Below are 63,154 nucleotides of genomic sequence, written 5' to 3' on the forward strand. Positions count from 1 at the left end.
AAATAGGTCTGGGAGTGTAGACCGTGGGAGTATATTCCAGAGGTAGAAGGGCTTCCAGGAACCCAATACCACCAAAAATAAATAAATAAATAAATAAATAAATAAATAATAAATAAATAAATAAATAAAATACAGCAACCTAGCTCAGAGGTAGAATGCTCCTGGGTTCAATCCCCAGTGCCACCAAAAAAATTTGTTTTATATAAAACAGGGTCTCGCTAGGTTGCTGAGAATCTTGCTAAGTTGCTGAGGCTGACCTCAAACCTATGATCCTCTTGTCTTAGCCTCCCAAGTAGCAGATTAGAGGTGTGTGCCACTCTGCCCCATTTTCTGTCCTTTAGTTTTCCATGGGACCTTTATTATTTATTTTGTGGTACCACGGATGGAACCCAGGGGCATCCTACCTCTGAGAGACACCCCCAGCCCTATTTTTTTTTTTTTTTTTTGTGGTACTGGGGTTCCTGGAAGCCCTTCTACCTCAGGCTATACTTCCAGACCTATTTTTTTTTATGCTTTTTTATTTGGAAACAGGGTCTCCTAAGCCAGCGCGGCTGGCTTCAAACCTGTGCGATCCTCCTGTCTCCGCCTTCCAAGCGCGGGGATTACAAGCGTGCGCCACCACGCCCAGCTCAGCCCTATTTTTTATTCTTTATTTTGAAACGGGGTCCTGCAATCCTCCTGTCTCAGCCTCCCAAATGCTGAGATTACAAGCATGTGCCACAACACCCGTCTCCTATTTTATTTTGAAACAGGGTCGCCCTAGGTTGATAAGAGTCTCTGAGGCTGTCCTGGAACCTGCAGTCCTCCAGTCTCAGTCTCCCAAGTTCTGGGATTATAGTCCTATGCCACCATACCCAGTTTAATTATTTCTCTATGTGACTCTTAAATTTTCTAAGCCCCTTGTGGTGGCCTATGCCTGTAATCCCAGTACTTGAAAACTGAAACAGCAGGATGACAGGTTCGCAGCCAGCCTCAGCAATTTATCAAGGTCCTGTTTCAAAATAAAGAATAAGCCAGGTGTGGTGGCGCACGCTTGTAATCCCAGATTCGGGAAGCTGAGACAGGAGGTTTGTGGTTTGCTGCCAGCCTCAGCTACTTAGTGAGGCCCTCCGCAACCTAGTGAGACCCTGTTTCAAAATAAAGAATAAAAAATAGGGCAGGGGGTGTAGCTCAGAGGTATTGAATGCCCCTGGGTTCTATCCCCAAACCCGCAAAAAAAAATTTAATTTTTTTTTTTTTTTTTTTTTTTGGTGGTGGTACTGGGGTTTCTTGAAGCCCTTCTACCTCCGGGCTATACTCCCAGACCTGTTTTTTATATTTTTATTTGGAAACGGGGTCTCTTAAGCCAGTGCGGCTGACTTCGAACCTGAGCGATGCTCCTGTCTCCGCCTCCCAAACGTGTGGATTACGAGCGTGTGCCACCATGCCCGGCGCAAATTAAATTAAATTAAATTTTAAAAAGGGTTTAAGGAGCCGGGTGTGGTGGCGCACGCTTGTAATCCCGGCGCTTGGGAGGCAGAGACAGGAGAATCGCGCAGGTTCGAAGCCAGCAGCGCGCGCTGGCTTAGGAGACCCTGTTTCCAAATAAAAATGTAAAAATAGGTCTGGGAGTGTAGCCCGGAGGTAGAAGGGCTTCCAGGAACCCCAGTACCACACCCCCCCCAAAAAAAAAAAAAAAAAAAAAGGGTTTAAGGATAGCCGAGCATGGTGGTGCATGCTTGTAATCCCTGTAGGTTCAAAGCCAGCCGCGCTGGTTTAAGAGACCATGTTTCCAAATAAAAATATAAAAAAATAGGTCTGGGAGTGTAGCCTGGAGGTAGAAGGGCTCCCAGGACCCCCAGTACCACACTGACAAAAAAAATTAAATAAAAAAGGGTTTAAGGTATATCTTGGAGGTAGAACACCCCTGAGTTAAATCTCTATTACCAAACAAAACAAAATAAACAAATACAAAAAACAACAACAACAACAACACCCGGGTGTGGTGGTGCACACTTGTAATCCCAGAATTTGGGAGCCTGAGAAAGGATCACAGTTCACGGCAGCCTCAGGTACTTATTGAGGCCCTTTGCAACTCAGTGAGACTGTTTCAAAATAGAGAATAAAAAATAGGGCTGGGGTGTAGCTTGGAGGTCGAATGCCCCTAGTGGTGCACGCTTGTAATCCCCGTGCTTGGGGGGTGGAGACAGGAGGATGGCACAGGTTGGAAGCAGCAGCGCTGGCTTAAGAGAACCTGTTTCCAAATAAAAATAAAAATAAATAGGTGCCTGGGAGTGTATCCCAGAGGTAGAAGGGTTTCCAGGAACCCCAGTACCACCAAAAAAAAAAAAAAAAAAAGAAAAAAAGAAAACCCAGCATTTTTAGTCCCTCCTTTTCCCACCCCTCAAAAAAAAAAAAAATCATTATTTTTGTGTTTGTGTACTGGGAATTGAAGCTAGGGGCATCTCCCTCTGAGGTATGCCCTCAGCCCTTTTCATTTTAAAACATGGTCTCAGTTGGCGTGGTGGCGCACGCTTGTAATCCCAGCATTCGGGAGGCTGAGACTGGAGGATCATGTTTTGCGGACAGCCTCAGCTACTTAGTGAGGCCTCTGCAACTCAGTGAGACCCAGTTTCAAAATAAAAAATAAAAAATAGGGCAGGGGGTGTAGCTCAGTGGTCAAATGTCCCTGAGTTCCATTCCCAGATCCACCAAAAAAAAAAAAAAGAATAAAAGATAGGCATGGTGGTGCATGTTTATAATCCCAACATTCCGGAGGCTGAGACAGGAGGATGTGGTTCGCTGACAGCTTTAGCTACTTAGTGAGGCCCTCTGCAACTTAATGAGATCCTGTTTCAAAATAAAGAATAAAAAATAGGGCAGAGGGTGTAGCTCAGAGGTTGAATGCCCCTGGGTTCCATCCCCAGACCTGCAAAAAACAACAACAACAACAACAAAAAATAAAATAATAGGGCTGGGGTTGTAGCTCAGAGGTAGAATACCCCTGGGTTCCATCCCCAGTACCACCAAAAAAAAAAAAAAAAAAATGGTCTCACTAAGTTGTTGAGAGCTTTGCTAGATTGCTATCTCAGCCTTTCAATTACTAGATTACAGACATGGCCACCATACTTGGCCTGTTGTAATTTTTTTTTTTCATTACTAGGCATGGAACCCCGGGGCCTTCTACCTCTGATCTACACCACCAGTCTTATTTGTTATCCTTTTTTTTTTCAGTACTGGGGATAGAACCCGGGGACATTTTGCCTCCGAGCTACACCCCCAGCCCTTATTTTTCATTCTTTATTTTGAAACAGGGTCTCACTGAGTTGCAAAGGGCCTCACTAAGTAGCTGAAGCTGTCTGCAAACTGCGATCCTCCTGTCTCAGCCTCCCGAATGCTGGGATTACAAGCGTGCGCCACCATACCCAGCTTATTTTTATTTTTATTTAATTAATTTATTTATTTTGGTGGTCCTGGGGGTGGAACATAGGGGCTTTTCTACCTCCAAGACATACTCCCAGACCTATCTTATACTTTATTTGGAAACAGGGTCTCACTAAGTTGCTGAGAGCCTAAGTAGCTGATGCTGGCTTTGAACTTGCACAATCCTCCTGTCTCAGCCTCCCAAGTACTGGGATTACAAGCGTGTGCCACCATGGTCAGCCTTCATTTTTAATTTTGAAACAGGGTTTCACTGAGTTACCAAGGGCCTCACTAAGTAGCTGAGGCTGTCTGTGAACCATGAACCTCCTGTCTCTGCTACCAAATGCTGGGATGACAAGCCTGTACCACCACACCTGGATATTATAATTTTTTTTTTTTTCGGGTCTGGAGATGGAACCCAGGGGCATTTGACCTCCAAGCTACATCCCCTGCCCTATTTTTTATTCTTTATTTTGAAACAGGGTCTCACTGAGTTGCAGAGGACCTCTCTAAGTAGCTGAGGCTGTCAGCGAATCACAATCCTCCAGTCTCAGCCTCCCGAATGCTGGGATTACAAGTGTGCGCCACCACGCCTGGCATATTATAATTTTTAATTGTGATAAATGTATAGATTAAGAACTGATGTTTATGAAGTATCTTCATATCCACAATGAGGTGTTTACTTCCAGGCCTCCAGTGGCACCAGTGATCCCCACACTCCCAAATTTGTATTCCTGTTAGCACCAGGCCTTTCTCTACCCTTGGTATCTCCCCTTGGATATGGAGGTCCTAAAGATACTCCCAGTCTTAACCCATTTTCTGTTGCTATAATTGAATAACACAGACTGGGAAATTTTATTTTATTTTATTTTATTTTAATTTTTTTTTGCGGGTCTGGGGATGGAACCCAGGGGCATTTGACCTCCAAGCTATACCCCCTACCCTAGTTTTTATTCTTTATTTTGAAACTGGGTCTCACTGAGTTGCAGAGGGCCTCACTGAGTAGCTGAGGCTGTCCGCGAACCGCGATCCTCCAGGTCTCAGCCTCCCGAATGCTGGGATTACAAGCGTGCGCCACCACGCCCGGCTGGAAATTTTATTTTATTTATTTATTGATTGATTGATTTTTTGCGGTACTGAGGATGGAACCCAGGTTCAACCCTGGTTCTGAGCTACATCCCTCAGCCCTATTTTTTATTCTGCGCTACCACGCCCAGCATAGTCCTTACTTTTTTTTTTTTTTTTGGTGGTACTGGGGTTCCTGGAAACCCTTCTACCTCTGGGATACACTCTCAGACCTATTTATATTTTTTATTTATTTGGAAACAGGGTCTCTTAAGCCAGTGAGGCTGGCTTCGAAACTGCTGGATCCTCCTGTCTCTGCCTCCCAAGCACCGGCTTTATTCCTTACTTTGAAACAGGGTCTCATTGAGTTGCAAAGAGCCTAAGTAACAGAGGCTGTTGACTAACCGTGATCCTTCTGTCTCCGCCTCCCAAATGCTGGGATTCAGGAGTGTGCCACCAGGCCTGGCTCCAGACTGGGAAATTTTGTACGAATAGTTTATTTTGCTTACAGTTCTAGGGACTGGAAAGTCCAGAATCTAGCACCCTCCCCCTCTGAGGACCTTCTGCATGACTGTGTAGCTCAGGCCTCCTCCCCTCATAAAACTGCTTTATTGACATATAATTGACATACAGTAAACCACACATAATTAAAAGAATAGCTCCTTTATTTTTTGTGGTATTAAGGATTGAATTTATGCCTCACACACGCTAGGCAAGTGCTCTACCACTGAGCTACACCCCCAGCCTTTTTATATAAAGATTTTTTTAGCTGGGTGTGGTGGCGCACACATACAATCCCAAAACTTGGGAGGCTGAGACAGGAAGGATCACAGGTTCAAAGTCAGCCTCAGCAATTTAGTGAGACCCTGTTTCCAACTAAAAACTAATTTAAAAAAAAATAGGGCTGGGAGTATAGCCTAGGGGTAAAAGTCCTCTGGATTCTACCCCCAGTGGAGGTTGAATTCAGGGCTTTCTCCCTCCAAATCACCCCACCCAGTCCTAATATATAAAATACACATAACATTATATAATATCACATAAAAGTCCCAAAATATATACATATTTGTGTATACATGTGTATGTGTATATACGTACGTACGTACGTACGTGTGTGTGTGTGTGTGTGTGTGTGTGTGTGTGTAGTATTAGGAATTGAATCCAGGGGCATTCTACCTCCAGGCAACATCCCCAGTCCTAATATATAATATATAAAATATGTGTAACATATATATCCTAAAATAATGTATATGTGTGTGTGTGTGTGTGTGTGTTACTGGGGGTTGAACCTAGCAGGATTCTACCTCCAAGCTATACCCCTAGCCCTATTTTTTCTTTTTTAAACAGGGTCTCGCTAAGTTGCTGAAAGCCTCAATAAATTGCTGAGGTTGTCTTCGAACCTGGGATCCTCCTATCTCAGCCTTTCAGGAACTGGGATTATAAGCATATACCTCCATGCATATTTTATGTTGGCGGTACTGGAGATTGAACCCAGGTACAATCTACCTCCAAGCTACATCCGCAGCCTGATTTTTTATTTTTTTTATTTTTATTATTTTTTTTTTGGTGGTACTGGGGTTCCTGGAAAACCTTCTAGCTCGGGCTACACTCTCAGACCTATTTTATACTTTTTATTTGGAAACAGGGTCTCCTAAGCCAGTGAGGCTGGCTTCGAACCTGCGCGATCCTCCTGTCTCCGCCTCCCAGGCACGGGGATTACAAGCGTGCACCACCACGCCCGGCTTAATTTCTTATTTGGAAACAGGGTCTCATTAGGTTGCTGAGAGCCTAAGTTGCTGAGGCTCACTTTGAACCTGAGATCCTCCTGTCTCAGCCTCCCAACTACTGGGATTTCAAGCCTGTGCCATTAAAACAAATGTGTGTGTGTGTGTGTGTGTGTGTGTGTGTGTGTGTGTGTGTGTGTATTTAAAAGGGTTAGGGTGTAGCTGGGAGATAGAATAACCCCATCCTAGGAGAAAGGACTGCTGCAGGCAGGCCATGAAGAACTGGACTGGAGGCTGGGTTTCCGCACTTCACCTGCTGGCATCAGATAGGCCTTTTTGTTCACACTTCAGTCATGCTGGTGTAGTGTTGTAAACATCCAAAGGACAGGGTGGGAGAGCTTCAGAATGGAGGAGCACGCAGGACTTCCTGGCATCTCTTCCTCTGTGGCCTTTGAATTTCCTTGACAATAAACTAGTAGAGGAGTTGCCCCAAGTGCTGTCAAATGCTTGAGCAAATTAACTGAGCCAAGGAGAGGAGTGGAGGGACCTCGACTTCCAGCCAGTGGGTCAGAAGCACAGGTCACGGCCCAGGACTGGGTACTGGCATCCGGGAGCAGTCTTGGGGACTGAGCCCTCAGCCTGAGGCCTCCAGGCAGTGTCTGAATTGAATTCAGCTGTTGCAGGGCAGACCCGATGGCATGCTTGGGTTTTTTTCTACTCTTGGGTAGATGTTTAAGTATTTTTCTTTTTTAAAAAGATTATAGCCGGGTGTGGTGGCACACGCTTGTAATCCCCGCACTTGGGAGGCAGAGACAGGAGGATCGCGCAGGTTCGAAGCCAGCCGTGTGCTGGCTTAGGAGACCCTGTTTCCAAAATGAAAATGTAAAAATAGGTCTGGGAGTGTAGCCCCGAGGTAGAAGGGCTTCCAGGAACCCCAGTACCACAAAAAAAAAAAAAAAAAAAAAGATTATACCGGGTGTGGTGGCGCACGGTTGTAATCCCCGCGCTTGGGAGGTAGAGACAGGAGGATCGCGCAGGTTCGAAGCCAGCCGTGCGTGCTGGCTTAGGAGACCCTGTTTCCAAATAAAAAAATGTAAAAATAGGTCTGGGAGTGTGGCTCAGAGGTAGAAGGGCTTCCAGGAACCCCTGTACCACCACCAAAAAAAAAAAAAAAAAGATTATAAACTGGGTGTGGTGGCACACACTTGTAATCCCAGTATTTGAGAGGCGGAGGCAGGAAGATCGCAGGTTCATGGCCAGCCTCAGTTATTTAGTAAGGCCCTCTGCAACTTAGTGAAATCCTACTTCAAAATAAAGAATAAAATTAGGGTTGGGGTGTAGCTCAGAGGTAGAATGCCCCTGGGTTCAATTCCTACAACCACAAAATATAAATAATAAGATTATATTTTGTGCAGTTTTAGATTTGTAGGAAAATTGCCGAGAAAGGGCAGTTTCCTTATTATCCTCTCTGGGCCCAATTCTGTCTTTGCAGTTCCTCCTATTGGTAACATCTTGCATTAGTGTAATACATTTGTTCCAAATGATGAAACAACATTGATGCAATATTATTAACTGAAGGCCTGTCCTTCACCTTGGAGTTTGTGGTGTTCTAAGCGTAAGGGCTTCACAAACACTAGTTCACTGTCCTAAAAATGTCCTGTGCTAGCCGGGCGTGGTGCCCCACGCTTGTAATCCCTGGGCTTGGGAGGCTGAGACAGGAGGATCGCACAGGTTCGAGCCAGCCTCAGCTATTTAGTGAGGCTCTCAGCAACTTAGACCCTGTTTCCAAATAAAGTATAAAATAGGTCTGGAAGTATAGCTTGGGGGTAGAAAGCCTCTGGGTTCTATCTCCAGTACCACTAAATAAATAAATAAGTAAAATAGGTCTGGGGGTAAAGATTGGAGGCAGAATGCCCCTGGGTTCATTGCCCAGTACCAAAAATAAAGCCAAGCCAACCAACCAGTGACATCGCTTTTTTTTTTTTTTTTTTTTTTCAGTACTGGGGTTGGAAACCAGGGACATTCTACATTCGAGCTATACCCCCAGCCCTATTTTTTATTCTTTATTTTGAAACAGGATCTCACTGAGTTGCAAAGGGCCTCACTAAGTAGCTGAGGCTGTTTGGGAACCGCAATTCTCCTGTCTCCGCCTCCAAGCGCGGGGATTACAAGCGTGCGCCACCATGCCCGGCTACATCCACTTTTTCACCTTCCCTTCCGGGGCTGGCACTGCCCTCAAGGACCCCCTTGTCAAGCCCAGTTACTGGTATGACATGGATTTGTCCAGAGCAACAGGCTGGTTATGGTCCGCATGGCTCCAAGGGATAAGAACCCTGGGCCACCAGCCCTGCAAGGGCTGAGAGGAAGCTGGGCACCACCTGCATCCCAGCACTCGAGAGACGGAGGCAGGAGGATGGCTGAGCCCAGGAGGTGAAGACCAGCTTAGGAAACTTGGTGAGATCATAAACAAACAAAAAGAACCTGCCAAGATGCAGCCAAGACTTCTCCAGCCAGGAGAGGTTACATGCACCTGGAAATCCAGCTGTTCAGGAAGCTGAGGTAGGATTGCTTGAGCCCAGGAGTTGAGGCCAGCCTGCCTAACACTTTGAGACCCTGTATCTCAAAAGCAAGACAAAAATGCAAGAGGGAGAGGAAGGCCCTCAGCTACGGGGAGTCCCTACTCCGTCCCAGTTAGTCCCCCAACACCTTGAGAACCCCCTTACAGTACCCATCCTGGACTCCTGGAGAAGAGGGGCTGATGGAGCCCCACCTTGTCATGGGCCATCAATACAGTCTGTTGAAGCTGGTGTAACTGCATATGCCTGCAATCCCAGTACTCGGGGGGCTGGGACAGGAGGATTGCAGGTTTGAGGCCAAGCTCGGCAATTTAGTGAGACCCTGTTTCAAAATAATGAAATAGGTCTGGGAGTGTAGCTTGAATGTAGAATATTTCTGGGTTCAATCCCCAATACTGCCACCTCTTGAGTTTGAGCTGCTGTTTTCTGTCCCAGGACAGCGGCCGCCCTGGAGTCTGGCTGCCCTGCGCCCTCTCTTGCTGCTTCCAACCCACTCCTATGTGGCCTTCTTTGTTTGTACAAATCTGATCAGCCTTCTGCCTCAAGTAGAATGAAATCTAAACTCAAGCACAATGGCGCATGCCTGTAGTCCCAGTACTTGGGAGGCTGAGGCTGGAGGCCAGCCTCAGCAACTTAGTGAGGCCCTCTTTCTTTCTCTTTCTTTCTTTCTTTCTTTCTTTCTTTCTTTCTTTCTTTCTTTTCTTTCTTTCTTTCATGGGTGGAACCCCAGGGGCATTCTACCTCAGAGCTATACCTCCAGCCAGCCCTATTTTATTATTGTGTGAGTGTGTGTGTGTGTTACAGGGGGTGGAACCCAGGGGTTTTTCTACCTCCTGGCCATACTCCCAGACCTGTTTTCTATATTATTTGGAAACAAGGTCTCACTAAGTTGCTGAGAGCCTCACTAAATAGCTGAGGCTGGCTTTGAATTTACATAATCCTCCTGTCTCAGCCTCCCAAGCACAGGGATTACAAGTGTGTGTGTGGTACCATGCCCGGCTCTCCAGACCTATTTTACACTTGATTTTGAAACAGGGTTTCACTAAGTTGCTGAGAGCCTCACTAAGTAGCTGAGGCTGGCTTCGAATTTGCATAATCCTCCTGTCTCAGCCTCCCAAGTGCTGGGATTACAATGTGCGCCACCACACACTGCTTTTATTCTTCATTTTGAAACAGGGTCTACTAAGTTGCGGAGAGCCTCAGAAATTGCTGAGGCTGGCTGCAATACCTGCCATCCTCTGGTCTCAGCCTTCCAAGTACTGGAGTCTGGATTACAAGCATGCGCCAACACACCCAGCGGCCTTGTTTCAAAATAAAAAAATAAAATAAAATAAAGGGGTTGGAGGCTTAGCTTGCAGGTAGGTTTGATTCTCAGTACCAAAACCAAAACAAAACCTAGGTTTGATTCTCAGTACCAAAACCAAAACCAAACCAAACCAAGAGACCACCCCTCCACTCAAAGCCTTTTGGCTCAGCCTAGGTGTCCCACAGTCCCCAAATGACACAAAGACTTTAACAAACTTTCTTGTCACTTCTGCAGACTGCATTTGACCTTCCCCACATGGGCGCCGGCCACTTCCTATGCCTGCAGAGTCCTGTGTCCCCCAGGCACAAGGTGAAGACCCATGGCCTGGGTCTCCTCTGGAGAAGGCAGATACTGAACTAATTTTTACAGGGCCAAGTAGTGGGTAGAAGAGCTGAGGAAAAGAAGCACCTAACGGAAGCCGGATCTTGCCCAGGCATGAGGGCAGCCATTTACAGACACGGGAGTTATGGCAGGGTGGGAGAGACACCGGCCGGGGACGTGGCGGCAAGAAGTCTTGGCACAGGGAGGAAGTGAACCATGCCTGGTGTTGCCCACACAAAAGGCAGGAAAGGGAGAGGCCAGGATAAGTGGCCCAGGAGTTCAGATTTTTTTTTTTTGGTACTGGGGATTGAACCCAGGACATTCTCCCTCTGAGCCACACACCCCTCCATCCTCTTATTTAATATTTTGAAACAGGGTCTTACTAAATTGCTGAGGCTGGCCTTGAACCTCAGATGCTCCTGTCTCAGCCTGGAATTACAGGTGTGCCCCATTGCCTGGCTGAGCTTAGATTTCACTCTCCTTGAGGTACAAAGGAAGAAGGCTGCATAGGACTGGGCTGGAGGGGGAAGAGAGGGCGCAGGCAGCCAGAGACTGCTCCCGCCTCAGACCCGCCCTTGCTGTTCTTTCTAGGGAAACCCTGCCCAGCACCTCACTGTCTGGCTAACTCCTATTGGGCTGTACAGGAATCGAGATACAGGTTCCTGAAACTGGACCAGCAGAGTGCGCTCCCCGGGCTCTTTAGTCATGGGTCTGTGCTGTGCAAAGCTGCCAGAAGGGTTCAGTCAAGATTGGATGGTAAAAAACAAGGCAGGGGGTGTAGCTCGGAGGTTGAATGCCCCTGGGTTCCATCCCCTGACCCGCAAAAAAAAAAAAAAAAAAGAGCCGAGTGTGGTGGAGCACGCTTGTAATCAATCCCAGGGCTTGGGAGGCTGAGACAGGATGGCACAGGTTCGAAGCCAGCCTCAGCTACTTAGTGAGACCCTGTTTCCAAATAAAGTATAAAATAGGTCTGGGAGTATAGCCCGGAGGTAGAAAGCTCCTGGGTTCCACCCCAAGTACAAAAAAAAAAAAAAAAAAAAAAAAAATCGGATGGTGGACGTGAACGTAGAAGGGTAAAGGGCAGAGCCCAGGGCTGTTTCCCGCCCTGACTCACAGGTGAAGCTCTCAGGGAAGTCACACCCGCGCAGGCCTCAGTTTTCCTTATCTCTAAACTGGGGTGAGACGGGAGACAAGTCTGTGGCTCTTAATTGGGGTGGGGGGCACGGATCCTAGAATCCCAGGAAATCAATTTCCCCAGCAGAAAGCTTGTCTGCAGAGCTGCAGTCGGGGCTCCCCACCTCCCACCCCCACACCAGGGCCGAGCGGGAGCCGGGGGTCGCGCAGCCGCCCCTTCGCCCCCCTCCCCCACTCTTGGCCCTCCCTCCTCTGGCCTCGGCCGCCCTCCCCGGGGTAAGGGGGCGCCAGAGCCTGGGCGGGGGGCTCGGGGGCGCCGCCGGCTGTGGGGCCCGCGAGCCCAGGGTGCCGGTGGAGCCGGGCTGCGGCCGCCGGCCGCGCTCCTCGGCCTCAGGGCCGCTGCCCGAGCTGGGGGTCAGGGCGAGGGGCCGCAGCCGCCCAAGGTCACGCAGGGAGGCCGGCTGGCGCGGCGCCGTGGCGGGGAGGCTGGGCGGGGAGGGTCCGCGGCCGCCCCCCCCACGGCCCGCAGCTGTCGCCGCCCGGGGTAACCTCAGCCCGCGCGGGCCGGGGGGGGGGCGAGGACAGCTGCGGGCCTGGGGGGGCCAGGGCGCGGCCCGATCGCCCCCAGGGCTGGCCGGGAGTCGGCGCGGGGTGGGGCCGCCGGCCGTGCAACTCGAGCTGCCGCAGCCCGGGTTAAAAATACCCCCCGCGCCCCTCCCCCGCCGGCCCCTCCCCAGGGACGGCTCTGCCTTTTGCAAATGTGTCCTCTCGGGGAGCTGGCCGGGCGGCGGAGGGAGGGGCGGGGAGACACCGTGAGTAAGAGATAGTCAGAGGCCGGGCCCCGGAGATAAGGAGCGCCGCGAGGAGCGGGGTGGGATCCCGAGGAGGAGCCGCCGGCGGGGAGGAGGCCGGGGAGGAGGGCCGGGGAGGAGGCCGGGGAGGAGCGCGGAGGCGCGCTCTTCCTGGTTGGGCCCTGCCCTGAGCTGCCTCCGGGAAGCCGGCCGCTGCCACCGCGGCGACCCCCAACCCCCTCCTCCAGGTAAGGAGCTGGGGGGCTGGGCCGCGACTCCAGCCCCCCGCGCCCGGGCGAGGGGCTGCCCCAGATGGCGTCCACCCGGGACCCTCGCTGCCTGGGTCCGCACCGCGCGCTGGCTGCGCTCCCCGGTGTGCCCCGGCCTGGCGCCGCAGCTTGGCTCCCAGCCTGGTTCAGGGGCCTGAGGAGGGGGACCCCGGCTGCCTGGAGTTTTAAGTGCCCGAGCCAGGCAGGGAAAGGGGCCAGCGAGCCCGAGTTGGGGTCGTTTGGGAAGGGCTGACAGGCAGGCAACCTGCCCTGGGGTCCCCCGTACACACCTTCCCAAGTCCTGCCTTACCGCAGGGCTCCGCCCTACCCCACCTGGCTGGCTGGCTGACCACAGAGCTGCAGGCCAGGACAATGGGAGCAGGAAGCAGGAGAGGTTGTACCTAGGGACTGGGGAGCCCCTCCTGGCTTCTGGAGCGCAGTGAGGTTGTGCAGACCCTGAGCTCTGCGAGGTGGGGAACTCGCGCTAGGGGAGGAAGGGTGGCCAGAGGCGGAAGAGGGGCACCAGCGGGCAGGAGCCGGGTTCTAGTCCTGGGAGGCCTGGATTCAGAGCTGGCTGGTCTGACCCATAGGATGGCGGAGGAGATCATCACTCCCGTGTACTGCACTGGGGTTTCAGCCCAAGTGCAGAAGCAGCGGGCCAAGGAGCTGGGCCTGGGCCGGCATGAGAACGCCATCAAATACCTGGGCCAGGACTACGACCAGCTGCGGGTGCGATGTCTGCAGAGTGGGGCCCTCTTCCGGGACGATGCTTTCCCCCCGGTGCCCCAGAGCCTGGGCTACAAGGAACTGGGTCCCAACTCCTCCAAGACCTATGGTATCAAGTGGAAGCGCCCCACGGTAAGAGGGGCCACCCCAGGGTGCGAATCAGCGGACCCCAGTCCTGGGCCAGGAGGGGGGCTGGGACTCCAGGGCCCTGGTGGGAAGGGGAGTCCGTCTGGGTGGCTGGGTTCCAGTTTCTAGGAGGGACTGGCCCAGGAACGGGACGCTGGGTCTCGTAGGAGCTGCTGTCAAATCCGCAGTTCATCGTGGATGGAGCCACCCGTACAGACATCTGCCAGGGAGCACTGGGTAGGCCCCCAGGGGTGGAGTTCGGGGTGTTTTTTCCACAGCAGTTCCCCATTCCCTTTCCAGCTCCTCCCTCCTGCAAGCTCAGGCAGGCTTTGGCTACTAACACTGGGGCTGGTTTGCCCAGATTCCCGGATCTTTTCTGTAAGCTGAGGGGAGCTTAGGGGCACCCCACCCAGGGAATCCCGGGTTCTCCCCAACACAGATACCCATGTACACACACACACACACACACACACACACACACACACACACACACGGGGGGGGGGAGCCACAGAACATGCCTGACATGGTTCTTCCCACCACAGGAGACTGCTGGCTCCTGGCCGCCATCGCCTCCCTCACCCTCAATGATACCCTCCTGCACCGAGTAGTCCCGCATGGCCAGAGCTTCCAGGACGGCTATGCTGGCATCTTCCACTTCCAGGTGAAGTACCTGCAGCCCCGCGGGGAAGGGTGGCTAGCACTGGGGAGATGTGGGCCGTGATCCACCGCACTGAGGTTAGTGACCAGCAGCCACACCCTGTGGGGGCCGCCCTCCCTCTGGGAGGTATTTGACCTCTCCGTGCCATCTCAGATCTGTCATGTGTGAAACGGTCCGGCAGGTATTTCAGCTGGCAGAGCTCCTGGGTGGTTGTGCGGATCGGGGAGAAAGTGCTCAGAAGAGTAGAAAGACTCCTGTGTTGTCTCCTGTGGGAAAAGTCCTTATCCTCACTCCGGCCTCTTTCTGCATTTGAAACAGGGTTCTGCCCCAGGGTGTGGGGGGGTCTCTGCTTGTCCGACCCGCAGCCCCCAGCTCCTGCGCTCTGACAACCTCTGACAGAACCTAGCAGAAGAGAGACTGGGGGTTAAGTCTGTTTAAAGCTTTTCCTTGACGTTTGGGACAGCGCTCCCTTCTCAAGGCGCAGTGTTGAATTCTCAAGGAGCTGAGACGCAGCCCAGCAACCGCAGTTGACACCCTCCTGCCCTGGCGATCCCAGCCGTTCCCGGAGGACTCCTGGGTGGCCCTTCCTTCCACTTAGTCAGGAAGCCCCTTGCCCCACTCTATCCTCGCCCGACTGCTCAGGGGGAATGGCCCTCAGTACCCACCGAGCAGAGCCCCCTTGGCTGAGCGCCGCACCTGCCCCCTCTACCCGCAGGGGCGTGGCCTGGCCTCCCTGCCACGCCCCTCCGCCATTCCTCCAATCCACTCCTCCTTGGCCTCTCATTGGCGCGTTCAACACTCTCCGCCCTCAAATCAGAGCTGGGGGGAGGGGTCTCATCCTCCATTGTTCTGGACCCAGCCCTCCAGCCCCGTGGGGATCCCGGGAAGCTTCTGGCCCCTGGCCGGGTGTGCCCAAGCCCCACGCCTACGTGCTCCTTGGCATCTCTGAGGCAGCCCCGTGATTGCGGGAGCCAGCCCCGCCCTTCTGATGGTGGAAGGGTCTGGGCGCCACAACAGTCTATCTCAGTAGCGCCCCCCCCCCACCTAGAATGAGGAGAGAGGCGGGGGCGTGGTCCAAAAGGGTTGGTTTGGAGAAGGAACCCAGGCGGAACGGCTTTTCCTGCTTTCTGTGCCTGGGAGGGTCTGTTTCAGCGCTGAGCTAAAATCTTTACTGCATGGTCTTAACTGTGAAGAAGACATAGCTTGCTGTTCCCCATAAAGAGTACGGAAACTGAGGGTGAGAAAGGATAACCTGTCCAGGATTTTGTATCCAGGACAGTTGTCACCCCATATCTGCAGAAGATTGGGTACGCTATCCCCGCAGATACCAAAATCTATGGATGTTTATGTCCTTTATGTAAAAATGTAACGTTTGCATATAGTACACATATCTTTCACGATCTCGTGTATACCTTAAGACCTTTTTTAGATGATTCATATCCAAGGCAGCCGGACATGGTGGCGCACGCTTGTAATTCCAGTACTTGGGAGGCTGAGACAGGAGGATCACAGGTTCGCGGCCAGCCTCGGCAACTTGTGAGGCCCTCTGCAACCTAGTGAGATCCTGTTTCAAAATAAAGAGTAGCCGGGCGTGGTGGCGCACGCCTATAATCCCCGCGTTTGGGAGGCTGAGACAGGAGGATCGCACGTGTTCGAAGCCAGCCTCAGCTACTTAGTCAGGCTCTCAGCAACTTAGTGAGACCCTGTTTCCAAATAAAATATAAAAAAAGGTCTGGGAGTATAGCCCGGAGGTAGAAAGCCTCTGGGTTCCACCCCCAGTATCACCAAAAAATAAAAAAAATAAAGAGTAAAGCCAAGTGGTGCACACTTGTAATTTGGGAGGCTGAGACAGGAGGATTGTGGTTCGCAGACAGCCTCAGCTACTTAGCGAGGCTCTTTGCAACTCAGTGAAACCTGTTTCAAAATAAAGAATAAAAATAGGGCTGGGGGTGTAGCTTGAGGTAGAATGCCCCTGGGTTCCATCCCCAGAACCTAAAAAATAATAGCCGGGCGTGGTGGTGCACACTTGTAATCCCCGCGCTTGGGAGGCAAAGACAGGAGGATCGTGCTGGTTCGGAGCCAGCCTCGCTGGCTTAAGAGACCCTGTTTCCACATTAAAAAAAAGTTTAAAAAAATAGGTCTGGGAGTGTAGCCCGTGGGAGTGTATCCCGGAGGTAGAAGGGCTTCCAGGAACCCCAGTACCACCAAAAAGTAAATAAATAAATAAAATAAAATAATACTTAATGCAGTGTAAGCACCATGTAAATAACTCTGCTATATTATTTAAGAAATAATGACAAGAAGAAAGTCTGTATGTGTTCAATAGAAGTGCAGTGTGTGTGGGGGAGTTGGGGTTGAACTCAAAGGAATTCTACCTCTGGGATACACCCCTAGCATATTTTATTTTTTATTTTAAAACAGGGTCTTGCTAAATTGCTGAGGCTAGCCTCAAACTTGCAATCCTCATCTTAGCCTCCCACGTACAGGTGTGCGCCACTATGCCTGGCTAAAAATGCATTTTTCTTTTTGGTGGCACTGGGCATTGAACCCAGGAGCATTCTACCTCTGAGCTACACCCCAGCCTTATTTTATTCTTTATTTTGAAATAGGGGTTCACTGAGTTGCAGAGGGCCTAAGTAGCAGAGACTGTCCTTGATTGAACCAGGATCCTCCGGTCTCAGCCTTCCCAATGCTGGGATTACAAGCGTGCGCCACCAAGCCTGGCTTACAAATGCATTTTTTTAAAAAAGTATTTTGGGGGCTGGAGATACCTGTGTAGCATGTGCAGGGCTTTTCTACCCTCAGCATTGCAAAAAAATTTTTTCTGCCGTAGTTGGTTGAATCCATGGATGTATATAACCTGTGGATGTGGAGGGCTTGCTGACTGCATACGTGTATCTAGTACATATGTATCCTATATGTATTTATTTATTTATTTATTTATTTTGGTGGTACTGGGGTTCCTGGAAGCCCTTCTACCTCCGGGCTACACTCCCAGACCTATTTTTACATTTTTATTTGGAAACAGGATCTCCTAAGCCAGCACGATCCTCCTGTCTCTGCCTCCCAAGCGCGGGAATTACAAGCCTGCGCCACCACGCCCGGCTTCCTATATGTATTTAGTGTGTGTGATCTAAGATCAGGCATCCAGTAAGTGGCAGAGCTGAGGATGGAGCTCGGCCCCGCGGCTCCCAAAGCAGGTGCTCACTGTGGCCCCTCCCGCACAGCTGTGGCAGTTTGGGGAGTGGGTGGACGTGGTCGTGGACGACCTGCTGCCCACCAAGGACGGGAAGCTGGTGTTCGTACACTCTGCTCAAGGCAACGAGTTCTGGAGCGCCCTGCTGGAGAAGGCCTATGCCAAGTGAGTGGGGGCGGGGGAGGGGGTAGGCGGACAGCTCTAGCCCACCCCCCAGGTGGGCTCCTGCCTCCCCTACCTGGCCCTGGGTGAGCCGCCGTGCTGACCTGGAGCTGCCCACAGGGTGAACGGCAGCTACGAGGCCCTGTCGGGGGGCAGCACCTCGGAGGGCTTCGAGGACTTCACGGGCGGGGTCACCGAGTGGTACGAGCTCCGCAAGGCGCCCAGCGACCTCTACCAAATCATCCTCAAGGCGCTGGAGCGGGGCTCCCTCCTGGGCTGCTCCATCGACGTGAGTGCGCCGGCCTGCGACCCAGTGCTGTCTTCCTGCGGTTCCCTCTCCCCAGCCCAACGCTGGCCTTCTCCTACCCCAGGTGGACCCCAGGCCCCGCCCTCGCCTCAGCCACTCCCGGCCAGTGTCTTTCCCCGCCCCCTCATGCCACGCCCACCTCTGCCAGCCATCCTGCTGCCATTTGCGGGCCTCCCTGTCCTCCATCTCAGACTGCCATCGTGGCCCTAACCCAGCCCCCGTCCTCCTTGGCCAGCTCCATCTTGTCCTGCCCTCTTCCCCGTAACTGTGTCCCTACGAGCGGCGCAGTGTGTCCAGGTTCGTGATCGCCCAACTTGACCAGTCCCAGCCAGGGGCAGTGTTGCGGGCACCTGGGCTGCTCCTGATCTAGGAGGAGCCTCTGTCTGTGAGGATGGCGTGGATGGAATTAGGTCCCAGCCTGCCCTCCCTCGCAGCCTGCACACGTGCAGAGGAGCTGCCCACGACCCATGAATGCCTCAGGCAGGGCTGGAAGGGCTCAGCCCTGACCACAGTGACGTGTCTTTCTGCAGATCTCCAGCGTCCTGGACATGGAGGCCATCACCTTTAAGAAGTTGGTGAAGGGCCATGCGTACTCTGTGACCGGCGCCAAGCAGGTACAGCCCTGGGCGGGGCCTGCCCTAGAAGGTAGTTCCCACCTTCTTTCCTGTCCTTGCCTCTCTGGCAGCTGGCCAGGGCTGTGGGAGGGGCTCCTCCCTCCTCGGACCTCCCCCAGCACCTTATCTCTTCCTTGGGACACCATCCTCAGACCTTATCACGTTTACCCTGATTGACCGACTGTGGTTCTGTGCACAGCAGCCCCCCTGGGCTGTAGATTCCTGAGGGCTTTCAGGCCCTACTGGCCCAGCGTGCTGCTGGCTGCTGAGCTGGGCGAGGTGCGGGAGGCAGGCCAGGAAGGGTGTCAAAGTGGCGGTGAGGAGCTGACGCTGATGGGAGCTCTGGGGAACAGGTGAACTACCGGGGCCAGATGGTGAGCCTGATCCGGATGCGGAACCCCTGGGGCGAGGTGGAGTGGACCGGAGCCTGGAGCGACGGGTGAGGGACAGGGTGGTGGGCACTGGCCGGGAGGCATGGGGAACCTCAGATGTTCCTGACGTTTCTTTTTTTTCTTTTTCCTTTTTTTTTTTTTTTTTTTGTACTGGGGATTGAACCCAGGAGTGTTCTACATTTAGGCTACACTCCCTAGCCACCCTCCCTTTTTTTTTTTTTTCTTTTCTTTTTCTTTTATTGTGGCACTGGGGATGGAACCCTGGGGGCATTCTACATCTGAGCTACACCTCCAACCCTATTTTATTTTAAATTTTTATTACTTTGAAACAGTCTAAGTTGCTGAGGACCTCGCTAAATTGCTGAGGCTGGTCTTGGACCTGCAATCCTCCTGTCTTGGCCTCTCAAGTATTGAGATTACAGGTGTGCGCCACCAGGCTTGACTGCCCCTGACGTTTCTGCTTGGGCTCTGCCAGCCCAGGGTGGTGTCAGGAGGGAGCAGAGGGGCTCGTTTTATGTTACTGGTCTTGGGGCAGGCCGTGGGGCCTGGGCCAGCCTGTGGGTGCCTGACCTGGTCTTCATAAGATAGCCATCGGGCCGGGAGGCCTCCTGACCCTGGCGACTGGAAGACAGGCTGGGGTGGCTGGCTCCGGGGACAGAGGCCAGGCAGGTCAGTGCCCCCCAGCCCTGGCAGTGCCCTGCACCCCACAGCTCCTCGGAGTGGAACAATGTGGACCCGTATGAGCGAGAGCAGCTGCGGATCAGGATGGAGGACGGCGAGTTCTGGTGAGCAGCCCCGCCTCGGCCGGCCCTCTGTGGGCCTTGCCTGCGGGCCCCTTACCTGGAGGCCGCGGCTCACCTCCACACCTCGGCCCCAGGATGTCCTTCCGAGACTTCCTGCGCGAGTTCACCCGCCTGGAGATCTGCAACCTGACGCCTGACGCGCTTAAGAGCCGGACCATCCGCAACTGGAACACCACGCTGTACGAGGGCACGTGGCGGCGGGGCAGCACGGCGGGCGGCTGCAGGAACTACCCAGGTGAGCGGCGGCGGCCGGTCGGGCCGCTTGCAGACAGGTGGGCAGGCTCCCGCATCTCACGTGTTTGTTACGGGGAGTAAAATTTTACTACCTCCGGGCTATACTCCAAGACCTATTTTATATTTTATTTGGAGACAGGGTCTCTTAAACCATCTGAGGCTGGCTTCGAACCTGCACGATCCTCCTGTCTCAGCCTCCCAAGTGCAGGGATTATAAGCGTGCGCCACCACACCGGCTGACTTATTTTATATTTTGGAAACAGGGTCTCTTAAGCCAGCCCAGCTGGCTTCGAACCTGCACGATCCTCCTGTCTCAGCCTCCCAAGTGCAGGGATTATAAACGTGCGCCACCATGCCCGGGTGACCTATTTTATATTTTGGAAACAGGGTCTCTTAAGCCAGGGTGGCTGGCTTCGAACCTGCACGGTCCTCCTGTCTCCGCCTCCCAAGCGCGGGGATTACAAGCGTGCGCCACCATGTCCAGCTCAAGGAGTAAAATTTTAAATGTACTTGTTGGCCGGGCTTGGTGGCACACACTTATAACCCCAGTGCTTGGGAGGCTGAGACAGGAGGATCACGGGTTTGCAGTTGGCCTCAGCAACTTAGACCCTATTTTATTTATTCAAAAGAAAAATAAAAATAGACCTGGGGGATATAGCTTGAGAGGTAGAACACCCCTGGATTCAATTACCAGTATTGCAAAATAAATAAATAAGTAAATTGAGTCAAGTGTGGTGGTACACGCCTGTAATCCCAGTACTTGGGAGGCTGAGACAGGAGGATCACAGGTTTGATGCCAGCCTCAGCAACTCAGTGATGCTGTCAGCAACCTAGCAAGACCCTGTTCCCAGATATAAAATAAAATAGGCCTGAGGGTTAGCTCAGCGCTAGAATGCCCCTAGATTCACTCCCTGGCACCACAAAATTAATTAATTAACTAATTAATTAATTGAGCCAGCTTTGGTGGTGGACGCTTGTAATCCCAGCATTTGGGAGGCTGAGACCGGAGCACTGCGGTTTGCAGACAGCCTCAGCTACTTAGTGAGGCCCTCCACAATTTAGTGAGACCCTGTTTCAAAATAAAGAATATAAAATTGGGCTGAGGGTGTAGCTTAGAGGTAGAATGCCCCTGGGTTCCAGCCCCAGCACTGCCAAAAAATAAATAAATTGATATCTAAAGCCAGTGTGGAGGCACACGCCTGTAATCCCAGCGCTTGGGAGGCCGAGACAGGAGGATCGTACAGGTTCGAAGCCAGCCTCAGCTACTTAGTGAGGCTCTCAGCAACTTAGTGAGACCCTTTTTCCAAATAAAGCATAAAATTGGTCTGGGAATGTAGCCCAAAGGTAGAAAGCCCCTGCGTTCCACCCCCAGTACCACAAGAACAAAACAAAACAAAAAATAAATAATGAATAAAAAATAAAGTAGGACTGGGGATGAAGCTTGGAGATAGAATGTCTCTGGGTTCAGTCTTCATTACCACCCACGCACAAATTATAAATTATAAATCAATAATAAATCTTCTTGTTAATGCTAAGGAATTGCACAAGACTCCCTGTCGCCATTGGACTCCCTGGCGTCCCGTTTCCTCCCCTCAGTCGACTGACTTCCTTCCGGGGCTCCCTCACCTTGCCCTGGGCTTTTAGATCCAGGTGGACGGCTCCGCCCACACCCCGGCCTCTCAGCTCTGGCCATCTTCACCTGCAGCATCTTTTCCTCTGCCTAGTTCCGCTCACCCCAGGCCCATGGCCGCTGACCTCCAGTCCCCTGCCCTGCAGGCACCCTTCCTCCGCCTGCCCCTCCTCCCTGTCCTCAGACTCCGAGAGCCACCTAACCCATTAGACCCACCCCACGTGGGCCACCCTCATCCCCGCTCGCCTTCTGCCCTTTCCCAGGTTAGAGCCATCACCTTAACGTTCGGTTTCCTGGTCTCCCTCCCTCTCCCCCTGTGGCCTGGCACAACCACCACAATCCTGTTGAACCCAGCTCTCCACGGGCACAGGACCATGCATGTGGCTGGGGAGAAGTCCCATGACCGAGGTGGCGGTTTCCCTGGACATTCACAGCCACAAACCTCAAATGAGCAGTCTGCACAGCCCGGCCGTTTTGCGCTGAATTAGTCCTGTGCTACTCTCTCTGCAACTCCCTGCTCTCCATCAGAGAGACACCTTGAAGGTGGGCGTGGTGGCGCACGCTTGTAATCCCAGCATTTGGGAGGCGGGAGGTTCGCGGACAGCCTCAACTGCTTAGTTAGACCCTTTGCAACTCAGTGAGACACTATTTCAAAATAAAGAATAAAAAATAGGGCTGGGGGTGCAGCTCAGAGAGAGAGTGCCCCTGGGTTCTAGCCCCAGTACGACACACCTAGCATCCTAGTACTTGGGAGGCTGAGACAGGAGGATTGTGGGTTTGAGGCCAGAATGCAGTAATTTAGTGAGACCCTGTTTCAAAATAAAACGTAAAATAGGGCTGAGGGTGTAACTCAGAGGTAAAATGCTCCTGGGTTCAACCCCCAACACCAAAAAAAATTTTTTTTTTTTTTTTTGGTGTGTGTGTGATACTGGGGGTGGAACCCAGAGGCTTTCTACCTCCGGGCTATACTCCCAGGCCTATTTTATATTTTATTTGGAAACAGGGTCTCACTGAGTTGCTGAAAGCCTCACTAAGTAGCTGAGGCTGGCTTCGAACCCGAGTGATTCCTCCTGTCTCAGCCTCCCAAGCACGGGGATTACGAGCGTGCGCCACCACGCCCGGCTCAAAAAAAATTTTAAGAAAGAAAAAAAGAGAAGAGACCTTGTCTACGCAGCACACCTCCTGACATGGCTGATTCCAAGTGTCCCGTCTGTCTCCCATCCACCGTGGGCGCCTGATCCCATCTGCGCTGCCTCAGCCCCTGCTCGTGGGGACCCCTCTGCTTGCAATGCCATTCCCCTTCCCCTGTGGAAGCATTTTCTCCTTCCTATGTCCCTGCGGCTCACTCCTGTGTCACTGTGGAAAATCCCGTCTTAAAGTGGCCCCCTCTTGACCCACTTCCCCGCTTGGGTGTCTCCCGTTCAAAACAGAATTGCTGCCGGGCGTGGTGGCGCACGCTTGCAATCCCCGCGCTTGGGAGGGTGAGACAGGAGGATCGCACAGGTTCGAAGCCAGCCTCAGCTACTTAGTGAGGCTCTCAGCAACTCAGTGAGACCCTGTTTCCAAATAAAATATAAAATGGGTCTGGGAGTATAGCCCGGAGGTAGAAAGCCTCTGGGTTCCACCCCCAGTACCAAAAAAAAAAAAAAAACAAAACAGAATTGCTGAGGGATTGCCACACTGTCCCGACACCTCCGGCTTCACCGAATCCACTGCTGCTCCCTCCTCCTGTCCTGCCTCCTCCAAAAGTTTTCGGCCTGGCTCACCTCCCTCTCTTTGGAAACATTTTTCTCCCTTGTAGGCTTTCTCCAATTCGACCAGCTCTGTTCTCTCTACCAGTACTGAGAAAGCACCCTTTCCTCTCCCAGCACCGGCTCTGCTCGAATTCCAAGTATGTGTGGATTCCGGGCTCACCGCTCCGTCCCCTGGTCTATCCCACCCCTAACGCATTGGCCTGATTGTTACAGATTTATGCAAAGTCCTGTTATTGGACAGGGTGAATTTCTGCTTCAAGAATTTCTTAGATATTCGAATTCTTTGTTTTTGCATTTTAACTTTTATTTCTTGGGGGTTGAACCCAGGGACATTATATATTTGAGCTAGACCTCCAGCCCTATTTTTTTTTTTTTTTTTTTTTTTTTTGGTACTGGGGGTGGAACCCAAGAACATTCAGCCCTATTTTTTAGTTATTATTTTGCAATAGGGTCTCACTAAGCTGTGGAGAGTCTCACTATGTTGAGGCTGGTTGCTAACCCGCGATTCTCCTGTTGTGGCTTCCCACGTGCTGGGATTACAAGCATAAACAACAAGAACCCATAATTAGCAGCCAGGCGTGGTAGCGCACACCTGTAATCCCAGTACTTGGGAGAAGGAGACAGGAGAATTGCAGGCTCAAGATCGGCCTCGGCAATTTAATGAGAAGCTCAGCAACCCAGCAAGACCTTATTTCAAAACAAAACAGTAAAAAGGGCTGGGGGTGTCATTTGGAGGTAGAGTGCCGCTGTGTTCAAACCCCAAAATCCAGTACCATACACGCAAAAAACTTTTTTTTTTTTTTTTTTTGTGGTACTGGAGATGGAATCCAAGGGCTTCTACCTCCTGGCTACACTCCCAGACCTGTTTTGTATTTTATATGGAAACTTGGTCTCACTAAGATGCAGAGAGCATCATTAAGTAGCTGAGGCCGGCTTCGAACCCGTACGATCCTCCTGTCTCAGCCTCCCAAGCGCAGGGATTACAAGCGTGTGCCACCACACCTGACTCCAAAAATCCTTTTATATACCACTTTTATATCCAAGTTCATGAGTAAGATCTGAGATCTCCGTGTTGACTTCTTCTCTCATACTGACCTTACTGGTATTGGCGCTGGATTTATCTCATAAAGTGATTTGGGACAGGTCCGCACTCTCCATTTTCTAGAAGTTTCTAGAAGTTTGCATAGGGTGGGAATGATTTCTTGCTAGAACGTTTGGTGGAACTTGTCTGTAAAGCGGTCAAGCATGCTCTTTTTGTAAAACATTAACTTTCAGTATTGATTATCTTTCATGATTGTAGTTCAGGCTTTCCTTTCCTTCTTGAGTCTATTTTTGGTGAGTTGTGTTTTTTAATAGTCTTGCTAGCCAGGTGTGGTGGCGCACACTTGTAATCCAGCATTCGGGAGGCTGAGACAGGAGGATCCCGGTTTGCGGACAGCCTCAGCTACTTAGTGAGGCCCTCTGCAACTCAGTGAGACCCGGTTTCAAAATAAAGAATAAAAAATAGGTCTTGGGGGTGTAGCTCTGGGTTCCATCCTCAATACCACACACACACACACACACACACACACACACACACACACACACACACACAGAGTCTTGTTAAACTGGGCATGGTGGTACAGGTTTATAATCCCAGTACTTGGGAGGCTGAGACAGGAGGATCACAGGTTCGAAGCCAGCCTCAGCTGTTTAGTGAGGCTCTCAGCAACTTAGTGAGACCCTGTGTCCAAATAAAATATAAAAGTAGGGCTGGGGGTTTAGTCTGGAGCGAGAAGGCCCCTGGGTTCAATCCTCAGTACCACAATAAATAAATAAATAGTCTTGCTAGGTCAGGGGGAGTCTTGCTAAGTTGCTGAGGTGGGCCTTGAAACTGTGATCCACCTATCTCAGCCTCCCAAGTACTGGGATTACAGACATGTACCGCCATGCCTGGCCTCTTTTTTTTTTTTTCCTGTTCTTTCTATTAAGTTTTCTTTTGTGAATATGAAAGAATTAACTTGCTTAATGCAGTCTTTTTGGTTTTGATTTGTTTGTTTGGTTTTGTGTGACTGGGGATGGAGCCCAGGGCCTCTGACCGGTAGGTCAGGGTTTTTCTGCTGAGCCTCACCCACCCCAGTACTTTCTACTGTTAGTTGATTAAACCTTAGCATATTAAACTTACCTGCCTTTCCCTTGGTTTCACGTGCTCTCATAAGCTAATATTTTAATTCCATACAAATAGTTTGACTGTCGCCGGGCGTGGTGGCGCACGCTTGTAATCCCTGCGCTTGGGAGGCTGAGACAGGAGGATAGCATGGGTTCGAAGCCAGCCTCAGCTACTTAGTGAGGCTCTCAGCAACTAAGTGAGACCCTGTTTCCAAATAAAATATAAAAATGGTCTGGGAGTATAGCCCGGAGGTTGAAAGCCTCTGGGTTCCACCCCCAGTGCCACCAAAAAAAAACAAAAACAAAAACAAATAGTTTGACTGTCATAAATGAACACCATCATCGCCATCATCCTTGTGTGAGACAGTACAGATGTGCTGATCACCTGCAAAAGTGCGGTCTCCTCGCTCACCGCCGTTTCCAGACCTTTCATTTGAGCTCAGTTTCCATCTGACTCAGCAAGCGTCCTTCCCTGTTTCTTTTGGCAAGGGTCTGGTGATAAGTAGCTTTCTCAGTATTCGTCCAGAGCATCTTTGCAGCGGTCTTTTCTTGACAGTTTTCTGGATGCAGGATTTGGAACCGACATTATTTTCAGCCCATTGCGCAAGTACTTACTCTTTGATATGCCTCTGTGGTTGCTATGTGGGTCTGGAGTCTATCTGCCTGCACAGCCTTCTGAAAAAAAAAAAAAACAGTTTTTCTTTTATTCTATTCTATATTTTCACCACGACGTGTTGAGGTGTGAATTTCTTTCCATTCTGTTCTGGATTTGTTGAACTTTTTTTTTTTTTTTTTGCGGGTCTGAGGACGGAACCCAGGGGTATTCAACCTACAAGCTATACCCCCTGCCCTAATTTTTATTCTTTAATTTGGATCTGGGTCTTGCTAAGTTGTGGAGGGCCTCACTAAGTAACTGAGGCTGTCTGTGAACCACGATCCTACGGTCTTAGCATCCTGAATGCTGGGATTATAAGCGTGCGCCACCACATCTGGCTTGAACTTTCTGGACTTTCTGAACTAGTATTGGTGCCTTTCTGAGTCTGAATTTTTTTTTTTTTTGGAACTGAGAATTGAACTCAGAGGGATTTTACCCCTAAACCACACTCTCAGCCTGATTTTGGTTTATTTTATTGTGATACTGGGGATTGAACCCAGGAGCATTCTACCGCCGAGCTACACCCCCAGTCCTATTTTTTATTCATTTTTTTTTAAAGTATTTATTTATTTATTTATTTATTTGCCGTGCTGAGGATGAAACCCAGGGGCATTCTACCACCGTGCTAAACCTCCAACCCTATTTTTTATTCTATTTATTTATTGATTGATTGATTTATGGTGTTTTTGAGGGTTCAACCCAGAGGCTTTCTACCTCCGGGCTATACTCCCAGACCTATTTTTATATTTTATTTGGAAACAGAGTCTCACTAAGTTGCTGAGAGCTTCACTAAGTAGCAGAGGCTGGCTTTGAACCTGTGCCATCCTCCTGTCTCAGCCTCCCAAGTGTGGGGATTACAAGCGTGCGACACCACGCCCAGCTTTTTTCTTTATTTTGAAACAGGGTCTCACTGAGTTGCAAAGGGCCTCCTTAAGTAGCTTAGGCTGGCAATCCTCCCAAATGCTGGGATTACAAGCGTGCGCCACCATGCCAGGCTTTATTCTTTCTTTATTTTTTATTAATTTTTTCATTGGTGCATTCATTGTATTCATACATCATAATGGGGTAAAAAACTTGTGTGGACATACATGTACACATCACCCAGTTAGCCCCTACCCAGTTCCCACCCCATTCCCTCCCCATCCCTCCTTCCCTTGCTTGGCTTAGTGGTTGACTTCGATATGTTTAAGTACATTGTGTGTTTTAGGGATTTTGCTCTTTCTCCTCCTTTAGGTTGTCTTGTTTGCTCCTCTAAAGGATTTCCTTTTTCATCTAGAGTTCCTCCTATGACCCATTTCTCCTTAACTCTCACATATTAGGGAAAGCATCCGATTTCTTATTTTTTGTGACTGACTAATCTCACTTAGCATAATGTCCTCCAGTTCCATCCATTTCCCTGAAAATGATGTAATTGAGTTTTTTTTTTTTTTTAATGGCTGAGTAAAATTCCATTGTGTACATATCCCACAGTTTTGTAATCCATTCATCTGTTGATGGACATCTTGGCTGATTCCATAGTTTGGCTATGGTGAATGGTGCAGCTATGAACATAGATACACATGCATTAGTTTGGTAGTTTGGTTTCCTTTCTTTTGGGTAGATACCCAGAAGTGGTATTGCTGGATCAAATGGTAGATTTGTTCCCATTCTTCTGAGGATTCTCCATACTGTTTTCCAAAGTGGTTGCACTAATTTGCAATCCCACCAACAATGTCTTAGAGTTCCCACTTCTCCACATCCTCGCCAGCATCTATTGTTGTTTGTGTTTTGAATGATTGCCATTCTAGTTGGAGTTAGGTGAAATCTCAAGGTAGTTTTGATTTGCATCTCTCTGATTGCCAATGATGTTGAGCATTTTTTCATGCATTTATTGGCCATTTGAATTTCTTTTTTCATGAAGTGTCTATTTAGTTCACTTGCCCATTTTTTTTTAATTGGATTATTTGTTTTTTAGTGTTGAGTTTCTTGAGTTCTCTGTATATTCTAGATATTAGTCCTCTATCGGAGGTGTAGGTGGCAAAAATCTTCTCCCATTCTGTTGGCTCTCGATTGGGGTTCTTGACAGTTTCCTTTGCTGAACAGAAGCTCTTCAGTTTCATGCAATCCCATGTATTGATTCGCCTTTTAATTTGTTGTGCCTTTGGGGTCTTGTTGAGAAAGTGTTTATCTGTGCCTATGTGTTGCAGTGTTGGACCTCTGCCCTCTTCAAGGAGCTTCAAGGTCTCTGGTTTGATTTCCAAGTCTTTCCTCCATCTTGAATTGATTCTTGTGCAGGGTGAGAAAGTGGGATTAATTTCCAATTTTTGCATATGGTTAACCAGTTTTGCCAACACCATTTGTTGAACAGGCTATCTTTTTTCTAGTGTATGTTTCTGGCCCCTTTGTCAAAAATCAATTGGCTGTAAGTGTAAATTGGATTTGTTTCTGTTTATTTTTTATTTTGAAACAAAGTCTCACTAAATTGCAGAGGGCCTCACTAAGTATCTGAAGCTGGCTGTGAACCTGTCATCCTCCTTTCTCAGCCTGCTAAATACTGGGATTACAGGTCTGTGCCACCACACCCAGATTATTAGTGCCTTTAAAAAGAGGTTTTGTGCAGGCCATAGTAGTGAACACTTGTAATCCCAGTCTTCGGGAGGCTGAGACAGGAGGATCACAGTGTGTGGACAGCCTCAGCTACTTAGCGAGGTCCTTCGAAATTTAGTGAGATCCTGTTTCAAAAATAAAAAGACTGAGCCAGGCATGGTGGCGTATGCTTGTAATCCCAGCATTTGGGAGGTTGAGACCCGGAGGATCGCGGTTCATGGACAGCCTCAGCTACTTAGTGAGGCCCTCTGCAACTCAGTGAGACCCAGTTTCAAAATAAGGAATAAAAAATAGGGCAGGGGATGTAGCTCAGAGGTCGAATACCCCTGGATTCCATCTCCATCCCCACAAAAAAAAATAAAATAAATATAAAATAAAATAAAAAGACTAAAACCTAGGCTGAGGGTGTAGCTTGGAAGTTCAATGCCCCTGGGTTCCATTCATAGTGCCAAAAAAAAAAAAAAAAGGAAGTTTTACTTGTTATCACAGTACTTGGGAGGCTGAGACAAGAAGACAACAGGTTTAAGCCATCCTCAGCTACTTAGGCCCTCTACACGTTAGTGAGACCTTGTTTCAAAATAAAAAAAAAATAGGGCAGGGGGTGTAACTCAGAGGTAGAACGTACCAGGGTTCAATTCCCAGTTTGCAAAAAAAAAAAAAAAAAAAAGGAAAGAAAGGAAGGAAGAAAGAAAGAAATTTTACCCTCCCAGCGTGGTGGCGCACACTTGTAATCCCAGCATTCGGGAGGCTGAGACCGGAGGTTCATGGTTCACCGACAGCCTCAGCTACTTAGTGAGGCCCTCTGCAACTCAATGAGACCTGGTTTCAAAATAAAGAATAAAAAGTAGGGCAGGGGGTATAGCTCGGAGGTCGAATGCCCCTGGATTTCATCCCCAGACCTGCAAAAAGAAAAAGAAAGAAAGAAAGAAAGAAAGAAAGAAAGAAAGAAAGAAAGAAAGAAGAGAGAAATTTTGCAGCCAGATGTGGTAGCGCATGCCTGTAATCCTACTGCTTGGAAGGCTGAGATAGGAGGATCATAGGTTCGAGGCCAGTCTCGGCAACTTAGCAAGACTCTTTCAAAAAAAGTAAACTAGCCAGGGTGTAATGGCATGAGTTTGTAATCCCAGTACTTGGGAGGCTGAGACCAGAGGACTGCAGGTTCACGGCCAGCCTTAGCTACTTAGTGAGGCCCTGTTTCCAAATAAAAATATAAATTAGGGCTAGGAATGTAGCCTGGAGGTAGAAGACTCCTGGATTCCATCTCCAGGACACACACACACACACACACACACACACACACACACACACACACACAGCAAAATAGGGCTGCAGGCTGCAGTGTGGCTCAGAGCTCCTGGGTTCAATCCCCAGTTCTACAAATAAAACAAAAAAGTTACGCGTGTTCCATGTAGCCTTGGCTGTTAGTAAAGCTTGCTCAGGCAACTAAATCACTAAACACCAGAAATGCAGGAGCCTGCCGTCCTTGGCTGGCTGGCTCTCTGTGGCCTCCTGCAGGAGCCTTTTCTCTCTCAGAATCTGTTCCTCCTGCTCTGAGATTCAACCTACTCCTTAACCCCCCTCCACACACACTGCCGGCACTCCCCGAGTCCTCAGGAGCCTGGGGGTCCTGCAAATGTGCAGCTCCCTCCCTCCCTGCTCTTCCTCTCCCTGGCTTGTGCCTCCAGCCTCTTCCCTGACCAACTCCTGCTTGCTTTTCTTAAAACCTTTTGCTGGGGCAGTGGTGCACACTTGTAATCCCCAAGCTTGGGAGGCGGAGACAGAAGGATCTCACAGGTTCGAAGCCAGCCTCAACTACTTAGTGAGGCTCTCAGCAACTAGTGAGACCCTGTTTCCAAAGTATAAAATAGGTTAGACGGGCGTGGTGGTGCATGGTTGTAATACCTGCGCTTGGGAGGCTGAGACCGGAGGATCGCACAGGTTCGAAGCCAGCCTCAGCTACTGAGTGAGGCTCTCAGCAACTTAGTGAGACCCTGTTTCCAAATAAAATATAAAATAGGTCTGGGAATATAGCCCGGAGGTAGAAAGCCCCTGGGTTCCACCCCCAGTACCACAAAAAAAAAATAATAATAAATAAATAAATAAATAAATAAAGTATAAAATAGGTTTGGGAGTATAGCCTGAAGGTAGAAACACCCCTGGGTTCCACCCCCCAGTACTGCAAAGGAAAAAAAAAAGCCTAAGCGGGGCCTTGGTGGCGCACGCTTGTAATCCCCGCGCTTGGGAGGTGGGGAGGTAGAGACAGGAGGATCGCGCAGGTTCGAAGCCAGCCTTGCTGGCTTAAGAGACCCTGTTTCCAAATAAAAATATTTAAAAAAATAGGTGTTTGGGAATGTAGCCCTGAAGTAGAAGGGTTTCCAGGAACCCGAGTACCACCAAAAAAGAAAACCCAAAACTCCTTTCTTAATTCACCTGCTCATACTTTACCCCCTCATCTTCTGGAATGGGAGCCCTGAGGTCCCGGGCAGTGCCGGCCCCAGCTCAGTTGCCTGTCATGGCACCATAGGCACTCGGTACTACGTGAAAACGAAGGGTGTGGGTGGCCCGGGGGGAGCCGCTCTGCCGGCCCCGCCTCTGATCCCTACCCTTCTCTTCCTGCAGCCACTTTCTGGGTGAACCCCCAGTTCAAGATCCGGCTGGAGGAGGTGGACGACGAAGATGAGTACGGAAGCCGCGAGTCGGGCTGCAGCTTCGTGCTGGCGCTCATGCAGAAGCACCGCCGCCGGGAGCGCCGCTTCGGCCGCGACATGGAGACCATCGGCTTCGCGGTCTACGAGGTGCGGGAGCCCTAGAACCCCAGAATCGGGCCCTGAGCCCTCGAGCCAGCCTCCGCGCACCACCGGCGACCTTCCGCTAGGGGGCGCCCGAGCTGCTTCCCCGGCTGCCCTTCCCGGAGGCACCTGCTGGATCCTTGTGCGGCCGGCAGGGTCCAAAAATCCTCTTTTGAGGCACAGGGGAGTTGAGGAAGGCGGTTGTCTCTAGGAAGGGAAGATTCTAAATTCACCTACAGCCAATCCCAGATGCTGGGATTATAAGCGTGCGTGGTGGTGCACATTTATAATCTCAGCATTTGGGAGGCTGAGACAGGAGGATCGCAGTTCGCGGACAGCCTCAGGTACTTAGGCCCTTTGCAACTCAGTGAAACCTTGTTTCAAAATAAAGAATAAAAAAATAGAGCTGGGGGTGTCACTCGGAGGTAGAATGCCCCTGGATTCCATCCCTAGTACCACACACATACACACAAAAGAATAGAATTCACCTACATTTTCAGAGGGTGGGATGCTACTCTTAAGAAGGGGCTGGCTTGGCTGACATGGGGCAGCAGCTTCTGGGGCCAGACTTTGGCTCAGCTGCAGAAATAACTGAGCAGGGGGCCTCCCGGGCCGGGCCAGGGAACCTGCCTCCCTGAAGCGTATGAGCAGAGGTGGTGGAGGGGACAGGACAGGGACAGTGATCACTGGTGCTGATACTTTCTGACTCTTGCCCTGCTTCCCATAGTGTGTTTAAGACAGGGACAGAAACTTCTAGATCCACCTGGCCAGGGTAAAGGAAGGCCACAGCCTTGGCCCATGTCCAGATCTCCTGGCAGCAGGCAGGTGTGGGCCTCTGATATCCCTGGGCCATAGGACGCTGTGGTTGGCCACCCTGGCAGCTGTCCTGGAGGCTCCATTTAGGGCTGAGGCCCAGGATGTGCTGGGAATAGAGACCCCTGCTCGGGCCCTCGGCCCTGGGGCGCTGTCTGTGTGGGGCGAGGTCTGGGACCTCGCTGGTCCCAGGCCCTCCTGTAGAAGAACTCTGGACTTCTGCCCAGCACACACCCTGCCCCGCACCTGGGACACATGCACCTCTCCCTCCTCCCATCTCTTGCAGGTCCCTCCAGAGGTAGGTGTGGCTCCCGACTCACCTGGATCTACCGCCCCTGCACACACCCAGGAAAGCACGTGGCCGCCCCGCCCTGCAGAGTGGAGCATCGCCCGGGTTTACTGCCTGGGAAGTGATTTCCTCATGCCTGTTCAGCAGGCACCGCGGTCACTGCTCTCCCCAGAGCAAGTGTGAGGGCGGGGTGGATTTGAACCCCGGTCCCCAGAGCCTTTCCTGGTGATGAGCGCACAGGAGGCTCTGCCCGTCTTAGTCTCAGGAGTGCACGCTGGCTGTGCTGAGTGGCCTGCGGCGCCAGCAAGCTGCTCAGCCTCTGTTTGTGTCTGTCACGTGAGTGTAACAGCCCCACCTCCGGGGTCCTCTGGAGCGGGCAAGGAGGTCCGCCTGCCAGGGGCCCTGCAGGTCTGCCCTGGGAGCACTCCAAGTCATACTGGGAAGAGCCGGGTGCGGTAGCGCACACCCGTAATGCTAGGACTTGGGAGGCTGAGACGGGAAGATCTCACTTTTGAGGGTAGTCTCCACTACTTAGGGGGACTCTCTGCAACCTATTGAGACCCTTTTTCAAAGCAAAAACTAAGAAGGGCTGGAGGTGTAGAGGTGGAATGCCCCCAGGTTCGGTTTCCACTACTACAGATAGTAATAATTATAACAACAATAATAACAACCATGGGGGTGTCATTTATGGGCGCCATGATGGTTTCACTTGCCTTATGTGCATTCAGCGGCTCCTTAGGAATGACTCCTTAGGCTCACGCAGGCTGAGTTCAGGGCCATGACTCAGCCCTTGGGCCTGGAGCCCGGCCCGGGTGCGGGGAGCCCCGAGGTGGGCTGAGCAGGCACCGCAGCCCCGCCCCTCTGCCTCTGCCAGCTGGTGGGCCAGCCGGCCGTGCACCTGAAGCGCGACTTCTTCCTGGCCAACTCCTCCCGGGCACGCTCCGAGCAGTTCATCAACCTGCGGGAGGTCAGCACCCGCTTCCGCCTGCCGCCCGGGGAGTACGTGGTGGTCCCCTCCACCTTCGAGCCCAACAAGGAGGGCGACTTTGTGCTGCGCTTCTTCTCCGAGAAGAGCGCCGGGACCGAGTGAGTGCCGGCCTGAGCCCCACGGCCCTCTCCCGCCTGCCCTCAGGCCCCCGCGCCCCCGCTGACCCCTCTCTCTCCCCACCCTGCAGAGAGCTGGACGACCAGATCCAGGCCAACCTCCCTGACGAGGTGCGTGGTCCACCCCACCGGGCGCCGTCTCCCTCCTCCCTCACCCTCGGGTCTGTGGTTGGACCTGGGTGTCGGTGTCCTGTCCCCTGAGATCTGGCTGGCAGGATAGATCCCCTGATAGAAGTCATAAGAGCAGTGTTAATTACCCGCACCTGGCATGTGCCCAAAACGACACAGTTTGCAAAGGAACTCTGTGGTTTGTATGGGGCACGTGCTAACAGTGGCACCCGGCCTGACTCCGCCTGTGTCAGGCCGCGCTCAGCACTGCGCCTGAGTTTCGTTTTTTTATGCTATCTCCTCTGCATGGGAAACTTTAGATCCGAGAGGTAGAGGAACTTGCCTGAGGTGGTACAGCTGGGTCCAAACTCTTACCTGTCATCACCGAGCCAAACTGTATCTCTCACTTGGGCCCCAAGAATCCTGGGCAAGGGCCAGACCCCCATCTTACATGGTAGGAGAGGGCGTGAGATTGGCCCGTGAGTGGTCGCCCAGAGCTCCCTCCAGCCGCCACCCCCTCCCCCGCCCCGGGGCAGGGCCGCGGCCCTCACCTGTCCCCTCCTTCTCCTCCAGCAAGTGCTCTCAGAAGAGGAGATTGACGATACCTTCAAGGCCCTCTTCAGGCAGCTGGCAGGAGCGGTATGCCGGGCCCGGTGGGACGGGGTCAGGGACAAGGTGGGGACGGCCTTTCCCGGGCCGGTGCCATCCTCCCCTTCTCCCAGGATCTGGAGATCAGCGTCAAGGAGCTGCAGACCATCCTCAACAGGATCATCAGCAAACGTGAGCCGCAGCCCTCTCCACCCCGTCCTGGGTCTTGCGCCCTCCAAGCATCACAGTCAGACTTTTGCCCGCACGCGAGCTGATCCCGTGCCTTGATCCGTGTGGCTGGGGACTCCACTTGCTTCCCGAGCCCAGCTCACCGCCTCCTCCATCCCAGACTCCTCTGCTGCCTGCTGCCATCCATTGCCCTGCCTGAGCCCCGTGTCCTCCTGGGATGAGAATGGCAGCCATGCAGGCTGCGGCCGAGCCAGCTGCCTGCGCCTAGTGCCAATGAAAGGTGCCCCGACTTCCCAAGATGCACCCAGGCCAGGCTGAGCAGCTGGGGAGGCAGAACAGGACTTGGTCCACCACCACCCGCCGAGCACACAGCCCTAGGCAGCAGCCGGCTGTTTGTCCCCATCTTCCAGCCTGGAATCTCCTGAGTGGCTGGTCCCCAACCGAGCCGCTCGGAAGCTCCACTTACCTCCGTGGCCCTCAGCGCACCCCACCTGTCCGTGTTTGCCCGCCTGCCTGCCTGCCTTTCTTTCTTTCTTTCTTTCCTTCCTTCCTTTCTTCTTTCTTTCTTCCTTCCTTCCTTCCCTCCCTCCCTCCCTCCTTCCTTTCTTTCTTTCTACAGCACACCCTACCTGTCCGCATGTTTGCCCTTCTTTCTTTCCTTCCTTCCTTTTTTCTTCTTTCTTTCTCTCTTTCTTTCTTTCTGCAGCATACCCTACCTGTCCATGTTTGCCTTTCTTTTCTTTTCTTTTCTCTCTTTCTTTCTTTCTTTCTTTCTTTCTTTCTTTCTTTCTGCAGTGCATCCTACCTGTCCATGTTTGCCCTTCTTTCTTTCCTTCCTTCCTTTTTTCTTCTTTCTTTCTCTCTTTCTTTCTTTCTGCAGCATACCCTACCTGTCCATGTTTGCCTTTCTTTTCTTTTCTTTTCTCTCTTTCTTTCTTTCTTTCTTTCTTTCTTTCTTTCTGCAGTGCATCCTACCTGTCCATGTTTGCCCTTCTTTCTTTCCTTCCTTCCTTTTTTCTTCTTTCTCTCTCTCTTTCTTCCTTTCCTTCCTTCCTTCCTTTCCTTTTTTTTTTTTTTTTTCCTTTGGTATGTGTGTGTATATGTAGTACTGGGGATTGAACCCAGGGGCATTCTACCTCTGAGCTACACCCCCAGCCCTATTTTATTTTTTCTTTTGAAACAGGGTCTCACTAAGTTGCTAAGGGCCTCCCTAAGCTGGGCGCGGTGGCGTGTGCCTAATTCTAGTATTCGGGAGGCTGAGACAGGAGGATTTGTAGGTTTGAGGGCAGTTGGTAGTAACTGAGCAAGACCGTGTTTCAAAAGAAAAAATAAAGCTGGGCTCGGTGGTGCAAGCCTGTGATTCTAATACTCGGGACGCTGAGACAGGAGGATCATAGTTTTGCAGCCAGCCTAGCTACTTAGTGATGCTCTCTGCAACTTAGTGAGACCCTGTTTCAAAAAATAAAGACTAAAAAATGGAGCTGGGCAGGGTGGCACATGCTTGTAATCCCAGCATTCACTTGTAATCTCACCATTCAGGAGGCTGAGACCGGAGGATCGCAGTTCGCGACAGCCTCGGCTACTTAGCGAGGCCCTCCGTAACTTAGTGAGACTCTGTTTTAAAATGAAGAATAAAAAATAGAGCAGGGGTGTAGCTTGGATATAGGGTGCCCCTGGGTTTCATCCCCAGACCCACAATAAAATAAAATGGGCTGGAGGTGTAGCTGGTAGGCCGAATGCCCCTGAGTTTAACACCCAGTACCAAAATGCCAAAGGTGCCTTGCCAACTGCTCCACTGGACTCTGCCCCCACAGTGGGACCGGTGCCTGCCCACCTCCAGCCGCCCCGCGCTCCCAGCTGACATAGGCCCAGGAAGCTAATTGGGTCGAGGGGCTGGAACTGGTTTTTCTTACAGACAAAGACCTGCGGACCAAGGGCTTCAGCATGGAGTCATGCCGCAGCATGGTGAACCTCATGGATGTATCCTTGCAGCTCTTGTCCTTCCTGACGGTGTTCAGGGTCGGGGTGCCCCGGAGCAGCACGGAGAGAGGGGCAAAGCTGGAGGGACGGGGCCACACCAGGCGCTTCCTGGGGCACCTTCGAGTTGTTCAGAAGGGGAAATGGAGGCCAGGCCTGCTGTCGGGCAGGTGGAGCAGGTCTGGGTCCCCAGCTGATCGCAGGGCTGGTTCTGTTCCTGCGTCTGGTTTAGAGACAGACCCCCACGAGCCTGGCCATGGGCGGGCTGTGTGTGGCTCCTCCTAGTCGTCACCCCCACCCTGGCCATCTTGCTTTCTCTGGCCACTCTCCCCAGCTGTCCTTTTACACACGCCAGCTCCAAACTGTGGCGTTTGCTCCTTAACCATCACCCAGCGCGACGGGAACGGGAAGCTGGGCCTGGTGGAGTTCAACATCCTGTGGAACCGCATCCGGAATTACCTGGTAGGTGGCCCCGGCCAGCCCGCCCTCCCTGCAGCCACCGCCCAGCGCTCTGCAGGCGGCCCCTGCCCAGCCAGGCCCACAGTCCCAGCAGCGGGCCTCCCACCACCCTGGGGACAGGCGGGGAGAGCTGCGTGGCTGGGGTCTGGCCTCACGCCCTGCCTCCCGCCCCAGGCCATCTTCCGCAAGTTTGACCTGGACAAGTCGGGCAGCATGAGTGCCTACGAGATGCGGATGGCCATCGAGTCTGCAGGTGAGGCCCGAGGGCGAGTGGTACCCGTGGGCCTGGGGTGCCTGCCCTCGTCCCTGGGGCGAGAGGGGTCCCATCCTGGGCCTTTTCCCCACTGAGATAAGTGCTCTGTCAGCATCTTTCCTGACCTCCTCACTGCAGCTCAGCAAACACCGGTCCCCACCAGGCCTCAGGCCCCGAGAGGGACAAGGACTGTCTGACCTCAGGCTGCACACCAGGGAGGGGCGGAGCCAGGCATGGTGCTGGTGCACACCTGTAATCCCAGTACATGGGAGGCGCAAACAGGACGATCCAGGCTTACTGCCAGCTTTGGCAACTTAGTGAGGTCCTCCAAAGAGTGAGACCCTTGTTACAAAATAAAAAGTAAGACAGGCGTGGTGGTGCATGCCCATAATCCCAGTACTTGGGAGGCTGAGATGGGAGACTTGCAAGTTCAAGGCCAGCCTCAGCAACTTTGTGAGACCCTGTTTCAAAATAAAAAATAAAATAGAATGCCCAGGGGTTCTATCCCTAGCACAAGGAAGGAAGGAAGGAAGGAAGGAAGGAGAAGGAAGGAAGGAGTGATAGAGTGATCAGGGCATTCAGAACAGTGCCCAGGGGCTCAATCCCTAGCACAAGAAAGAAAGGAAAGAAAGAACCAGGGCATTTGGAAAGGAAGGAAGGAAGGAAGGAAGGGTGAGGGAGCCAAGACATTTAAAAGAAAGAAAGGGCCGGGCGTGGTGGCGCACGCTTGTAATCCCTGCGCTTTGGGAGGCGGAGACAGGAGGATCGCGCAGGTTCGAAGCCAGCCTCCCTGGCTTAAGAGTCCCTGTTTCCAAATTAAAATATAAAATAGGTTTGGGAGTGTAGCCTGGAGGTAGAAGGGCTTCCAGGAAACTCAGTACCACCCAAAAAAAAGGAAGGAAGGAAGGAAGGAAGGAAGGAAAGACAGACAGGAAGGAAGGAAGAAGGAAGGAAGGAAGGAAATGAATTTGGAACAATCCCACCCGGCCCCTGGAAGCCAAGGCCGAGCCCCGCCCCCGCCCCGCCCAGGCCCCGCCCCGCCCCGGCTCTCACCCCTCTCTTCCCAGGCTTCAAGCTCAACAAGAAGCTGTACGAGCTCATCATCACGCGCTACTCTGAGCCTGACCTGGCCGTGGACTTTGACAACTTTGTGTGCTGCCTGGTGCGGTTGGAGACCATGTTCCGTGAGTGTCCCCAACAGCCTCTTCCCTCCGGCCATGTTCCACACGCTTCCCTGCTAAGCTGGTGGGGGGCAGAGGCGGTGCCTGGCAGGCGCAGGCGGCGCAGTGGGTGTGTGCGGGAGGCTGAGGTCTAGGGGCCTGTGCCTAGTCACCTGGGGGCCCAGTGCATGGAGAATGGGGGAGGGCCCGGGGAGTCCTTTCAGGCAGGAAGAGCTGCTTCCTTAGCTGCTAAGTGACAACTAGCTGGACACGGTGACACATGCTTGTAATGCCAGTACTGGAGGCTGAGACAGGAGGATTGGTTTGAGGCTAGCCTCTGCAACTTAGCGAGAACCTATCTCAAAAGACCCTATTTTATTTTATTTTATTTTATTTTTTGGTACTGGGATTCCTGGAAGCCCTTCTACCTCTGGGCTACACTCCCAGACCTAGTTTATATTTTTATTTGGAAACAGGGTCTTCTAAGCCAGCGCACACGGCTGGCTTCGAACCTGCGCGATCCTCCTGTCTCTGCCTCCCAAGCGTGGGGATTACAAGCGTGCACCACCACGCCCGGCTAAAAGACCCTATTTTAAAGGGGAGCTGGGAGCCAGGCGTGGTGTGCACGCTTGTAATCCCAGTACTTGGGAGGCTAAAACAGGAGGATCTGGGTTTGTGGCCAGCCTCAGCTACTTAGTGAGGCCCTGTTTCAAAATAAAGGATAAAAAATTGGGCTGGGGGTAAAGCTTGGAGGTAGAATGGCTCTGGGTTCAATCCCCAGTACCGAAAAATAAATAAATAAATAAATAAATAAATAAATAAATAAATAAATAAATAAAAAGGGGGCTGGGGATATATCTCAGAGGTAGAATGCCCCTGGTTCCAATCCACCATTACCAAAAAGAAAGAAAAAAGTGACAGTTTGTGAGACTCTGGCGAGGTCCGAGGTGGGGAGTCAAGGAGCCCTGGCTGGGCATACAGCCCTGTCTCATTTCTCCATGAACACACAGGATTTTTCAAAACTCTGGACACAGATCTGGATGGGGTCGTGACCTTTGACCTGTTTAAGGTGAGACTCCCCCCCTGGCCTGGGGGGTGGGAGTTTGAGGTGGTGGTTTTGTCTGACTCACACCTTCCTGTTCCTTCCTGGGTCAGAACCAGCCCTGAAGACGGGTCTGCCTGGTTCTGGAGTTCCAGAAGGATGGGGGGAGGTGGGCTGTCGGGAGGGTGCAGAAGGGAAAGGCCTCTGGGGAGCCCCCAGCCCCTTTCCAAGGCTAGAGGAGGTAAGCAGGCAGCCCCCCAGCGAGGGCCCCTCAAAGGGGGGAAAGAGGTGGTGGCTTCCTAGGCAGGGCTGGGGTCCAGGCTAGGTGACGGGCAAGTGACCATGTCTGCCATCCCCCCCCCCCGCAGTGGTTACAGCTCACCATGTTTGCATGAGGTGGGGGCTCAGCCCCCGGCTGCTCCCTCCTCTCCTCGTCTGCCAAGCCACGTCTTCTCGCCATGCCACACCAGGCCACGCCAGCTGCAAGTGCCTTCCTTGGAGCCGGAAGGCATCCTCGAGCTCCTGCCCCTCCCCCCGGCCACCATCCACCAGCTCTGGGCAGAGCCGTGTGGCCCTCCCTGTCTCCCCAGCCATGGGCCCGAGGCCAAGCCAGGAAGGCAGCCTTCTACTTGGTCCTGGCTGCCAGGGGAGCTGAGGGTCCCACACACCCACCACAGCGTCCCCGTGTGTCCCCTCCTCTCGCTACAGAGGCCACACCCCTCGCCCCAACTGGCCTCATCTGCCAACTATAACCACTAGCTCAGCACGGTCTGCAACCCAGGTGTGCGAGCCCCCTCTCCTGGGGGAGCCCCTGGGCTGGGGTCGCCTGTGCCTTCCTGTGCAGAAGCCAGCGCCCCCTTCTGCCCCCCAGCCCTGCCTGCCAGCCAGGAGCCGCCCAGCTGGACAGTGGACAGGCCTTCCCTCCCTACTGCCCTTTTTTATATTGACAGTTTTAAAGAGGCCTCTACAGGGGACTGGTATACTGGGTACAGGGTACACAAGCACTGAGGGTGGGGTGGGGAGGTCCCATGTTTTCATGTAGAGGAACCCCAGTTAATAAAGGAAAAGGCCCCCCATCTGTCTCTGGAGTCTGTTTCTCAGACCTGCTGCAGGGGAGGGCACCGGCAAGCTTTGACCTGGGGCACAGCCAGGGGCCTCGAACTCTCCCCTGCTGGAGCTCTGGGCATCTGAGCCCCAGGAGGTCAGGGGGGATGAGGCCAGGGCCTGGCTCAGGGAGAGGGCTGCACAGCGGAGGGCCAGTGTCGCCTGGCTGGTCCCACGCACCCGCCATGAAGTCTCGAGGTCGCACCCTGCCTTCCCTTCAAGAATCAGCCATGCACCAGGCGTGGTGGTGCACACTTGTAATCTCAGTGCTTGGGAGGCTGAGATGGGAGGATCGCGCAGCCTCAGCTACCTAGTAAGGCTCTCAGCAACTTTGTGAGACCCTTTTTCCAAATAAAATATAAAAAAATAGGTCTGGGAGTGTAGCCAAGAGGTAGAAGGTCCCTCGGTTCCAACCCCCATACCACAAAAAAACAAACAAAAGAAAACGAATCAGCCATGCATCCAGGCACATTGCGTACACCTATAAGCCCAGTACATGGGAGGCTGAGACAAGAGGATTGCAGGTTCAAAGCCAGCCTCCTCAACTTACTGAGGCTCTCAGCAACTTAGCAAGACTGTTTTCCAGCCAGGCATAGTGGCACATGCTTGTAATCCCAGCATTCCGGAGGCTGAGACTGGAGGATCACGGTTTGTGGACAGCCTCGGCTACTTAGTGAGGCCCTCTGCAACTTAGTGAGACCCTGTTTCAAAATTAAAAAAAAAAAAAATAGGACAGGGGGTGTAGCTTGGAGGTCAAGTACCCCTGAATTCCATCCCCAGACCCGCAAAAAATAGGGCTGGGGATGTCTCTTAGAGGTAGAATGCCCCTGGGTTCAAAAAAAAAAAAAAAAAAAAAAAAAGAAAGAAACAGAACCAGCGGTGCCAAGGCAAGGATCCTCTGAAACCCAAACCCCTACTTTGTACAAACCAGACCCCCCAGGGAGCTCCCTGAGCACACAGCCTCCTTCAGGTCCTCTGGGGTGGGGTGGGGTGGGGATGCCCCCGTGACCTCGACACCTGCAGCTTGCATAAGCGGCTCCAGTCCCCGGGGGTGCTGGCTGCCTACCAGAGATAGGAGTGGGCTGAGGTGTGGGGAGTGGGGTGGGGGCAGCCACCCCTGGGACAGTGTCTGCGGGCCAAGTGGAGGCTGGGGCGGGGGTTCCTGGAGGTGGAGGTGGAGGCCCCGCACGCCCGCTTGGCAGGCTGCCCACGCCCTCTGCCATCTTGAGCTACCTTTTGCAGGTGCCACCTTCGGTGCCCTCGTGCGGGGGGGGGCTGGCTTGTGGGGGGGCTGGGGGACGTTCTGGGTCCCCCTTCTGCTCCAGCCTCAGGGGTTTCCTGGGCTGGTTTTCGGTTGATGTGCAAGTTGGAACACCGCGTGTTTGGGGGCCTGGGGGTGTAACTCTCAGAGACCCGGAGCCTGAGGCTAAGAACAGGCTTCCTTGGCTGCCCGCTTGGGCGTTTTTAAGGCAGCTGGAGTTCCCAGGTGTCACCAGTGCAGCCAAGTCCTGACTTCGGGTCACAGCAGCCTGGTGATGGGCCTGTATCCCAGGTGCCCTGTCCAGAATCAGGGCCCCGACACATTGTGGTGGCCTCTGAAGGAAGGAGATGGTGCCCGTGTCGTGTCGCTGCTGGGTCCTGCCAGGGAGGCAGTGGGCAGGGCAGCTGGGCCTGCATGTCTGGGTGCCCCCGAGCTGTGAGCCAGCCCTCCGAGGCCACTAGATGTCTCCTTCTTTCCTTCCTTCTTTCTTTCTTTCTTTCTTTCTTTCTTTCCTTCCTTCCTTCCTTCCTTCCTTCCTTCCTTCCTTCCTTCCTTCCTTCTTTTCTTTTTCTTTGTGGTATTGGGGATGGAACCCAGGGACATTCTACCTCCAAGCTACACCCCCAGCCCTATTTTTATTCTTTATTTTGAAATAGGGTCTCACTGAGTTGCAAAGGGCCTCACTAATTAGCTGAGGCTGGTCACAAACCTGCAATCCTCCTGTCTCAGCCTCCATGCCCGACCGCCCTCTAGATTTTCTAGCTGGGAAGTTGTGAGATAGAGGAGACCTGGAGAAAGGGCTTGGGGGAGGGAGCCCTGCAGATGTGGGGACACTTGAGGCCTCCTGGGAGGTGTAACCAGACTCCTGGCCTTGACCCCTGGCCTGACCCGGTCACCTCCCAGTCCCTCCCCAGCCCTTACATAGGCAGGCTGGGCCTCCCAATAGGCCGGTGGGGAGGCCATGGCCTTCACAGACCTGCTGGACGCCCTGGGCGGCGTAGGCCGCTTCCAGCTCGTCTACACAGCGCTGCTGCTGCTGCCCTGCGGCCTGCTGGCCTGCCACAACTTCCTGCAGAACTTCACGGCTGCAGTGCCCCCCCACCACTGCCAGCACCCTGCTAACCACAGCCAGGCCGCCACCAACAACTCGAGGGCCTGGCTGAGGGCCACCATACCCCTGGACCAGCACGGGGTCCCTGAGCCGTGCCAGCGCTACAAGGAGCCTCAGTGGGCCCTTCTGAGCCCCAACACCTCTGTCCAGGGCGCAGTCACGGAGAGCTGCAGGGACGGCTGGGTCTACGACCGCAGCGTTTTCCCATCCACCATCGTGATGGAGGTCAGAGGGGACCGGGGGATTGGGGGGCTGCTGCCCGAGGCCGAGGCCAAGCGTGGTCCTCTCTCCCCTCACAGTGGGACCTGGTGTGTGAGGCCCGCACCCTCCGTGACCTGGCTCAGTCCATCTATATGGCTGGGGTGCTGGTGGGCGCTGCGGTGTTTGGCAGCCTGGCAGACAGGTGAGCCTTTGGGGTCCCAGCAGCCCAGCGAGGGCCGGAAAGCCCCAGGCCTCCGCGCTAGTTTCTCTTTACAAAAGGTCACTCGTGTATACGTTCATATATATGTTCACATCGTTCAAAATTCCAAAAGGTACAAAAGAGCTTTGGGGGCAGAGGACAGACCTTTCCCACCCCTGTCCTATCTCTAGAAAGTCCAGTGGCAGCCCAGTTTCTCCTCCTCCTCCTCCTCCTCCTCCTCCTCCTCCTCCTCCTCCTCCACCTGCTACTTCTTTTTGGTACTAAGGATTGAACCCAGGCACATTCTTCCTCCCAGCTACCCCCAGCCCTTCATATGTTTTGTTTTGTTTTATTATTATTATTATTATTATTATTATTATTATTATATTATTATTATTTTGGTGGTACTGGGGGTGGAACTCAGAGGCTTTCTACCCCCGGATTATACTCCAGACCCATTTTATATTTTATTTGGAAACTGGTTCTCACTACATTGCTGAGAGCCTCACTAAGCAGCTGAGGCTGGCTTTGAACCTGCGCAATCCTCCTGTCTCAGCCTCCCATGCGCGGGGATTACAAGGTGCACCACCACGCCCAGCCATATTTTTTTTGTTTTGAAACAGGGTCTTGCTGAGTTGCTGAGGGTCTCACTAAACTGCTGAGGCTGGCCTTGAACCTGAGATCTTCATCTTGGCTCCTAAATGCTGGGATTTCAGGTGTGTACCAACATGCTCAGTTTTTACTTTTTCTTTCTTTCTTTTTTTTCTTTTTGCTTTTTTTACTTTTTTCTTTTTTTTAGCAGTACTGGGGATTGAACCCAGGGGCACTCTATCACAAAATTACACCCAGCCTTTTTACTTTCTTGGAGACAGGGTCTCAAAAATGTGATCCTTCTGCTTCAGCCACCCAAGTACCTGGGTTTATTTATTTATTTATTTCTTATGCTGCTGGGAATAGAACCCAGGGGCTTTCAACCTCTAAGCTACAGTCCCAGACCTCTTTTGTGTTTTATTTGGAAACACCGTCTCACTAAGACTGAGGCTGGCTTTGAACCTGGCGATCCTCCTGTCTCAGCCTCCCAAGTACTGGGATTAAAAGCGTGCACCACCACATCCAGCGGTGCCTGGGTCTATGGGCATGCACTATTGTGCCTGGCTGGGCAGCCCAGTTTTTATGTCTCCAAGCAGAGATATTTTTAGTTTTTAACTTTTTTTTTTTACTTTTGATTGACACAGAATAGTTGTACATATTTGTGGGGTACAGGTGGTGTTTCAGTGAATCTGTGTATTGTGTAATGATCGGATGAGCGTAATGGCTGTAACATTTGTCTATGGTGAGAACACTCAAGTTCTTTTTTTTCTGGCTCCCCCCCCTCCAGTACTAGGAATTGAGCCTAGGGACACTCTACCACTGAGACACACCCCCAGTCCAGTCCTCCCATACCCGGTCTCTCCCCAACTCACCCCCCATTTTATACAAAGTTGGCACATCGCAGAAGTGGTGATGGAAGCCTGTACTTTGGAGGCCGAGACCGGATGATTGCTTCAGGAACTTAGTAAGATTCTGCTTCAAATTAAAAAATAAAAGCCAGGTGTGGTGGTGCATACTTGTAATTCCAGTACTTAGGAGGGTGAGACCGGAGGATCACAGCTTCATGGCTAGCCTCAGCTACTTAGTGAGGCCCTCAGCAATTTAGTGAGACCCTCTTTCAAAATAAAAAATAAAAAACAGGGCTGGAGATGTAGCTCAAAGGTAGAATGCCCCTGAATTCAATCCCCAGTTCCACCTGAAAAGAAAGAAAGAAAGAAAGAAAGAAAGAAAGAAAGAAAGAAAGAAAGAAAGAAGGAATGAATAAAAAGGGCTAGGGGAGCTGGGTGTGGTGGCGCATGCTTGTAATCCTAGTACTTGGGAGGCTGAGACCGGAGGATCCACGTCTGTGGACAGCCTCAGCTACTTAGTGAGGCCCTTTGCAACTCAGTGAGCCCCTGTTTCAAAATAAGGAATAAAAAATAGGGCTGGGGGTGTAGCTTGGAGGTAGAATGTTCCGGGGTTCCATCCCCAGTACTGAAAAAAATTTAAAGAGAGAGAGAGAGAGAGAGGGAGAGAGGAGTGAGCCAGTGATGGGTTGTGGGGTGTATGTGAAGAAATGCTTCCCACCCCTTCTTGGCGTTCTGCCCTCCTGACCCAGCAAGGGCTGTGCACCCTGGTCCCGGGTCCTCATTTGCAATGGGGCAGCACCCTGGCCAGTGTGCCTTTAACCCTGCCACCCTGGCCCTGGCCCCCTCCCACCCCGCCCCAGCCTCCCCACCACAGTTGGCCTCCCTGAGTCCTGCTCCTGCAGCCCGGGCTCAGGGAGATCCGGTCTGAGTCCTTCCAGCCACAACAACGGCAGAGTGACCCTCTCCCTACCCTCCACACCTGTCTCAGTCTTCACGGAATCTCTTCCACCTTCCCTGACCTGGAAGAAATCTCTTCCTCTCCAATCCTCTTCCACACCTGTCTCTCCCTCCCTGACCCACCTCGGCCTTTGATGCCTGGGTCCTGGCCTTGCACGTTCTGTATTGAGGAATGGCACCCCAGGGTCTCCTTGATCGCCCCCCAACACACACACACAGAGCCGAAGGGGGCGGGCGGGCAGTGGGGGGGGGCGCTGCTGCCGCCTCCTGGAAGCCTGACACCATGCTCCCTTCTGAGGGCTCAGGCTGGGCCGCAAGGCTCCCCTGGTCTGGTCCTACCTGCAGCTGGCGATTTCGGGGGCCGCCACGGCCTATTTCGACTCCTTCAGCGCCTACTGCGCCTTCCGGTTCCTGATGGGAATGACTTTCTCCGGCATCATACTCAACTCACTCTCGCTGGGTGAGTCCTGCCAAGGAGCGGCCTGGGTGGGCTGGGGCTGGAGCCCAGGGGCGGACAGGCTTCAACGCGAGCCTCCCACAGGTGCTCTGAGCTTGGGAGACCTGGGCTGCGGGAGGGCGGCCCTGCTGGCAGCAAGCGGTGGACTCTGGCGGCCTTTCCTCTGGTCTGGGTTTCAGTTTACTCATCTGTGAATTGAGAAGATTAGGTTTGATTTCCTCTGTGAGTTAGTTAACAATAACCACTTACTAAAAGCCTATTGTGAGCCAGGCTTAGCGCCGGGACGCAGAGGTGGCTGGAACACAACACGGAGGCAAGAGACACAGGATGCTTCCCAGGGCTGAACTCGACTTAGGAGGATTTAATAAGGGTGGGCTCATGCCAGGCGTGGTGGTGCACGCCTGTACGCCAGTACTTGGGAGGCTGAGACAGGAGGATTGCAGATTTGAGGACAGCCTCAGCAAGTAGTGAGACTCTTAGCAACCTAATGAGACCGGTTTCAAAACAAAACATACAAAGGGTTGGGGGTGTAGTTCAGAGGTGGAGCGCTTCTGAGTTTAATCCCCAATACCAACATAAAAAAATAAAAAGAAAGATAGAGTTCTCCAGGTTTCAAAGGCTGATGATTGAGTCCAGGATCATTCAACCTCTGAGATACACCCCCAGCCCTATTTTTTATTCCGTGTGTGTGTGTGTGTGTGTGTGTGTGTGTGTGTGTGTGTGTACTGGAAATGGAACCCAGGGGCATTCTACTTCCGAGCTATACCCCCAGACCAATTTTATTCTTTATTTTGAAACAGGGTCTCACTGAGTTGCAGAGGGCCTCACTAAGTAGCTGAGGCTGTCTGTGAACCGCGATCCTCCAGTCTCAGCCTCCCGAGTGCTGGGATGACAAGCGTGTACCACCACGCTCGGCTCCCAGCCCTATTTTTTATTCTTTCTTTCTTTATTCATTTTATTTTTTGGTGGTACTGGGGGTGGAACACAGGGGCTTTTCTACCTCCAGAACATACTCCCAGACCTATTTTATACTTTATTTGGAAACAGGGTCTCACTAAGTTGATGAGAGCCTCACTCAGTAGCCGAGGCTGGCTTTGAACTTGTGCGATCCTCCTGTCTCAGCCTGTCAAGTGCAGGGATTACAAGCGTGCGCCACCACGCCCAGCATTCTTTATTTTGAAACAAGGTCTCACTGAGTTGCAGAGAGCCTCACTAAGTAGCTGAGGATATCCTAGAACCCCGATCCTCCTGTCTCAACCTCCTGAATGCTAAGATTACAAGGGTGCACAGCTCAAAAAAAAATTTAATCCCCAGGATCCTCGAAACCAGCCTTAGCTACTTAGTGAGGCTCTCAGCAACTTAGTGAGACCCTGTTTCCAAATAAAATATAAAAAAGGTCTGGGAGTATAGCCTGGAGGTAGAAAGCCCCTGGGTTCCACCCCTAGTACCACAAAAACAAACAAACAAACAAACAATAAAAAATAGGGCTGGGAGTGTAGCTCAGAGGTAGAATAGCCCTGGGATATATCCCCAGTACTGCACCCCAAAATAAAATACTATAAAATAAGTAGCTGAGGCTGGCCATGAAATGTGATCCTCCTGCACAGGTTCAAAGCCAGCCTCAGCTACTTAGTGAGACCTTCTGCAACTTAGTGAGACCCTGTTTCAAAATAAAGTATAAAAAATAGAGCCGGAGATGTAGCTTGGAGGTAGAATGCCCTTGGGTTCCATCCCCAGTATGCAAAAAGAAGAAGAAGAAGAAGGAGGAGGAGGAGGAGGAGGAGGAGAAGAAAAGAAATGTGATCCTCCTGTCTCAGCCTCCCAAATGCTAGAATTACAAGTGGGCACTACCATGGCTGGCTAATAAAATTGGGTTTGGGGTGTATTTCAGAGGTAGAATGCCCTTGGATTCCATCTCCAGTACCAAAAAAAAAAAAAAAAAAAAAAAAAAAAAAAAAAAAGGCAAAGGCCAGGGTGCAGCAAAGGGGGCGACAATTTTTTTTTTTTTTTCCACTACTGGGATGGAACCCGGGGACATTCTACCTCTGAACTACCTCCCGGCCCTATTTTTCAGTCTTGATTTTGAAACCGGGTCTCACTGTGTTGCAAAGGGCCTAAGTAGCTGAGGCTGGCCAAGAACCGCGATCCTCCTGTCTCAGCCTCCCAAATGCTGGGATTACAAGCGTGTGCCATCACGCCTCCTGGCTCAGGGGGTTGCAATTTTAATAAGAATGTTCCGAGGAAAGGCCTCACTGACAAAGTGTCATCTGAGCAAATCTTGAAGGAATTGAGGGAGAGAATTCCATGGAGATCAGGAGTAGAACATTCCAGACACTGGGAATAACCAGGGCTGAGGCCTGAGGGGAGAGTGCAGGCCGCGGGTGGAGAGCAAGGGGCCCTGTGCTGGAGCAGAGTTGGGGGGCGGTGGCAGGGAGGTCGGGAGGTAGGACAGCTCCGGAGGGACCTCGTGGCCTCTTGAACGAGTTTGGCTTCAAATTAGAGGAAATGGGCAGGTCTGGAGGATTCTGAGCTGAGCAGAGACCTGACCTGATTAACAATCTGAGCCGTGACAAGATGCCCCAGGCTGCAGCCATTTGGTATCAGAACAGAAGCAGGGACGCCAGGTAAGAAGCCACCCAGCCATCCCTGCCACAGCAGAGGCTGACCTGGCCGGCTGGCAGCACAGGAGGCGAGGAGGACACAGATGCGGCCGAATCCCACAGGGAGAAGCAGCAGGACCTGATGGTGGATTGGCCCATGGGCTCATCTCTCCCTGGAAAGAACTGTCCTCCTGGTTTTATTAAGGCTGCTTTGTATGGATGAATCAATTTTTTTTTTTTTTTTTTTTTTTTTTTTGGTGATACTGGGGATGAAACCCAGGGCCATTCTACCTCCGAGCTATACTCCCAGCCTTATTTCATTTTGTAGTCTTTCTGTTTTTCTTTGGGGTTTTGGGGGGGGCTTTTGGTGGTACTGGGGGTGAAACCCAGAGGTTTTCTACCTCTGGGCTATACTCCCAGACTTATTTTATATTTTATTTGGAAACAGGATCTCACTAAGTTGCTGAGAGCCTCACTATGTAGTTGAGGCTGGCTGAGAACCTGCGATCCTCCTGTCTCAGTCTCCCAAGTATTGGAATTACAAGTGTGCACCACCACACCTAATTTATTGTGTTTTTTTATATTGTATATTTCCAATGTAGGCATTTCTTTTTTATGAATTTGAACCTGCTGGATTTTCATTTTATTGTTTCTGGGTTTTATCACATTTTTTTGGAAAGGCCTTTTCCCTATTCTAAGATTATTTTAAAAAAATCTAGCCGGGCGTGGTGCACACGCTTGTAATCCCTGCGCTTGGGAGGCGGAGACAGGAGGATCGCACAGGTTCGAAGCCAGCCGCGCTGGCATAAGAGACCCTGTTTCAAAAATATAAAATAGGTCTGGGAGTGTAGCCCGGAGGTAGAAGGGCTTCCAGGAACCCCAGTACCACCAAAAAAAAAAAAAAAAAAAAAATCTACCCAAAAGTTCTTCTAGGCTGGGTGTGATGGTGCACGCTGGTAATCCCAGTACTTGGGAGGCTGAGACAGGAGGATTGCAGATTTTTGTCCAGCCTCAGCTACTTAGTGAGGCCCTTTGCAACTCAGTGAGCCCCTGTTTCATAATAAAGAATAAAAAATAGGGCTGGGGGTGGAGTTCAGAGGTAGAATGCCCCTGGTTCTATCCCTAGTACTGCAAAAAAAAAAAAAGGTTCCTCTAGCATTCTTGTGGTTGAATGTTCTTTGGTGGTACTGGGGGTGAGGCTTTTTACCTCTGGGCTATACTCCCAGACCTTTTTTTTTTTAATATATATTTTATTTGGAAACAGGGTCTCACTAAGTTGCTGAAAGCCTCACTAAGTAGCTGAGGCTGGCTTCGAACCCATGCGATCTTCCTGTCTCAGCCTCCCAAGCGCGGGGATTACAAGCGTGCGCCACCACGCCTGGCCTGATTGAATGTTCTTTGATCCGCCTGGGTGTGGAAGTAAGGTAGGCACACACCTTGGACGCGTCTCTAAGGATCTTGGAATGAGTGTAAGTTGCCACAGAGGGCGGGATGAGTTAAGCAAGGAGGGGCAGCGGCCCCCGCTGAGCACCGCCGTTCTTCTGCAGTGGTGGAGTGGATGCCCACCCGGGGCCGGACCGTGGCGGGCATCCTGCTGGGCTACTCCTTCACCTTGGGTCAGCTCATCCTGGCAGCTGTGGCGTACCTCATCCGCCCCTGGCGGCAGCTGCAGCTGGCCGTGTCTGCTCCATTCCTGCTGTTTTTCCTCTATTCTTGGTATGTCCAGCAGGGAGGGTCGGGAGGGGCACCCTGGGGCCCGGCGCTTAGCCGACCCCCTGAGAGGCTGCATGCCCAGTGGCTGGGACTTGCTGGGCGTGGTGGGGACACAGTGGGCAGAAGTGTTCATGGGCCACAGGCCTTCTGTCTCATGATGGCTTTAGGAAAGCTCTGGTGAAACTCCCCATTCCCAAGAGGCTCTGGGACATACCGAGTGGTTGTTAGTTATTTTATTGTATTTTTTTCAGAACTCAGGATTTATTTATTTATTTATTTATTTATTTATTTATTTATTTTATGGTTCTGGGGATGGAACCCAGGGTCATTCTACCTCCGAGCTACACCCCCAGCCCTTTTTTTTTATTCTTTATTTTGAAATGGTCTCAGTGAGTTGCAAAGGGCCTCACTAAGTAGTAGCTGAGGCTGTCTACGAACCACGATCCTCCTGTCACAGCCTCCTGAATGCTGGGATTACAAGTGTGTGCCACCACGCCCGCCTAGGACTCAGGATTTAATCGAGAGAAACCGGGAAAAGCAGCAAAGCTCCTGAGCAGGGGGGAGGGGTCCCCAAAAGGGTTGTCACTAGAGTGCTCTTGCCCCCAACTCCTGGGCCTCACAGCAACCTGGGGCATTGTGGGGGGACACTGGGGCTGGAACCCAGGGGCTTCTACCTCCGAGCTACACACCCAGCCCTATTTTTTTTTTTTGAAACAGGGTCTCATTGAGTTACAAAGGACCTAAATAGCTGAGGCTATCTTTGAACTGTGATCCTCCGGTCTCAGCCTCCCGAATGCTGGGATTACAAGTATGCTCCACCATGCCCAGTTCCCCGTCACATTTTATTTTATTTTATTTTATTTTATTTTATTTTATTTTATTGTGGGTCTGGGGATGGAACTCAGGGGCATTCTACTTCCAAGCTACACCCTCTGCCCTATTTTTTATTCTTTTTTTTTTTTTTTCTTTTTTCTTTTGGTGGTACTGGGGTTCCTGGAAACCCTTCTACCTCTGGGCTACACTCCCAGACCTATTTTTATACTTTTTATTTGGAAACAGGGTCTCTTAAGCCAGTGTGGCTGGCTTCGAACCTGTGTGATCCTCCTGTCTCTGCCTCCCAAGCGCAGGGATTGCACCACGCCTGGGTTATTCTTTATTTTGAAACAGGGTCTCACTGAATTGCAGAGGGCCTCACTAAGTAGCTGAGGTTGCCCTCAAACCGTGATTCCCCAGTCTCAGCCTCCCGAATGCTGGGATTACAAGCGTGTGCCACCACGCCCTGCTCCCAGTCACATTTTATAAGGGAAACTGAGACACTGCCCAGAGAGGGTCCATGACTTATTCAAGGCCACACAGCCAGGGTCAGAATCAGATTCAATTGCAAAATCTGTCAAAGTCTCTAAAGAGCTTCCAGTGAGTGTCTGATGGCTGCAAAGACAGGGAAGGTGGCATGTCCCCACCTTCCCGATCCCGAGGCAGGGTCACTGCAACTTTGTTTAGGGTCTGAAAGGTGGATGTGGGTGAAAGTGTGTTCAGGGGATGAGCTGCCCCTGGTCTTCCCCATCCTTCTCTCCGTCCCAGGTGGCTGCCAGAGTCCTCCCGATGGCTCCTCCTTCACGGCAAGTCGCAGCAAGCCGTGCAGAACCTGCGGAAGGTGGCAGTGATGAACGGGAGGAAGGAGGAAGGGCAGCGGCTGGGCGCGGAGGTCAGAGGGGTGTCGGGAGGAAGGCTGGGGATGGCCTGTCCAGCTAGCGGCTTCCGGCTATACTAGGATTGGGCAGCTGCGGGACTCACCTGTCATCCAGGTGCAGAGGCAGGGGATAAATAGCAAGGAAGTCTGGTGTAGGAGAGATGTTGAATCCTTGAACAGCGTGTGATCTGGCATGAATGACTCAGTGACTTTGTTCATTAGGGTATCCATCTGTGCAACAGGGAAATAGCCTCATTCATGTTGACATCCAGTCAAAATTTATTAAAAATAAATTTAGCCAGGCGTGGTGGTGCACACTTGTGATCCCACTTCTTGTGAGGCTGAATCAGGAGGACCATAGGTTCGCGGACAGCCTCAGCTACTTAGTGAGGCCCTCCGCAACTTAGTGAGACCTTGTTCCAAAATAAAGAGTGAACTGGGCGTGGTGGCGCACATGGTTGTAATCCCAGCATTTGGGAAGCTGAGATGGGAGGTTCTGGGTTCGCCAACAGCCTAAGCTATTTAGTGAGGCCCTTTGCAACTCAGTGAGACCCTGTTTCAAAATAAAGAATAAAAGAGCCGGGCATGGTGGCGTACACTTGTAATCCCAGCATTATTGAGGCTGAGAATGGAAGATCCTGGTTCGTAGACAGCCTCAGCGAACTAATGAGGCCCTTTGCAACTCAGTGAGACCTTGTTTCAAAATAAAAGAATAAAAAAAATAGAGCTGGGGATGTAGCTCAGAGATAGAATGCCCCTGGGTTCCATCCCCAGTACTGAAAATAATAATAATAAATAGGGCTGGGGGTGTAGCTTGGAGATAGAATGCCGCTGGGTTCCATTCCCAGTACCACAATAAATAAATAAATACATAAATAAATAAATAAATAGTCTAGGGATGTATCTCAGAGGTAAAATGCTCTTGGGTACCGGGGGGAAAAGTCTCATTTTTTTTTCTTGCCAGTGAGGAACTGGTTTGATTGCGTCAGGTAATTTACAGGCCCACTCAGAACCTTTCACCCCGGTCTGACCCTGTCTGTCTCCAAGTCAGTAATGTGGTGAGGGTACTCCAAAACCACAGAACCTCAGGAGAGTTGGGGCACATGTGGAAGCCTCAGCTGGGTCCCAAGGCCCTGCAAACAGCCCGCTGAGGGCCATCAGTTCTGTGATGAAGACTGGAGCCGGCCATGTCGTCAGGAAGCACAGCGAGGCTCTTCTTCCCTCCGACGAGGCTGTCCCAGCAGGGACGCGGGCCTCAGGTCCCTCACTGTCCATTACACACTCCTCACCCAGATGCTGAGCTCCTACATCCAGAGCGAGTTTGCAAGTGTCCGCACCTCCAACTCCATCATGGACCTCTTCCGAACGCCGGCCATCCGCAAGGTCACCTGCTGCCTCATGGTGGTCTGGTAGGTGAGGAGTCACGCCCAAGACTATGGCTGGAGGCAGAGGCATGCTTTCTGCCGCCACTGACAAACTCTGTCCTGAAATGCTCCCCATGCGACAAGCTGGTGACCCTGGCAAATCCCATCTCATCCCAAGTGCCCTTTTGGCACGTGGCCTCTTCTTGGGCGCTGAGATGCGTGAGAGGTGAGACCTAAGGAGCCCGCCTCTGGGCAGTGGGTCTCACCTGGGGGGGGGGTCACTGCAATCACCCAGGCAGCTTCCCCAGAATGCACCTCGTCCCATCTTATACATGACCCTGGGGCTCTCCGGCGATTCTGGGAAGTATCTGCTCTGAAAACACATGTCCGGGTCCAGAAGGGAACGGAAAGGGAGATAATGTATATGTAATGTGCCAAGTGTCCCAGTGACAGTTCTCCTGGGGCTGCTGAAGGCTCCCCGCAGAGTTGCATTTGGTGAGGGGTTTTTTGTTTATGTTTTTGTTTTTATGGTACTGAGGATGGAACCCAAGGGCATTCTACCTCCAAGCTATAACCCCAGCCCAATTTTATTCTTTTTTTTTAAACAGTTTCTAATCAAGTTGCTGAGGCTAGCTGCAAACCTGCAATCCTCCTATCTCAGCCTCCCAAATACTGAGATTGCAAGTGTGCACCACCACACTTGGTTATTTGGTGAGTTTTAAAAGATAAATAATCCAGCCGGGGCGTGGTGGCACACACTTGTAATCCCAGTACTTGGGAGCTGAGACAGGAGGATCACAGGTTCCCGGCCAGCCTCAGCTACTTAGTGAGGCCCTCCACAACTTAGTGAGAGCCTGTTTCAAAATGAAGAATAAAAAATAGGGCAGGGAGTGTAACTCAGAGGTAGAAAGCACCCTGGGTTTGATCCCCAGTTTCACCAAAAAAAAAAAAAAAAAAAGGTTAATCCAGCCAGGCGTGGTAATGCACATTTGTAATCCCAGTACTTGGGAGGCTAAGACAGGAGGATCGCAGGTTCTTGGCCAGCCTCAGCTACTTAGTGAGGTCTTCTGCAACTTAGTGAGACCCTCTTTCAAAATAAATAAAAACTAGGGCTGGGGGTGTAGCTCAGAGGTAGAATGCCCCAGGGTTCAATCCCCTGTATTGAAAAGACAAAAAAAAAAAAGATGATTAATTGAATTTTCCATGTGAGCAAAAAGAAATTCCAAAGGTACTGAGGCATGAGGATGTAAAACAGATAAAAACAGAAGGCAGTCCCCATGCCTTAGACTGGAGCTGACACAGCCTAAAGGAAGAAACTGAAAAAGAAAAAAATCTTAGCTTCGTGCACGGGTGCTCGCCTATAATCCCCATATTTGGGACGTTTAGCTAAGAGGATCAGAGGTTTGAGGCCATCCTGGACAACTTAGTGAGACCCTGTCTCAAAATAAAAAAGGAAGCCGGGCGTGGTGGCACACGGTCGTAATCCCAGTACTTAGGAGGCCGAGACAGGAGAATCGTGGTTCGCGGCCAGCCTCAGCTACTTAGTGAGGCCCTCCACAACTTAGTGAGACCCTGTATCAAAGTAAAGAATAAAAAGTAGGTCTGGGGTGTCACTTGGAGGTAGAATGCCCCTGGGTTCAATGCCCAATACTGCAAAAAAAATTGTTTATTTATATAAGCTGGACATGGTGGCACATGCCTGTAATATCAGTACTTGGGAGGCTGAGACATGAGGATCACAGGTTTGGGGTCAGACCTGGAAATTTAGTGAGACCTTGTTTCAGAACAAAAAAGGGGTGGGGGTGTAGCTTAGAGGTAGATTGCCCCTGGGTTCAATCCCCAGAACCACCAATAAAAATACAAGGAATTTATTTATATAGACATATATATATATATATATATATATATATATATATATATATATTATTTGGATTATAGTTTAGTAAATTGTTCATTCTGTAAATACTACTTTATTTATGATATGGATAATGAAATTCAGATATATTCTACCTCTGAGCTATAACTCCAGGCTAAGTTGCAGAAGGCCTCACCAGTTGCTGAGACTGGCCAGGAACCTGCGATCCTCCTGTCTCAGCCTCCCAAGTACTGAGCTTACAAGCATGCGCCACCACACTCAGCTCTATTTTATTATTTATTTATTTATTTATTTATTTATTTTTGTGGTGCTGTGGATGGAACCCAGAGGCTTTCTACCTCCAGGCTATACTCCCAGACCTATTTGCTATTTTATTTGGAAACAGGGTCTCACTGAGTTGCCGAGAGCCTCACTAAGTAGCTGAGGCTGGCTTTGAACCTGTGTGATCCTCCTGTCTCAGCCTCCCAAGCGCTGGGAGCCACCACGCCTGGCGCCACCCAGCTCTATTTTTATTTTTCAATGCTGCTACAATTTCAGTGCTGAAGTGGGGCTGACAGGAACGCCTGGAGACGTGGGCTGGACTTGGGGGAGCGGGTGGTTGGATAGAGATGTGAAGGGAGAAGTCAGGGCTTCAAGGCCAAAGTCAGAGACTTAGGAGACCAAGAGGGGATGTCGTGGGAAGTTAGGCCATTTTAACCCCCCAAGGAGAGCAGTCCTATGGCGTCCATCCTGTGTCCCCTGCCGTGGGCCCAGGACAGCGAGCCATGGGATGAAGCAGGACCATCTGCCACCTTCCTCAGGTTCTCCAACTCTCTGGCTTACTACGGGCTGGCCATGGACTTGCAGAAGTTCGGGCTCAGCCTCTACCTGGTCCAGGCTCTGTTTGGGATCACTGACATCCCTGCCATGCTGGTGGCCACCGCCACCATGATTTACGTGGGCCGCCGGGCCACCGTGGCCTCCTTCCTCATCCTGGCCGGGATCATGGTCATCGCCAACATGTTTGTGCCTGAGGGTAAGCCATCGCTCTGCTCCGCCCACCCGCCAGGGCACAGAGACACAGGTTCTAGGGGCTGGCGGGCCACACGTGCCACGAGGGAGCAAGGCTGAGGGCTGAGGAGTGTTATTTTCTGGATCTGGAAAGAAAAAGAGCCGGGCGTGGTGACGCACACTTGTAATCCCTGCACTTGGGGGGCGGAGACAGGAGGATGGCACAGGTTTGAAGCCAGCCGCGCTGACTTAAGAGACCCTGTTTCCAAATAAAATATAAAATAGGTCTGGGAGTGTAACCCGGAGTTAGAAGGGTTTCCAGGAACCCCAGTACCACCAAAAAAAGAAAGTAAGAAAGAAAGAGAGAAAGAAAGAAAGAAAGAAAGAAGAAAAGAAAAGAAAGAAAGAAAGAAAAAGACTATGGATTAGTTGAGTTTTTATTAAGAACTTAGTTCCTAGTGTCAGCGGAGTGAAGGGGATCTACCAAGGACATGAGTTTGCCCCAGATCACGACACTCTTGACAAGGAGACTAGACAGGGGCATGGTGACACACCTGTAATCCCAGTACTCAGGAGGCTGAGACAGGAGGATCACAGGTTCGAGGACAGCCTCAGCAAGTAGTGAGACTCCCATCAACCAAGCAAGACCCTGTACCCTGAGGGTACAGCTCAGAGGTAGAATGTCTCTGGCTTCAATCCCCAGTACCAATAAATGAACAAATAAAAAAACAAACCCACTGTTTGGGCCAGGCACGGTAGTGTACCCCTGTAATCTCAGTACTTAAGAGGCTGAGACAGGAGGATCTCCGTTTCAAGGATAGCCTCAGCAAGTACTGATACAAAAATAATAAGGGCGCCGGGCGTGGTGGCGCACGCTTGTAATCCCCACACTTGGGAGGCAGAGACAGGAGGATCACGCAGGTTCAAAGCCAGCCGTGCGCGCTGGCTTAGGAGACCCTGTTTCCAAATAAAATATATAAAAATAGGTCTGGGAGTGTAGCCCAGAGGTAGAAGGGCTTCCAGGAACCCCAGTACCACAATAGTAATAATAATAATAATAATAATAATAATAATAATAATAATGGCTGAGGGTGCAGCCTGGAGGCAGGAAGCTCTGTGGTTCAATCCTCAGTAACACACACACACACATGCATGCACGCACACACACAGTCATTCAACACGGGCTGGGGGTGTAGCTCAGAGGTGGAATGCCTCTGGGTTCAATCCCTGGTACAGACAAACTTGAGCCCATTCTTGAGAGATTTTTTTTTTTTTTTGGTGGTACTGGGGTTCCTGGAAGCCCTTCTACCTCCGGGCTACCCTCCCAGACCTATTTTTGCATTTTTATTTGGAAACAGGGTCTCCTAAGCCAGCGCGCGGGGCTAGCTTCGAACCTGTGCGATCCTCCTGTCTCTGCCTCCCAAGCACAGGGATTACAAGCGTGCGCCACCACGCCCGGCTAGAGAGATTTTAATATAATGATGTAGGGTAGGGTCCAGGTGTGGGTGTTTTATAGAATCTTCCCACCCGATTCCAGTGTGCAGCCAGAGCTGCCATAAATCCAGAGGAGGTACCATCATTGATATCTATTTTTTTTTTTTTTTTTAGTACTGGAGATTGAACAGAGAGGCATTCTACCTCCAAGTTATGGGCCTGGCCTGATTTTATTTCTTATTTGGAAACAGGGCCTCACTAGGTTGCTGAGAGCCTCACTAAATTGTTGAAGCTGGCTGCAATCCTCCTGTCTCAGCCTCCCAAGTACTGGGATTACAAGCATGTGCCATCACGCCCAGGCAAGTACCACAATTTCCTTGACCATCATCCAGATGTGGAACCTTTCTTTTTTTTTTTTTTTTTTTTTTTTTTTTTTTTTTTTTTTTTGGTGGTACTGGGGTTCCTGGAAGCCCTTCTACCTCCGGGCTACACTCCCAGACCTATTTTTACATTTTTATTTGGAAACAGGGTCTCCTAAGCCAGCACCCGCGGCTGGCTTCGAACCTGCGCGATCTTCCTGTCTCCGCCTCCCAAGCGCGGGGATTACAAGCGTGCGCCACCACGCCCGGCGATGTGGAACCTTTCAATCAAGGTTTTGCGACATATAAACAACAGCAGAACCAGCATATTAATAATGATACTGAAGCACATATTTACCTGATACTGAGCGCCTGCACCCATGGCGTGCGGTCCACTGTCCGCCAGCCTCATGAAGCAGGTGCTGGCTTTTCCTCATCTGACAGATGAGAACAGGGAGGCTCAGAGATGATTACAGCGCCCAAGTCACCCAGGCTTCACAGCAGGGCTTATACTGCCTCCCCGCTGACCTCAGTGATGCGTGATCAGAGAGGGAGGAGGCTAGCCAGGCAGGCGGCACAGGGCTGCGATCCCAGTACTTGGGAGGCTGAGACAGGAGGAGCAGGTCAGAGGCCAGCCTCAGCAACTTAGTGAGGCCCTATTTCAAAATAATAATTAAAAAAAAAGCCAGGCGTGGTGGCTCACACTTGTAATCCCTGTGCTTGGGAGGCCGAGACAGGAGGATGGCACAGGTTCGAAGCCAGCCTCAGCTACTTAGTGAGGCCCTCAGCAACTTAGTGAGACCCTGTTTCCAAATAAAATATAAAATAGATCTGGAAGTGTTGCCTGGAGGTAGAAAAGCCCCTGAGTTCCACCCCAAGCACCACAAAATAAATAAATAAATGAATAAATTAAAATAAAATAGGGCTGGAGAGCTGGGCATGGTGGCACACACTTGTAATCCCAGCATTCGGGAGGCTGAGACAAGGAGGATCTAGGTTTTCAGACAGCCTCAGCTACTTAGTGAGGCCCTTTGCAACTCAGTGAGAGCCTAGTTCAAAATAAAGAATAAAAAATAAGGCTAGGCTGGGGATATAGCTCAGAGATAGAATGCCCCTGGCTTCCATCCCCAGTACTGCTAAATAAATAAATAAGTAAATAAATAAATAAATAAATAAATAGGGCTGGAGTGTGTAACTCAGTGGTAGAACAATCCCCACTACTACAAACACAGAGAGAAGAGGAGAGAAAGAGAGAGAGGACTCCACACTCTGGGGCGCGGTGGGGAGCGGTGGTCCTCTGGGGGGCTGCGCGCACTTCCCCTCACCAGGGCTCCTGACCTCCACCCTCCGGTCTAGACATGCAGGCCCTGCGCACGGCCCAGGCGGCGCTGGGCAAGGGCTGCCTGGCCAGCTCCTTCATCTGCGTGTACCTGTTCACGGGTGAGCTGTACCCCACGGAGATCAGGTGGGCCTGGGCCGGGGGCGGCGGGCTGGGAGCCTGGCCCCTGGGGCGGGGTCCTGCGGCTGACCGCGCACCCTCCCTCCGCAGGCAGATGGGGATGGGCTTGGCCTCGGTCAGCGCCCGCGTCGGGGGCCTGGCGGCGCCCCTGGTCACCACGCTCGGGGAGCTGAGCCCCGTCCTGCCGTCCCTGGGCTTCGGCGCCACCTCCATCCTGGCCGGGCTGGCCGTCCTCTGCTTCCTGTCCGAGACCCGCAACGCACCCCTGCTGGAGACCATCGCCGCCATGGAGGGGAGGTGAGAGCTGACCCCGCCTCCGTCCATGCAGGCTTCGCTTTCAGTAGGAGCAGAACCAATAACATAAAAGAGAAAGAAGGCTGGGTGTCGCTCAGTTGGAGAGCACTTGCTCGCATGTGACCGGCACAGGCCTGTAGTCCCAGTACCTGGGAGGCTGAGACAGGAAGATCACAAGTTCGAGGACAGCCTCAGCAAGTAGTGAGACTCTCATCAACCCAGTGAGACCCTGTTTCTAAATAAAAATAAAATAGGGCTGGGGTATAGCTTGGAGGTAGATTGCCCCTGGGTTCCATCCCCAGCACCCCCCACACCACACACACCACAGAATTTGAGTAAGAGGGAAAAGAATGCCAGTTCCCCAGGGAAAGTGAAGCTTTTCTTAGCTATTAGACTAGAAGAACTGGCTCTCCTGGGTGTCCTCAGAGAGGTCACTGCGAGGTTACAGAGTGAGTGGCCACAGCGTCAGCGCTTCCAAAAGGCAGGACAGGGTCTGATCTGGCTGCTTCTCCTAAGCTTATGGGCAGGAGCTCAGGGAGAGGCCGAAGCTTCGGGGATGGGGGCGGCAGAAGCTTTTTCTTCTGGACCATTTCAGAGGCAGTTGTTGATGTATCTTCCAAGGGCTTTGATATATATTTCCTCCAAACAAGGATTTTCTATATAACCACAATAATATCAGCGTCAGAAAAGCGGTGTTGGGCAGGGCGTGATGGCCACTCTTGTAATTTGGCATTTGGGAGGCTGAGACAGGAGGATCGCAGGTTCGAGGGCAACCTTAGCTCCTACTTAGTGAGGCCCTTTGCAACTCAGTGAGACCCAGATTCAAAATAAAGAATAGCCGGGCAGGGTGGCGGCATGTGCTTGTAATCCCATCATTGGGGAGGCTGAGATTGGAGGATTGCAGTTCACGGACAGCCTCAGCTACTTAGTGAGGCCCTCTGCAACTCAGTGAGACCCTGTTTCAAAATAAAGAATAAAAAATAGGGCAGGTGGTGTAGCTCGGAGGTAGAATACTCGTGGGTTCAATCCCCACACCCACAAAAAAAGAAAGAAAGAAAGATCAGGCTGGGAGTGTAGCTCGGAGGTAAAATGCCCCTGGGTTCCATCCCCAGTACTAAAAAAAAAGAATAAAAATAAAAATAAAAATAAAGCCGGGCATGGTGGCGCACGCTTGTAATCCCTGGGCTTGGGAGACTGAGACAGGAGGATCGCGCAGGTTCGAAGCCAGCCTCACTGGCTTAAGAGACCCTGTTTCCAAATAAAATTATAAAATAGGTTTGGGAGTATAGCCCAGAGAAGGGTTCTATCCCCAGTACCACAAAAAAATTAATTAATTAATTAAGAATAAAAATTAAAATATAAAAATACATTGAGCCGGGCGTTGTGGCGTACACTTGTAATCCCAGCATTCGGGAGGCTGAGACCGGAGGATCACGGTTCGCGGACAGCCTCAGCTACTTAGTGAGGCCCTCCACAACTTAGTGAGACCCTGTTTCAAAATAATGAATTAAAGAAAAATAGGACAGCTGGGCGTGGTGGTGCACACTTGTAATCCTAGCGCTTGGGAGGCTGAGACAGGAGGATCGCACAAGTTCGAAGCCAGCCTCAGCTACTTAGTGAGACCCTGTTTCCAAATAAAATATAAAATAGGTCTGGGAGTATAGCCTGGAGGTAGAAAGCCTCTGGGTTCCACCCCTAGTACCCCACACATACAAAAAAAATATAGGGCAGGGGGTGTAGTTTGGAGGTTGAATGGCCCTGGGTTCCATCCCCAGAGCTGAAAAAAAAAAAAATTGGTAATGGGGATGGAACTCAGGGGCTTTCTACCTCTGAGCTACTCTGCTACACCCCAGCCCTTTTTACTTTTATTTATTTTATTTATTTATTTTTGGTGGTACTGGGTATGGAACCCTTCTACCTTTGGACTACACTCACTCCCAGACCTATTTTATATTTTATTTGGAAACAGGGTCTCTTAGGCCAGCGCGGCTGGCTTCGAACCTGTGCATTTCTCCTGTCTCTGCCTCCCAAGCACGGGGATTACAAGTGGGTCTCTCTAAATTACTTCCTGCTGGTCTCAAACCTCTGATCTTCCTTTCTTGGTCTCTCAAGTGCTACAGTTACAGGTGTGTGCCACAGTGACAGTCAGGTCACAGTGGTTTTTTTTTTTGGTGGCACTGAGGATTGCATTTTACCTCCAGGCTACACCCCTAGCACTATTTCGATTGGTTTTTTTGTTACTGGGGGTGGAACCCAGCCCTATTTTATATTTTATTTGGAAACAGGGTCTCACTAAGTTGCTGAGAGCCTCACTAAGTAGCTGAGGCTGGCTTCGAACCTGCGCCATCCTCCTGTCTCAGCCTCCCAAGTGTGGAGATTACAAACTGTGTGCCACCAAGCCCAGCTTTTTTTTTTTTTTTTTTTTTTTTAATGATACTGTGGATTGAACCCAGAGGCATTCTATTCTACCTCTGAGCTAGAACCACAGCCCAATTTTATTTCTTATTTGAAAGCAGGGTCTGGCTAGGTTGATGAGTCTTACTACTTGCTGAGTCTTCAAATCTGTGATCTTGTCTCAGCCTCCCAAGTACTAGGATTACAAGCATTTGCCACCATGACCTGTTTAGCGAGAATATTTAAAAACAAATCAAAGCCGGGCGTGGTGGTGCACATTTGTAATCCCTGAGTTTGGGAGGCAGAGACAGGAGGATCGTGCAGGTTTGAAGCCAGCTGTGCTGGTTTAAGAGATCCTGTTTCCAAATAAAAAAGTATAAAATAGGTCTGGGAGTGTAGCCCGGAAGTAGAAGGGTTTCCAGGAACCCCAGTACCACCAAAAAACAAAAAAACAATCAAACAAAGCCTGGCATGGTGGCGCATACTTGTAATCCTAGCACTTGGCAGGCTGGACCAGAGTACTGCGGTTTGCCGACAGCCCCAGCTACATAGTGAGGCCCTCTGCAACTCAGTGAGACCCAGTTTCAAAATAAAGAATAAAAAATTGGGCGGGGGGTGTAGCTTGGAGGTAGAATGCCTCTGGGTTTCATCCCCAGACCCGCAAAACAAAAACAAAAAAATAAAACAAAAAAAAAAATCACACAAACAAAAAAAAGACTGGGAGTATAGCTTGGAGATATAATGCACCTGGGTTCAATCCAGAGAGAGAGAGAGAGAGAGAGAGAGAGAGAGAGAGAGAGAGAGAGGGAGGGAGAAATCCCCCTTTGTCCTCACAGCTTTCCCCTGGGAATTGAGCAGGTGACATACACCCACAGGTAAATTTAGGCTTGCTCACAGCATATTTG

At 51.4% G+C, this 63,154-nt stretch overlaps 2 protein-coding genes across 3 annotated transcripts in view; both read left to right on the plus strand.

Annotated features, from left to right (window-relative positions):
* Positions 1-13,176: 13,176 nt before the first annotated feature.
* On the plus strand, positions 13,177-39,742 carry CAPN1 (calpain 1; the record flags this gene model as incomplete). 2 transcript variants are annotated; one of them, XM_080698165.1, is made up of 21 exons in its annotated part: positions 13,177-13,443; positions 13,605-13,674; positions 13,980-14,098; positions 17,323-17,456; positions 17,574-17,742; positions 18,291-18,374; positions 18,728-18,813; positions 19,477-19,551; positions 19,644-19,804; positions 31,196-31,371; positions 32,465-32,476; positions 33,342-33,553; positions 33,643-33,682; positions 34,253-34,318; positions 34,402-34,459; positions 36,372-36,436; positions 36,827-36,895; positions 37,067-37,145; positions 38,213-38,329; positions 39,316-39,374; positions 39,716-39,742. In XM_080698165.1, 21 exons carry the CDS (start codon positions 13,177-13,179, stop codon positions 39,740-39,742), a joined length of 2,145 nt encoding a protein of 714 aa, XP_080554291.1. The 2 variants fall into 2 exon arrangements, with proteins under 2 accessions (XP_080554291.1, XP_080554292.1); XM_080698166.1 differs by lacking the exon at positions 32,465-32,476.
* Positions 39,743-42,673: 2,931 nt separating this feature from the next.
* The window catches only part of LOC308261002 (solute carrier family 22 member 20-like), a gene marked incomplete at both ends in the record, with an annotated part of 29,598 nt that continues 9,117 nt past the window's right edge, over positions 42,674-63,154 (plus strand). The window contains 9 exons of the mRNA XM_080692692.1: positions 42,674-43,048; positions 43,123-43,226; positions 45,925-46,079; positions 50,224-50,392; positions 51,971-52,094; positions 53,373-53,488; positions 56,120-56,334; positions 59,459-59,567; positions 59,652-59,858. Of these exons, the coding sequence (XP_080548818.1) occupies positions 42,674-43,048; positions 43,123-43,226; positions 45,925-46,079; positions 50,224-50,392; positions 51,971-52,094; positions 53,373-53,488; positions 56,120-56,334; positions 59,459-59,567; positions 59,652-59,858 (1,574 nt within the window). The remainder of the gene's footprint in view (positions 43,049-43,122; positions 43,227-45,924; positions 46,080-50,223; positions 50,393-51,970; positions 52,095-53,372; positions 53,489-56,119; positions 56,335-59,458; positions 59,568-59,651; positions 59,859-63,154) is intronic.

Source organism: Muscardinus avellanarius (genome assembly GCF_963383645.1).
Source record: "Muscardinus avellanarius genome assembly, chromosome: 1".
Lineage (NCBI taxonomy): Eukaryota > Metazoa > Chordata > Mammalia > Rodentia > Gliridae > Muscardinus > Muscardinus avellanarius.